The sequence below is a fragment of the Glycine soja genome, chromosome 14 (genome assembly GCF_004193775.1).
Source record: "Glycine soja cultivar W05 chromosome 14, ASM419377v2, whole genome shotgun sequence".
Taxonomy (NCBI): Eukaryota; Viridiplantae; Streptophyta; class Magnoliopsida; order Fabales; family Fabaceae; genus Glycine; species Glycine soja.
The window spans coordinates 9,661,776-9,733,864 of NC_041015.1; the positions used below are offsets into that span (position 1 = coordinate 9,661,776).

Here is a 72,089-nt window from a genome sequence, read left to right on the forward strand (position 1 = left end):
ATATTCTAAAAATTTTCTACTATGATGTCATCAAGACTCTCAAATGATCAAACTCACAATTACCTAAATGGAACATAAATATCCTACTAAACACATAGTATGAATAACATAATTTGAGAGAAGAAAAATCTGAGCTTAAAACATGAATTTAAAAGAATAATTTTATCCAATTAATTTCTTAATTTACATGAATTTTTCTTGCAAGTTGTAATATCAATTATTCAGTTGTTGATGATTCATGAATGAAAGACAATCGTATTAAATAAAATATAATTCAAAGGATAAAAATAAAGAAAAAATAAAAAAGAGAATACAAGAGTTTAGAAAAAATGAAAATTATATATATATTTTTCAATGAGAGTAATCCATTGATAGGTACAAAAGATAAATATAAATAATGAAAGATTATAAAAGATACAGGAAATCACAAATAAACTATTCATAAAATATTTTTCTTTTTATTTATTTTTTGGCATAAATATTGTTCTTTTTATAAATCCATAGAAACATGGTAAATAAATAAACTATTAATGAAAGGGAATGTCTGAAAAATAAAATATAGCGGAATCGGTCCAAAAAAAAAACTTGATCTATGGTGTTTATGAATTGAATATGGACTTATCTTAATCTGATTTTATGGGAAAAATGGTTTTGATTGAATTTGGACTCTTTTTTTTTTTTTTTTTTCAGTTTGTAAAACCAGAACTAGTAAAGGTTGGTTTGAGAATGTAATTATCCACCCATTTACACGCCTCAAAATCAAAATTGCATGCGTAATAGATTTACGATTTATTATCACAATCTTATTTCTTATAATCAAAATATAATCAATTATTATAATAATTAAATATTTTAATATATAAATACCAATAAATTAAATAATAAAGTTAATAATATGGTTTACTATATAATTCATTTGTTTTTTAGATTCTTATTATCTTTTAATTTTTATATATTATTTAAAGTTAAATACTTAATATATGATTTGTTTAAAAATATATAAATTAATAAAATTTAGGAAAATTTAAAATGAGTTTTTGTGAATTTCCTCAAAGTGATAGACTTATAGTGTGTTTGATTAACAAATAAGAATTAATTATACTCCAAAAAATTATGTAATTCTACACCTAGCTAGTGAGAGAGAGGAAAAAGAGAAAAAAAATTATAAATATAATAAATAATATGATGTGATAGGAAGAGAAAAAAAATGTTGATAGAATGTTTAAAAGGATGAGTTGTTTCCTTTGAAATTGATTAATAAACTAAAATAAAAATATTTATTATAAAAATGATATATAGGAGAACATAAAATGTCATTGCAACACAATTTTGCACATCTTAATATTTTTTTTTTCTTTTAGTTCTTTAATGAATGCTTTAGGGATAATAGTTAGCATTTATATAAAAAGAATATTAACTTTTATCAAATATAACATACTTGTAACTTATATGTAATCATTAAAATTAAGAATTGAACCACCCAATGCATAAATATGCATAATGTTATTTTTACTTAACAAACTATCTTAATTTTGGATATATATTTACATTAAATAGTTGAAGACAAAACTTTATTGTTCATAATGATCGTACTTAACTAAAATATTAAAATTAAGGCATGCGATCTAAAAAAATTAAGGACTTAATTGTCGAATAAATAACGCTAAATAAATTCAATTAGCATGTTATATATATATATATATATATATATATATATATATATATATATATAAAAGTTATTTACAATTAATAATACTATTTTTTAGAAACGTAATTTTCAATAAATCTAATGATTGACTTTACGTTACTACCTTAAATTGTAATTAAAAATTATCTAAAATTTTACAATAAATTTTCATAAAATTAATAATCTATTTTATGTTGAATATTTTTAATGTAATATTAATTTTTCAAATACTCCATATTTGTTTTTAAACATATTTATAATTTTCTTAATACCTCATAAAGGTGAAACACTGAACATAGACACTACTTATCTTATCAATGTCTTAACATGACCCATCATTCGTAAATAATTTACAATCATATCATAGAAGTCTTTTAAAATTAGTGATTTACCATCATTTTAAAATCAAACGAATCTTTTTCGACTAAGCTTTTATGAAATGAAAAGGGACCGCACTCAGTTACAGCTCAATAAGAAAATGCAAACAACATAATTTCAAATTCGTTAGCTAATAAAACTTTTAAATTGAGTGTATAAATATATTTAGTTAATTACATCTTTCATATGTAATTGGGTAGATTTGACCCTTTATATTTTAATTATTAGGTTCAAATATTATAATTTTAATTTTACTCAAATAAACTAATGTTTTAGTTTTTTTTATAGTGTATAAGGAATGTAGTTAACCAACACGGTTAACATAATATAAGAGTGATACTTATATTAATCAAATAGTTCATAATTTAAATATATTGTATATGATATAAGTTGTGTTAAAACGAAATATTTGTTTTTTGTGTGTTCATATCTTCGATAGACATTAATTATTATGTTCGACAATAAATATTTTATATCAATATCATGATTAACAAATAAAAATAAAAAAATAAAAAACCTAAAAAATATAACTAAATCATATCATTATATAGATCGCATGTCAAGTACCATAATATATTATATCAACAAAAACTATCAAATATTTAACAAAAGAATGTTAGAAAGACAAATTATAAAATTGACATAAACCAAAAGTATAACTAAGCTGCTTCTATCTGACATCAATTCAAAATCTTTGACCATTTAGCGCCCATTTGGCATTAGGATAGATATGTCAATATAATAACTATAATTGTTCATTGTTTGTTGTGTTAATAAGATGTATGTGATAATATTATCTTATCACTTATTTTACGTCCTGTATTGAATTAAAATTTTAAAAAATTCTTGTAAAAACAAGTTTAGGAGATTTTAAAAGATTAGGAAAAAATATATGACTTTTTTAAAAGACTTATATGATTAAAATTTTATAATTTGAATTTTAATGAATTTATATTAAGAGAATTTATAAAATTTGAAAGGATTTTATAAATTTATAAAATTTGAAATAATCTCATTAATTTTTTTTAAAAAATTAAAATTACAAGGACAATTGAAAAAAATTAGGGTTTTTTGTAAGCAAAATTAATTCAAATTGAAACCAATACAACACAAAATGTAGCATTGTAAGAATATAAGCTACGGATTACAAAGCATGGACTATGCGTAGAATCAACTCCAATTGGCACCCCGTATCAAAACATGAACATATACCTCACAAATCTAAAATATTGTTCTAAAACATAATACAATCTCATAAATATTTTCAATATCAATGAAATCCCCTAATAGCATCATCCCGATATTGGAATCCCCCAGTAGCATCATCCCAACAACCAAGATCGATAAAATTCCTTAACATAGAAAATTAGGGTTTGAATAAAGAAAATTATGATTGCATAAAAGAGGATGGAATATATAAACTACGGAAAACTAATGTCCATGTAAACAACAATAGTTTCTATTGGTTCACATAGAAATCATAACAATAGAGGAAAGGGATTATGTGTGATGGTAGAAAGAATGTAGCAACCAATAAAAGAAGAAGAAAGAAAAAAAAAAGAATCTCATTAATTTTTGTGGGATTGTTTGATGGGTGATATTTATTTTTTATATTAAAAAGTAACATGAAATGCATTAAAATCTTTCATAAAAAAATCCATCCAAAATTTATATATTTTTAAATATCATAAGACTTTTTATAAGTTATAAAAAATCTAAATTAAATATAACTTCATTTTATTGCACTCTTTAAAAAATTATAATAATCCTAATTAAATATTATAAAAAAAATTATATCATTTAAAAGTTTTAATTAAATACCCAACATTTTTTTTATAAAAAAAATTCTTTTAATATCCTTCAAAATCCTAATCTAATACATCCCTTTTATTTTGTTGATCTAGTATATTTCTCATCATGAGAGGAGAGTCTAGTTAGGATCAATAAAATATGATAAACGCCCTTACTCTTTATATAATATAATAATAATATATAATATAATGATATATATTATATTTTTAATCACCATATTATCTTATATATATAATACTTATAATTTTTTATAAAAATTATAATTATAATTTTAGAAACTTATATGATTTATTTATAATTTGAAGAAAAATAATCACATAAATAAAATATAATTTGTTACAATTAGTTAAAATTATAATTATTTTATAATTTATAAAAAAACAAATGAAAAGTTAATTTTTAGAAAAATATATCTAATTTTAACGAAATAATATTTTTTAAACGTAATTCATATTATATTATGTCGTTATTTTATTTATTATCTTGTCCATAAACATTAGATAAAAATTAAAACTTATCTTTTTCTTATCTCATTTTACTAAACGAGTCTCTAATGTAAATTATGGCCGATCTAAATCAAAAGAAAGCAAGAAGTTTAATTGATCATCATTTTATGAATAACGAATATTTTTATATCGACAAAAACGTGTTTGACTTTTTAAAACAGATTAGAAGGGTTACCCATCGATCGAGTCGTTTCAACGAGCACTAATTCACAGCTCATTACGAATTAAAATTTAAATAAAGAAAAAAAAATAAAGAAAGGAAACCCCGCTTTTTTTTAGCATCCAGTGGAACTGTGGAAGAGGATAAGGCCAAATAATAATAATAATAATAATAAACAGAAAACAAATTCATAAAACGTTGTTGTGTTGGATACCTTATCCACAAAATTTTAACCTCCTTAAAGAAACAACACTTGTAAATAGTAATATAAATATTCTAGAAGCCAAATACTCTTTAATTGCCATAATTATAAATACGCCAACAAATCTATAAAGATCGCCATGTCTTGTGTTTGTGTCTATCCATTCCATTTCTTTCCAACACACACTTTCTCTCTCTATCTTTGGGTGTCTTTCTTTTTGTTCATTGTTGATGATGTCACGCGCCGCCGTGCTATTACACGCGCCGGAGGAAGATGCGGCGGCGGAGGAGTGCTGTACCTCGACTTCGTCGTCGTCGATCGGGAGGAACAGCGACGTGTCGTCGGAGAGATCAATGGAGGAAGGAGAAAACGAGGTGGAAAGTGCTTACCATGGACCTTTGCATGCCATGGAAACTTTGGAAGAGGTTCTTCCCATCAGGTACACTACTACTATCCTTGTTATTTTTTTCTTCTTGTATCTTTCTTTGATCAAAAGAACCACCTTATCATATGTTGTTTCTTCACTTTTATTTGCATGATGTTTTTTCTTTTTCTTTTTGTTAAATTAAGTTCATTTGTGAGTTTTTCTGGTTCCTTCTCTTTGAGGGATGATACACCAACCATCCGCCCAAAATGGGGGAGGAAATAGGAGATAAGTAAGAAGAAGAAAAATGAAATATAGAAAGAGAGTGATAAATGTGTTAAGTGATGTAAGAGAAGAGAGACTAGAGAGAAAAAGATGAAAGCAAAAAAAGTTTGGTGAAAATGAACTAGGGTGCTAAACTGCCAATTTTTTGTATCAATTTATTTTCTATTTTTTTTTTTGCTATTGAAAAATGGAAATTTGATGATCATAGGGTACCCATCATAGGTTTCTGTGTCTCTGGGTGTTGAATCTGTCTCCCCCAAGAAATTTTTAGCTATAAAACTGTATCATGTAAGATTTTGCCAAAAATAATAAGAAACCTAACTTAAAGACCTTAACTCAATTCCACAGACCTGACTTGTAAAGTGAGAATTTCTGAACTTGTAAAGAATACATCAATGATATCTCCAGTTGATGAGAGACTAAACAGTAAACACCCCTCTACACCTAGTACAATGAAAGTGCTAGAGGCTACAATAAAGGTAGCCCAAAGACACTTAAGGCATCTCGAACTTGATGTGTGCGTCTGTGTTTACATTTGGATTTTCATCTATCTGTTGTTTTTTTATGATGGTTGGAATTAATGATATGGTTGTGCTTGTGCAGGAGAGGCATCTCGAACTTTTACAATGGCAAGTCCAAGTCATTCACGACCCTGGCTGATGCAGTGTCTTCCCCATCAGTGAAAGACATAGCAAAGCCAGAGAATGCATACACCAGGAGGCGTAGGAATTTGATGGCATTGAACCATATTTGGGACAAGAATAATAGAAACTACCCTCTAAGAAGCAGTGGTGGTGGCATTTGCAAGAGATCAATCAGCTTGAGTAGAAGTTCTCTGGCTCTTGCAGTTGCCATGAACAACTCCGACAGCAGTAGTAGTATCACAAGCGACGATTCCGGTTCCAGCTCGAATTCGATACCTCCTCCCTCTCCACTACCGCCACTCCATCCACGAAACAGAGTGTCTTCCTTGCGGAATTTCTCTCCCTGGAGATCATTTTCCTTGACTGATCTCCAGCAGCATTGTGCCATTGCTGCAACAATAAAGATTTCAAGTCCCTCCATTGGAAATGAAACTGCTCATCCATCATAGTAATAAACAAAGAGGATAACAAACTATATTATTATTAACTTTTAGCTTATTTGAATGACTATCTTGCTCTAGTCCTATTTGTTTGAGGGAGCAACAAGTTGGAGAAGCAGTGCCTTTGTGTACGTACGATCACTTCAAATTAACTTCACTAGGATATGATATGGCAGTCCTTAGAGCATTTAACTCCTCCCTTTTTCATTTCCTCTTTCATAACAATGGTAAAACAACACACGTCTAATAATGGCCATCTTAAATCTCCTTACTCAGCAATGTGACAAAACGTTTGCCAAATTCGCAACGCCATCATCATCCACTTCATGAATAAATCCTTCCATTTGTATTAAGTATGACACTGCCAATGTCTGGCTACTTATTATAGAATGTCAAAACGAAAACAATGAATTATCCACTAAAAAAGGACCTTTCTATTGTCAGTATTCAAGGTTTTTGGAGTTTTTCCACGGATGATAGGCTCGTCACAAGATCAAAAGTGTTCATCACAAATTGCCTTTGACAATTTGTTTCAGAGCGTCTACCGTGGTCAAGTGCTTCAAATGGTTTATGGTGGACCATTAAAAATAGCTTTAGATTAATCAATAGTTCTTTCTTTTATCATGGACTCTCAACATCAGATCCTTGCTCTTCCCTTGCCGGCGCAACTTGACCGCTATACGACACCACTAAGTCGATTTCCGGCGACGGCAGCGCCACTTTTTTTTCTTCCTCTCATTCTTCTTCTCTGCTCCTCCCTCTACCATTTTTTATGCTATCCCCTATTTCTCCTCCTTCATTGACTCGATTTTTTTAATTCCAATTATACAAATACAATCGCCACGTTTTCCAACCATATCTCAGAGAGTGTTGTCTTTGGCCTCGGCAAGTTCTACGGTACCAGCCTCCCTCGCTGTCGGATCTACATCGACGTCAAGTGCAACGACCGCCTTGTTGACCCACAATTTGCTTCTCCCTCTACCCTTCCGCACATCGTCCATGAAGACACCGCGGATCTAAACGTCGGTGGCGTGAGTAACAGATCTGGGCGCCGTCAGCATGCACGACAAATTTGGACCCTGACGATGTGAGTGGCGGATCTGTAACCCAACAGCGTACAGAACGGATCTGTATGTCATCGAGTTTCCTCGACCCCTAAACGCCACCGTCTCGATTTTTGAGTTCGGCTTCCTTGTAACAGTGTTGTTCACAGTTGAAATTGAGGGAGGGAGAAAAAAAAAATTTAGTGCAGCAGGTCCACCATATACTGTATACTGAGGTGAATCTAACGGTGTTAAAAAATTTGTCCACGGTAAATCATTTGAAACACTTGACCACACGGTAGAAGCCGTCTTTGTTTCAATCAATTCTACCGTTAAGGGCAAGTGGCGGGATTGCCAGCTGGGCAATATGTAACAGAAAGAAAAAAGTTACACAGTTTACCTGGTAAGTTGTAGTCCCTACTACAGTTACATTTTGATTTTGATTGTTAAATTAAACGAGAGAATTTTGATAACAGTGTAAACCCGCCACAAAAACATTGACAGACGTCAACCACCATAATTAAAACTTATAATTTCTCATATAAATACTAAAAACTTTTAAAAAAGTGAAGAAAAAAAATACTAGGAACTAAATGAATAGTTTAATCAGAGAAAAAATAATGTGTGATCGTCTTGTGATTCATTTGCACCAGACTAAGCAACAATAAAACCACCACCATTCTAATTGGAACAAAATCGGGTATTTACAAAGAGAGTGCTTTTGTTAGTGGCATTTGTGTTTCAAAACACAAGGGCCGACACATTGGTCAAGGTGAAATTAATTTGGAACTCGCATGGGCAAAAATTCAATGAGGCTAAATATATTTACATCAATGAATGAAATATCATTCTGGCCAGTGCCTAGTTACAATTGCATACCTACATAAAATACAACATGAAAATCAATAATAAATATACCTAACTGTCTGACCGGCAAAATAATAGAGGCAATGTATCAAGCTTACAATGTCAACTCTATATACTATGGGTAATTACAAAAGGTTCGTTGAACTATGTAGTAATTTAGTTGGAAATTACCAATCAACCAAGAGAATCACTCTCCTATCTTTGATATCATGATCAGCAAGTGCACCATGTAACTACAAATCGGATGACAATCAAGATTGCTGCTGTCCACGTAAAGAGAAACTCGTGTTTCCAATGTGGATAATGTTGCGGCGTTGTCATCTAAATCCGGAGATGAAATATTGAAGCAAACTGTCAAACTAAAGTAATAATCATGAAATTGTGGACTTCTGATGTGAACTAAGAAACTGAGCGCAAGAATATTCGGACATGAATTCTGGAAGATCAATTTCATCAACGTCTATGGCAGGAATTGCCATATCTATGTCTTCGGCAGAGAAAGGAATGCTGCAGCAAAAAATTAAGGTTAAGACAAAGGAATCTCAAATGGCAGCTGTTTGACTCTCGAGGTGCAAATACAGTTTGGTGCAATTTTAAATTTAATTTCCAAATATGTGTTAATAGCAGAAAGCCACGAATCTCATCTATAAATATGCATGACTTATATTCAGGTTTACATTTTAATGATTTTAAGGGTTAACGAGACATATTTCGAGCAAATTTATTCATTTTTATTTTATTTGTGAAGTTGTAGATGTGGGCAATGACTACCTACCCCTCTCTACTTCTTATTCTAACTAAATTGAGTGAATTCCTTCTTTCTCTCTCTCTCTCTCTCTCTCTCACTTCCCACATAAGCATTTTGTTATACTCGCATTCCATTTGACTTTTCCTCATCAGCATCATTATTCCTCACGTTGTCAAGCATAGGAAATGTCTAATAACAGCTAGTAATTCTCATAAGCAATAGATTGAGTCACAATAGAAAATTCTGTCTCCAAGACGATTTCTTTGATTATTCATCATGAAACAGAAACGCAACAAACTGAACTAGAAAGTATACCAGTTAATATGGACATGCTGCTTGACATATTGATTTAGCTTCGTCTCACAATAAAATAACAGGTCAAAAAATAAGTAAAACTTTTTTTTTGAAAAAAAAATAAAAATAAAAATGTCATTGCTTTGTGGTACGATAATTTCAATTTCAATAACTAGAAACAGAACAGAAATCCAATTCAAGTAAAAACTGGCCAGAAATATCCAGAAGCAAGGGAAACCATTCATTTTGATTCATCCAGCAATCACAGGATAAAACTGCAAGTAAATGAAAAGAACTTCAATGGGAGAAGGTGGTGTACCTCAGATCATCATCTAATAAGAAAGAATTTGAGGTCAAATTCTGATTGTCCTTGCTGACAATTTCTCTCATTTCACTAACTACCTGTTTACCATATACTGTTAAGAACTCTGAAGAAACTACCATCATAGTTGTATTTTGAAACAAGTTAAAGAACACAACTTGCCTCATTGGACACACTCTGGGTTCCATACTTGTCATCCCAGTACATTGTGCTGATTCGATAGATTTGCCTCACAGTCAATACCTGTTGATGAAATGTATTTAGCTTTCTTTTCAATTTTATATGTTTAGATGAACTGTATATCAAGAATATTATATTCATTACACATGCGAGACATCAGACATATGCTAACAAATGAGATGAAAGGAATATCTTTGTAGTGAATGAGACCAAACATGCTCCCTTAACAGGGAAGGAAAGTCATTAACTGTTTGTTTCATATTCTTAGAACATTTAGACATGAGAGGCACTGTTAATGAAGATACCAGCATAATTGTCTTACTTAAAAAGAAAATTTTCAACAAATAAATGTATTACTATTAACGATCAAATAAATTTTTAGTCAATCACTCTACTAATATGTTAAGAACAGGAGGGAGAGCAGGGGACCAGGACTCAGGAGTTCATATAGGCAGCAGGGGTGCTGTGAACACTGGGGATCAGGGATATAACAGCCTGCATATGGGGGAGAAGGCAATAAAGAAGAGAGAAAATTGGTTGGAGAGGGAAGGCGGTGGAAGGGAATAAGGTCTGGCACTATTCCTCTTATTTCTTTCATTATTTTCCTCCTTTTTGAGTGATCTCAGGAAAGGCATAAAAACATTCCTTTTTGGCGTTCACATTATCTCAATGGCAGTATAACAGGAAAATAAGTTTCTTGTAGAAATTCAATAAAACAGTAATATGACTTTCCATTTTCTATCATATTAACACCCATATATAGGTTTCATATTATTAAATTTCTTTTATCCCAATTCCCAAGTAAGGTGCTTCACCTACGCATTTAGTTAAATCAGTTACAAACAACTGGAATGACCGTCAAATATTCATGGCCCATGGATCTTATGATTGTAACTCAGAAAATTAGGTCTTGAAAGATAAAACTAAAAAAAATGACGCAGGAAAGACTGAAGTAGGAAATAGAATCACAACAAGGATTTTGCCAAATATGATAATCATACCGGACAAAGATCTTGCCGAATCTCTTCCAAAGATTTCTTCCTCTTTTGATGTATTACCTGCATAATTCAAACAAAGGAAATTGTAGATAAGAGATAGCAGTTCTGTTTGACAACATTAGAAGTCCAACAAAAATACAGAAATTTTTATACCAAGAACCCGATGGCTTGTCGTATATAATTCAGCTCATGCCAGGATGTCCCTGCATACTACATTTCACAAGTACTTAGTCAAACCCATAAAACAAGAATTTCAAAGAAGTATCAGCAGTCTCAATCTACCTCCTCTGTTGCATTGACTATCCATTTCTCCAGTTCCGCTACACCAGACTTCACATATTCACCATTTGAGAAAGTGCAACATTCCCGACGCAAAAGAAGACTGAAAAATGAAGATCTAAAAAATTGAAAAAGCTGAACTAAGGAAAATCAACTAAACAAAGAAAATTAGTGATTTGAAACTACGAAGAACCCTTTCCCAAAATCATGGCTTTTTACCTGTTGAAGAGTGTAATATTGATGAATGAAAACACCTGGGTAACTAACTTGCGGATGAAAAAGGATGGCACCTGAACAAACAAATTTTAGGCAGGAAAAAAAAAATAGATACTGTGAATGTTTGAAACTTGTTAACACTAACAGTTAAATCCACAACCACAGAAATCATCATTTATTTGTTCTCCAAAATTACTACATATGTTAAATTAACATGTAGAATCATCAGATACCATAGCCTGCAATGAAGTGTACAATTTCACTGCTTACCACCTGAAGGTAAATTAATTTTTTGACACCAAAGACAAATTGTGTCACACCAAAGCTTCAACCGAACAAACAGTTGTAACCACTCTGTTAATATGTAGTATATTAATTGATCACAATGTGTTCCCAACTTCCCATTCCATTTTCCCTTCTCCCTTGACTCATTTTACTAGGAAGTAGGAATTTACTCTATAATCTACAATTCTACATGCAGCCCCACCCTACTTGAATCCTATGATTTACATATTCCCATGGTTATCAAACTCTTGAGTTAACTCGCTAACTTTTACAAGTTTACGAATCCACTTACCCTCTGCAAGTTGATTTGTGTGTAAACTCTTTTAGTAGACTCTAGGTAGACTCTATAAACTCTAAGTAAACTCGGTAGACTCTTGAGTTTACCACCGAGTCAAAAAGTTAGTAAGTTAAAAAACTTACACCAAAATGTAAGTCATTTTGGGTTGTTTTCTGTTTGTTTAGTGTTCAGCATACCTTCATTTATTGTGTTGTTCCCGAATAAAAAAATTCACACCTTTAATAACATCAAACCCTTGTTCTCTAAAAACATCAAACCCTCAATGGAAATGATCTACCACTACTATAACATCTGCATGTTATTATCTAGTAGTGATACATTACCGGACTTGACTATTTAAGTATTGTGAAATTTATGATTTATTATATTGTTGAAATGTTTAATTGGTATGTTACTTATAATTGGTATGCTACTTATAAATATTTTGTTATTATTTTTATATGAAGTGGACTCTTACGAATCTACGAGTTGAGTTTATGAGTCGAGTCTATGAAACTCTCACGAGTTTACGTAAACTCTCGAGTTTGATGACCTTACATATTCCTCTATTTGCAGTTATATGGTATGATGGACCCAAGATACTAAGAACTATGTGACTCATGATATGGTATGTACAGTCTTCAGTTTTTCACCCCTAAAGCCAGTATTATTGTGCCTCCTACTAAACTTACATCACATCAACAAGTATGGTACATATGAACAGTCTTTGAAATATTCAAAATATTCCTCCTTTCCAGCGACACCCACTTGCTGGTGAGACCAACCCTGGCCTCCTCCATCTCAGGCGACCCACACAAGCCCCCTGTTTGGCTATTTTTTTTTCTTTTAATGGCTTCTTTGGGTACTACGGACACCGTCTCCGCAACAACGTTTACCACTGTCCCACTTTTTCCGTGTTAGAAATTAACCAGATCTGCCAATTATACTAACTGGGCAGCCACTGTCCAGCTTTGGTTTTGCGGTCAAGACGTGCCGATCACTTGACCACTAAGGCTATGGACATTCCAAATAAAGACTGGCCAGTTGGTGGCAAGTCGACGCCTCTTTGTGCAATGTCCTTTGGTTCTCTATTCATCCCAATCTTCAACCTTCATACCAGGCATTTGACATGTGTTATGAGGTTTGGAGCAAAGCCAAGAAAGTTTACTCCAATGATGTACATCGTCTCTACAGTGTGATAACCACTATGTTGTCCACCAAACTTGAGAATATGGATATGCAAACTTATCTTGGTAAACTCGACCGTTTGATTGCTGACTATAACAATGTGAAGCCAACAATTTGAAGCCTTTCACTTCTGATGCAAAGACTTTTTACTGGCAACATAACCAGTACTTCAGGGTTCTAGCTCTTGCTGGTCTCCCACATGAACTTGATTCAATGTGTAACTAGATTCTATTGGCTCCTACTGTTTCTACTTATGACATGGTTAGTGAACAGTTACCTTGTCTCTCCACTCCACATGTTTTTGGTCATTCCTCTACCTCTGCCTCTTCTACGGATTCCTCCGCCCTTGTCTCACACTCATCTCATGGCAGAGGGCATGGTGGAAATGGTTGAAGCCGTGGTGGAAAGAACCGTTGTTGCAATTATTGTCAAATTTATGGTCATATTGAAGCCGACTGCCACAACAAAGCCCGAGACCAATCAAAATCAACGAATGTTGCCCAGGTCACTAATCCTACCCCCATTGAGGATGTCACTATCTCCACCATTGAGTATCATGATTTCCTTCATTTTCAAGCAGCCCAACAAACTGCCTCGCCTGTTACAGCCTAGACTAAGTCTAGTAATCCTGTAGCCACTGTCTCTCAGTCGTCCTCTCTTGGACCTAGGATACTTGACTCCGATGCCTCTGATCATATGAAAGGTAACCAATCTTTTTTCTCTCAATTGTCGTTATCGGATTCTTTGCCTTTTGTTACTCTCGCAGATGGCTCTCAGATCAAAGTTTGTGGCAGTGGTCAAACCCACCCACTTCCTAACCTCCCTTTGAATTCTGTCTTGTTTGTTCCTAGTTGTCCTTTCAATTTGATTTCCATTAGCAAAGTCACTCACTCCCTTAATTTCTTTGTCTTGTTATTAATTTTGTTCCTGTGTAGGATTGGCGTACCGAATGGACGATTGGAGCAGGACATGAGTCTGGGGGATTGTATCATCTTCAACCACCGATTGCCTGTGTATCCATTGCTTTTGCCGATCTTGCTCATCAACGTTTTGGTCATCCCAGCTTGGAGAAGCTGCGTCCTTTAGGTGCTAGTCTCTCTACACTTAAGTCATTATAGTGTAAGTTGTGTCAATTAGGAAAACATGTTTGTAATTCGTAAAGTCCCCAAGTCAATAAATTTGTTGCATCACCATTTGCTTTAGTTCACTCCGATATTTGGGAACGTAGTCGAGTATGTTCAACTTTAGGATATTACTATTTTTGTTACTTTTATTGATGACTTTTCTTGTTGTTCTTGGGTCTTAATGAAAAACCATTTTGATGTCTTCTCTGTCTTCAAAAGTTTTTCGCATGAAATTACTAATCAATTTGGGACACCCATTAAAATTTTATGCACTGATAATGCAAGTGAAATTACATGGCTACAACAACTTCTCCAGCAACTCCAATTTGGAGACACCGAGGGCACTAAGCTTATTTGTGATATAATGAAGCCACTATTCACATTGCATCCAATCCGGTCTTCCATGAACAGACTAAACAGATAGAGATAAATTGTCATTTTTGAGAGAGAAAGTACTCTTAGGAGACATCACCACTGACTTTGTCAGCTCTAGTGACCAACTGGCAGATGTGTTCACTAAATCTCTCAAGTGGTCTCGCATTGATTATATTTGTAACAAGCGTTGTGCATACGACATATATGCTCCAATTTAAAGGGGAACGTTAAATATATGATTTGATATGATTGAATGTAAATATAGAATTTGGGTGTATCTGTACAGATATGTAGGGATTTCATTATTCTTTGTTTCCTTAATTATCTTGTACCTATGATTATAAATAAATCAGTGTGTATGATAACAACACACTACTTCAGTAAACACTTCTATAGCCATCTCTCAAAATTTCTTTTTCAATAGATGTGCAGGAAATGACAACACAAAAGATATAGATTATAGAATGGCAATGCAACGTGTAATAGGGCCAGAAAAATCTAGGAAGCAAATTGCATAATGAAATAACTAATAGTGGTCATGTGGAAACCCTACTCTTTCAAAATAAAAACACAAAATAGGGCTAAAGAAACCATAGAGAGACTGGACATGACAATTAAGTGTAAATGAAGAAAAAATGTTAATTGACAGAAGTTGATGACTGCCAGCTTATTATTAGTCCCCTTTTGGGCCTGGGGGGTGGCTCACTTCAGCTTTTGACCCTGTTTAACCAGGTACCAAATGCTAGTTATGTAACAATGATGATGCAGGTTCAGACATGACTAGAGTGATTTGCCCAATACAAGACCAGGGAAAACTGAATTACAAATAAGATAAAAATGCATATATATGCAGTTATGCTTTTATGTACAATTGATTAATTCTAGTGTCCTAGTTTGAAAAAATAAAACAGTATAGGTGCATGAATACGTGTCATGTCAGCTTTCAAGTTCAGCACCAGTCCCAGACGGCACACAAGTTTCACCAGTCAAAACTCAAGAAAATTATAAAACATCTCAGGTGAAAGCATATAACCACAAAAAGTTTCACTTTATTATACTGCCATTTACAGGGCTGTATAACATGAGTGGAATGAAAAGGAAGGTTTTCAAAAAAAATTGATGAAAGGTGCACAACAAATTTACAAAAAAATTAAACGTCCAGTGTGGAATTATGGATGTAGTACATAAGAATACAAGAAATGGACAAAATATACAATGAATTGACCAAACTCAGTAACAAAGACCATTGGAAAGAAAAAAAAAAAGGGAACCAAAACTGTTTGGCACATGACAGAAGGGCATGTGAGAGAGCGTCGAAGCTCTGATGAGGTGGCTGTCACCACCATTGTGTAGATTAGTGGACGGTGATGCTGGTGATGGGTCACCAGAGCTCTGGCGGCGGACAGCAGAAAATGCACCACAAAAGGCGAAATATTGCTGGAAAGAGGGACAACAAGCAGAAAAGTCCACTAGAATGTGGAAACAGTCACTGAAGACGGGAGACAAGCAGAAAGGTCCACCGGGGACAGCACGGGTTTTCGTTATCCCTCTCTCAAGAAGAACCTAAGCTCTAAATACCATATAACAAGGTTTATTGTGCAATGTTGTGTGTCAAGGATGACCACACTAAGCCTTTATTTATAATGAGCAAATAGGATCAGTATAGGATCAATCTAATGAGTAATAAGGACTAAATCACTAATTACTATCTAATCATAAATAACAGAATAATATGTAATCTTAACAGAAATAATACAGAACATACATGATTTTGCCGAAGTTTTCCCATGAGTGAATCCAAAAATTTGACAATGTTACTCCACTGACCACTTGATGATTGTTGGGGAATCCCACCAGGAGATCTAGATGATTTCCCCCCATGTAGTCCTCGTCCTGTTTTGGGAGCCTAATCAGACAACAGAAAATTTTAAAATTAAAACACACACAAACAATAACAAAATGTAGACAGTAAAACAAAACATTTGATACTTAAAATGTAAACTGGTGCAGGATCTAAAATCTAAAGTATGTATGTTATCATAAGTACCACTAATATTTTACCATTAATAGAAAGACAGACTGAATTCTGAAATTGTTGTTGAAAACACACGACACCATTGAAAAAACACAATCTCTAGAGTAATAATAGTAGCTAAATTACTACTGTCATGGAAGCAATGGATGAAATTAACAAAATTGGTTTTCAAAGTGGAGTAAGAAAATCAAAAAGTCAGAAAGAAGGCTTCCCTCCATCGTAAAATACCCTAGTTTTTATTCCTATAAGAACTACCTGTTTTCTGTCCTTCCTGCCATCACAAACGCAATGGAAAAACAAAACACTGAAATCAAATTTCACAGTTCATTGTACAAAATAACAAACAGCTTTGCAACCATAAACATAACAGTCATAACTTTTTCTTTACATTTCTCCACAAACAAAAACCCCTTATCTGCCCCCTGCAAACCCCTAATAATGAAGCTAAAGTTCAGACCATGCAAGAAAATCAAGTTGAACATCCAACATATAGATTTTAAATGGAAAAAGTTGACTGCAAGCAAATGGGTGCACCACTGATACTGCTAAAATACATTAAGCAAACATTAAAGCAATTCAAACTGACTCAGGAAACAATAGACTCAGTCAGAGATTTTGTTAGCCCCCCTCCTTAGATCCAGAAAAAAGTATTTGACAAACTGTCTTAGAATCAGATTCACTTCAAGATAAATCTTCTCGTGTGTGTTATGAGTTATGACCACAAGAATACACAGGAACCAAGACCAAAAGCACAATGATTCAACAACTGAAATGGTAGTTTAGCCACAAATAACATCTCCAAGGTATCAGACTATCAGCAAGGAGTAAGAAATGTAACCTGAATACATGATCCCAGAAGTGGAGAAAGCTCCTTTTTCAAATTGTCACGTAAAAGACCAAAAATCTTCTCTACACAAGCAGTTAGTTGTTGCTTAAAAAGTATAGCAGGATATCTTGCCTCCACATGCAATACACCATCATCATATCCAATAAACTTTAATGGAGATTTTGGTCCCTAGAAATACCACCAAAACTAAAATCAGGGGGAAGATACAAAACATGGCAGGCAACTTATGACTACCAGCATAAAGTGAAATTAAAAAATTAAAACAACCCATTATGGGAATAAATAAATAAATCAATCAACAAATTAAAAAAAAAAACAGAAATTACATAAACTTTAAAATAATCAATGCTATTCATAAAGAGACATCATTAATGATCTATAATGCTAAAAACAATGCCTCTCCATTCTTTGCATACCATAACATGAAGATGATACAAAATAGGTTAAGGTGGTTTGAACACATACACAGAAGGTCACAAGAGCCGTCAATTAAAAGAGTAGATTGCATTATTTAGTACCGTGAAAAAGAGGAGAGGGAGACCAAATGGATGCTGGAAGAAGTCATCAAGGGAGATCTCATACTAAATAAGATTCCTGAAATGATGGCTTTTAATTGTGCTGAATGGTGTTGTCTGATTCATGTAGCTTACCTCACCTAGTGGGATAAGGCTTTGTTATTGCCTTTCTTTGCATACCATAACATAAAAGTAACTATATTTTCTCTCACTTTCTTCAACATTTACATTTCTTTTGGTAGTCATAATTGCCATAATGTCAACAAGCTTTTGGAAAAATCATTCCCCACTAAACAGATGTAAGAGGATACGTTTTATGTTTCGTAGGCATCTGCCTATGAAGATACTATAATTCGATTATTGGTTAATCCAACTTCCTGTGCAGAATTAAATAAATACTACCAATGCAGGGACTTGAAAAAAGTTACATGATGTCACTTTTATAATATTTTGTACAGCTTATTTCTTTTTCAATAACCTACATTTTTTCCATTCACAAAAATGGTATGACATCTGTTTTTTATGTTAATTTGATGTCTTCACTTCATATTTAACATGCTTTTTTTGTTGTTTCTCGATAGATAATATCTTACCCACTTCTCTCATGATATTTTTTCCCTATCATCCATAAAAGAAAAACACCAATGACATTATCCAAAGGCCCTACAAAGCTTCCTTTTTTATTTATATCTATATCTATGTGTAGGCCCAGCTTAGTAACAAAGCTAACAATTGCTTATTCATTTCAACATTTCCCCAATGTCACTTTCATTTGGAGAAGGCTATTTGGTGTCTGGTGAATCCTTGGCATGTGCTTTCAATTTAGAACTTCTTTTTTATTTGCTTTAAGGTTTATCATGCATATAAAGGGATTAGACAGCTTGATTTGATTAAAATAATATAGATTGTCTCACAGGAGGGCACCTTATCCTCCACATTTTCTCGTTCTTCTATTTATAACTTTTCTTCTTTTACACCTCCACTCCAAAAAAGTTCACCCAAGAATGTGATTAATAAAAAAATCTGACTTATTATTTTCTAGTTTCTATTGTTCAGAAACGAACACAATTGTCATCATTATCGTTAGTGGCAAATTGTGCCATTGTCATCCAGTAATGGAGCGTTACTGCTGTTGGCCACTACAAGAAACTCAGCAACACATTATCTGATAGAGGTGGAACTAGCCCGTCTAATGATCCTTTACAAGGGATTGGAGGTCATATGACAAGGTCCAAGACTAAGAGGATGAAGTAAGCATGGCAAGGCCTGATTATAAAAATCAAAGAGGAAGACCAATGTGAATTAAGGGTTACACCTAATTGGATCACTTTCCTACAAATTGATGAAGATACTTTGACGCCAACTTGAAGAATCACTTTGGAAAGCCTAATTTACAAGACAAGAAGCATCCATGAATTGAGTTAATCAATTTTGGTGGACTATTAATATTTTGGAGGACTATTAATTTTGGTGGACAAGAATCACGCTCCTTTTTTATAACTTTGGTTCTACCGGCAGGTTGCAGTTAGGGTCAAGTTCCTTTCTTTTTATACCTGTTTTCAAGATGATCCTAAGTGTTCTCTTATTATTATTAAATTGAGCAAACAGCAACCAAAATCTCAGCAGAACAGCAGCCAAACCACAGACGATGGTGCTGTCATTGCACATTCACACCTCACTAGTCAGCCCTCCATTTTCAGGCCAAATCTTGATAGTCCACGCATATACTAGCCTAACTCACCCTATTTTTGAAAGATACACCCCTTTTCAGCCATTTTCCTTTTGGCCAAGCTCACCCCTTTGCAGTTTCCTCTGTTCTGCCTGACAGCTTTTCTTAGTCTATTTATGTTCTATACCAACCATCCTTCTGTCTTCCTTTTTTAAATTTTTTTTTCTGTCTTTCTATAATTATTATATTGTGGGTCTAACTTCTGATACAAGTGCTGCATGCACAGCTAGCTTTTATTGTGTCTATCTCTTTTTAAGCTTCTACCTTTTTTACTTTCCAATCTAAAACACTTACACAACTTATGACAATGCTTTCCTCTGTTTTTTGGGAATTGAATTCATTCCCTTATACCACATCTAATCAAGCGGTTCAAAAAGAGAGAGGGAGAGAGATGAGAGAACAGGACGTTTCTTAACTTCTGTAACTTAAATGACATATCTGAGGCATCTTTCTTTGTTTTGAGTTCCGTGCTGTTCTTCATACTTCATGGTTTCCCAGGTCCATTTATTTTTTGTTGCATTCCATTTTTTTAATATAATTTCCATCATCCTTTTCCTTTTTCTATTTCATTCATCTGTTCTCATTTCTGTCATTGTTACATTATTAGTGAATGTATTTTAGAATGACTTTTATTATTAACTATGAATATATCTTTATTTTTTATTTTAAGCATTTATATGTGTAAGTAATAAATTAATTATCATGTATCCATAGCTGTCATCCCACTACGTCGGCCACTTTGCACTGTTATCTAAGATGGATACACTATTTCTAAAAGCTACCTTATCATGTGCTGGCAAAACAAAATATATAAAAAAAAAGCTTAGTTACTTCGTTCAAAGTTTAATCTCAAGTAACAGTTCATTGTTCACCTATCTTCCTAGGCCATGTTCACCAATTAACAGCCCACACATTAATCAAAACCAAATGCAACTTAAACTAAGTGGATCATCACCCACATAGTCACAGAAAACTACATACATAGTGGAAGTAAGCAATTCTAATGTTAAACTAGATAACTCACATGCCCAGCCCGGCTGGTCAAACCAGATGATCCAGGATAACGTTGAGCAGTGGTAGTTAAAAAGCCATTTGAACGTAAGTTCCTCTGTAAAAGGCATAGAAGCGCGGAGGTATTGGACAGCCAATATGGTAGGATGATGTCATCCTCCCTAACCTGATGCAGATTGCACTCCAATAAATGAAACTCATAAAAAAATTTAAAACAAATATTCTACAAATTGGATACAGGACTACCAATGATAAACTATGCCAAAAGAAATTAGTCAAAACTCAATTCTAAATTCTAATTCTAAATATAAGACAAGCAACAAAAAGAAAATAACAAAGTGAGTTTTAAAAATGAAAGCATATCATCTACCTTTAGAACCTCATTTATGCCTTCGATTATGGAATCAAAAATGGTTGTGCGCTCAGATTCAAATGAATGCCAATGAAGTAGACATTTGTATATAATACGAGCTGCAATAGGTTTACCATTTTTGAATCCCAAATTTTCTTTTATGCATTTAGAGAGAAATTCATAGTTATCCTGCAAAATATAAAATATATGGTATCTATCAGCTTATGGTACACAATTATAGAAAAAGAAATGTTGCAGACAATTAGTTTATTACTGAGGTTAATAAAATTTGTCATCTTTGTTTTGGATTGATTTTTTAGTTTTTTCCTGTATTTACATCTAAGTCAATTGACTTCTTTCATTTTTCAAACATAGGTAATGACTCAGCCTTGGCATAAGACTTCTTTGTTGAAAGGATGACAGTAACACTGAATTTTCCTGGACAAATAATAAATTTTGCAACCACAAAATCCTCACCCACAATCACCAGTAAAGTAAGATTGGGGTAGGTATTTCTTAATGAAATTTTTGGAATTGGTCTCCACTCTCCATATCATAGTCCAATTTTGCTTCCCTTCAATTGCAACAATTACAGATGACCTTACTTGTAGAAATTTCTACAACTTCCATTTTACCCCTATACTAAACTGATCCTACCTAAGAAATACTTATTGCCCTCTTCTCATCCTCTGGGTTCCACAAGTTCTTCTTACAACTCTCATGCTAGCTCACAATTACAGTTGTGGTAAGTTCCAGAATGAAAATAGTGGCTAACATTAAGCATAATTTCATTCATTCTGCTGCCTGTACCTCCTATTTTTCTATCATGAGGAAGATATTTTCATTTCTCTTCATTTCTTCCAGATTGAGCATAAATATACCGCTCTGCCAACAATATTGGTGGCATTAAAAAAATTATCTTTTAAGCTTTTGCATTCACCTGAAATAGCAGAATGCCGAAACTAAAGGTGTAGGGTGTAAGATTTAGGACAGAACATAAATGCAACAGGATCTACCTGCTGCCTCTCTGCTGTTAACTTAGATCGCCGAGAGTCTGACAAGCCTAGTGTAAAAGGGGCAATAAGTTTTGTGGGTGTGGGTGACTCCTGCATAAAATCAGAGTAAATGAAAAAAAAAATGACTGTTTAGTGATCATTTCCAAAAGAGGAAGATGAGAAAGTAAGAGCTTACAAATATGGTCTTTCGTTCAGTACGGGAGGCGATTGCACTTGAGTATTTCTGTTGCAGAAAGAAAAATAAGTTAACTGATAATGCTACTATAACACAATTCTCAACACACCCAAGACAAAGTTATTAAAGATGTTATTTGCCCGAGAACATGAAACATGATAGGAAATTAATATCAGAGTAGAGGACAAAACAAACTAACGTATAACTATACTCTTGGAATTGTAATGCAAGGGGAAACTTACTTCTGATATTGACTTGGCAAAACTTGGACGGTTACTCTTAAGAAGAGGGGTACTTAAGGCTTTCTGACGAAGAACATGATTTTCATCCTCTAAACTCAATAGCTTTTCCTCAAGCCTACATTAAATACAATTATAGAAAAAATATTATTCTTTCAAGTAAGGTACCAAACACAAGCCATCAAAATCTACAGAAAATCTCAAACTCTAATGAACACAAACAAGAAAGAGAAGTGGAATACAATTACAGGAATACATGTAACACCATTCAGTAACTAAATCATTTTGTAGATTGGAAGAAAAAGAGGGGAAACAAAAGGCACCGTTTCACATTTTGCTCAAGTTGAGAGCACTTCTGTTCAGACTCTCTCAGTTTCTCCATGGTTTCATCCCGGCCTTTTTGAGCATTCATAAGCTCAAGCTCTAAGGTTGTGCACTTCTTTTCAAATGCACCCAATGAAACCTAGAAATACAAGACAAGGAAAGCAATACAATATAACTAAATTCACAAGAGAAAATAAGCAAACATGAAGTAACATAATGAAAGATGTTACTTCTTCAAACATAATTTTTTTCTTAATGCAACATCAACTAGTTTTAAAACAAATCATATAATAAGAAAAAAGAAGGATGGGGTTTATAAAAAAAACACAATCAAGAAGGTGAAACAACAGTTTGAAACTTTGTACTGTAATGAAAACTAGATTTTATAAAACGGAGAAGATCCAAAATCCTGCCAAGGGATTTATAAGGTGAGAATAACTAATATTTATTAGCCATCACAGTCAAACACACTCAATGGAACACATTCATTCAACAATAGTGAAGCACCTTTAATAGAGCATTTTCCTTTCGTAATTCATCCACTGCAACTAGCTCTCTTTTTAAAGCGGACTTTTCCTTTACTGACAATTCAAATTGATTTTGTAGAACAGCATTCTTGTTGCACTCATTAATTTTTGCCAACTTAGCTGCATCCAATTCAAGATTCAGAGCTTCTAACATCTTTTGAAGTTTGAAAATCTCTATTTTCTTAGCCTCTTCATTAGAAACCTGCATAATGAAGCAGAATCTTGAAAAGAAGTTCCATAAACTCTGTTTTCCAAAGCCTCTGTGCCAGATAATGACTGATGACAGGTAAGACATTAGGTCCACATTTCAGATAGTTGTAAGTAGGTATCACACGTAAACAGAGAATAGAACCAGCAATAATAAGAGACAAGAATAAAAATGATAATTAATGGTATGTAGCAGCAGAAAACATTATGTCAAAATTATCAGCTAGTCATTTAAAACATTTGAGTCCTATATATATAGAGAGAGAGAGAGAGGAGGGACCAAATTACACCAGGGTAACTTTGACAACGGTTACACAATTTTTATAACTTGATATAGAATGTGATTTACATTGATCCAACAGTTGAATTATATCTACATATTACTAGGATCAGTTGTGTCAAATTTTGTCAAAATTGAACAACAACACCAAGGTAATCAAATATATATTTAGTATATTTTGAAAATTTTATTATGTCAATTTTAATCTATATGAACAAGGTAGCAAATATTTTGGATCAATATGAAAATTTGCATATGTGATCTACGTGAAACGAACTTTCAATCAAATGGTGAGTTTTAAGAAAATATTATTCAATTGAAAGTTATAGAATGGTATAATGGTTATCAAAGTTACATCAATGTAATTTGATCCCTCCTATATATATATATATATATATATATATATATATATATATATATATAATGTTGACATCAACAACAGATAAATCTATAAGAGAATGTAAAGCAGCAAAAAAAAAAAAAAAACATGAGAAAGATTAAAATTAACAAGTATACAACCAATTCATAACATCATCAATTTTCTGAAGCAATACCCTCATTTTCTTTTCAAGATGCAAACGCCATGTGAGCTCTTCCAATTGCTTCTCCAATTTATTCTTGGCTAAACGGAGGGCACCAGCTTCATTTGCCTCCTGATAAAGATAATTAAAAAACAACAATAAGAACAATTTTCACTACTTTGGATGGGATCTTCCACTTTGTCTAAAGGAAAAAAAATCTTACTTGTTTAAGTCTACGTAGCTCTCTTTTTGCTTGTCTACACCGCCAAAGGCATTGTATTGCCACAATTGAAGCTTGATGTCGTCGGAAAGATGACCTAACCTTGGACATCCTCCAATAGGCCTACAATATTAATATTACATATGATCAATAAAATAATATAACAAAACTCTAACCGGACACAAAAGGTAAGCAAGTGAAAGTGAATGCGGTAACAATTGAAACCAAAGCAAATAATTCATTTTGTCATGCCCTGTAAACACGTGTAAAGAGAGCGAAATTCAAAACCAGGCAGAAAATTATGTTGTTTCATACAATCAACCAGCTTTACAAATAGATGTGCAAGGATTCAAAATTCCTAATGCAATTAAGTATTATTTGATAACTAGGATGACAAATGAAAAATGAAGTCAACTTTATTAATGTAATGAAGACAAGGAAGCCATGCTTTTGACCTGCTAAAAGTTCTACCACATATAATGCGTATCTTGCTAAAATTACCTGAATAAAAGTAGCAGCTCTATGTTCCTTTCCATGTAATAATCTTTGGCGAGTCACAAAACCTCGAACATGGGATTGTATGATAATAGCAGAAAAATAGAGCTTGAAGTAAGCATGCCTCACAAGCCACATGCGAATATATTTCTGAATAGAGATAGCCGCTGCTGTCTCCCTTTTAGCAGCATATATCTTTCGAGCAATGTATCCTACAAGTACAAAAAAACCTGTGACAGTCAAGCTAATGTCATAATAGAAGTAGTGACCTCTATATTTAATGCATTTGTAATTGTTAAATTTAGGGAAAGACGAAGAGAGAAATAGAGGGGGGGGGGGGGGGGGGGAGAGAGAGAGATGGAGTGGAATTGCTTAAGGGCAATTGATTGAGAGTACACTACTTAGGTTATGCAGAACATCTACATATATGAGACTATTAATAGACTAAGAAGGGACTATTTCCTAAGCAAAGAGTAAGCAGGTGCTATTTCTTAAGTATTTATTCCTGTGAAAACATTTAACATTCGATGCATGAATTCACTTGATTACAACAATTTGTGATTCCACTCAATTACAATGCCTTAAGAGAGTTGACTATGTGATAGTAAAAAATGTAGCCCATTGCACAAGCCTCCAACCTAGTAGGATACAGGAGGGTAGATGTATGCAACCTTAACCCCACAACCGGATAGACTTTTCCAGGACTTGAACCTATGTCCAACAAGTCACACGGCAACAATGTTTACCATTGCACCAAGGCTCAACCTCTAAGTGCAAAAGAAAAACAAACATTTTTACAAGAGTAGTATACAGTTGTAAATGCAAAAGGAAAAACAAAAACTAACCCCTGCAGCATGCCTGAAGAGAAAATGCAGCAGCTCTGGCTAAGATGAAATCCCTGTGAGCAATAAATGTCCTCAGTCGGCGCTGAATGTACTTTGCAGCATTGTCTAAAACTTCAGCACGTCTTGAGTCCAAAATGCCAATTTGGCCAGCCCTGAGAAATACTTTGGTCCTACCCAACTGAATCATGACAAAAAATATAATCATTATTAACACACTTAGGCTTTTATATCCCTCCTTTGTTTGTTAACAACAGCTGCAAACACAGTTCCTAGGATGCACACCTGAAAATTCTCAAGCTTGAGCTTTTGCAAAATTTTCTCAGTTGCCGCTTTATCATCATAACTATCAACACAAGAGGTTTTATTAAATAAGAAGCTCAAATTGTTGTACATGAATTAAAATGAATGTCAAATAGAAAATAATGATCCATGCCAGAAAAGGATAAAATATTTCAGTAAACACAACTTTTCGATTACCAAATGATGATAATGATAATCTCCAAATAAGCAGATGTAAAACCAAGTAGCTATTTCTTTCTTTCAGAAATTCAGTTCAGCTAATTACAAATTTACAACCACCAACAATATTACACATATCCTAAGCTATATTTTGTAACGAGAACAGATTGGTAGGTTCATCCAGATGGTCCAGACTGCCCAGTAGTTCTTTAGAACAGCTTTAAAAAATTGTTGAATAACCAGGTAAATAAGTCAATTAGGACCAAATTTGAGAACCACTGGAAGTTTTTACATAAGTGTATCAAAGGCCCCCACTTCTCTCCCTCAAAATTGAGTACAGGGGCAATGTAGTTGTGTAGGGACTAAATCCCTCAAGGTCAAAAGTTCATTACCTAGAAAATATAAATACCAGGTTTTAATCCCTAATAATGTCGCATAGCTTCCTGCCTCAAAAATGCTATTGCGGGATACCCACTATCTGAATTTTTTATGTAGCTGTGCGGAGAGAAGAGAGAATATACATTGTTGGAGTTCAAGAAAGTAACCAAGCATTTCTAGAGACATAACAGAAGAACAGCACTTGTTGGAAAGTAGAGAGACACTCGCCGAAGACAGCAGAGCCACTCGCTGGAGATACCAGAGTAACCAGGCGCAATCAGTGGAGTAAATAGCAACAGTCACAAGAGAAGACAGAGGTAGCAGTGACGTTTGAGAAGAGGTGGAGCGAAACGACGAGAGGCAGGGTGAGGTTTGGGAAGAGATGAGAGAGAAGTGAGGCCTGGATCGATACATTATAAGCCAATATTTTTTTGACAAATGAAACCCCAAAATTAACCCCACATATAGCCCTAACATATCTGTTCAGAGGTCATTCTTGGAGTGGTCCCACAGCACTGCTATCCTGTCCGCGACAGCAACTATTGAATCCACAACAGCCACTACACTTAACCGCTCGGCTACAGAGCTGTAGTGCCAGGGGCCACTCCACACCGCTATGCGCACTATTTAAAACCCCGATAATTATAAGTTATAACTTTGATATGGCTAAGACTGGTTCAATTTCAGTCAAACCCTTGACTCCCACCCTGTTAAATATATAAGGCTTAGGTATTGTTAAGATATCTTGATTTTATATGTTCCTATTTTCTTGTTTACCTATTTTATTTAGTTTTCTTAGATAACTTCATCATATTATTTAGCTTCCTTACATATCTAGATCATAACCCTAGTTTCCTTATATAGCTTGATCATTAGGAATCAAATCAGACTTTGTATATATAAACAAGCGTACAAATTGCTCAGCAACAATGTTGTTAATGGCGGATGACAGTTCATGGCGGAAAGCCAAAAATCCGCTATAAAAATATGGCGGATGGCATAGCGGAAAATGACGGATGTCATGGCGGACAAAAAAAAATATACATATATATAAACTCATTGAAATTGAAAAAAACAAGAGGACTAAACAGAAAAAAAAATAAAATTGTGGTGTCAAATAGGAAAAAAAATAAAAATGGGACTGTCAAAAGTAAAAAAAGGGTGTCAATTAGCAAAAGGAAAAAAAAGCTGCAGACACAAAAAAGGGGTGTCAAACAGCAAAAACAAAACAAAAAAAAATTACAGCTTGCGCACCACTTCGCAAAGGCCGCGATGTTCACTGCCTTCGTGCGCGTCGTCGCCGCCGTTCGTGCCGGTGCTTGTTGCCGCCGTTCATGCCGGTGCTCGTCGCCGCCCTTCGTACCGGTGCTCATTGCTGCCGTGGGATCGTCGCTGCTGGCTGCGTTCTGCGTGCAGGGGGTCGCGGCTGGGTGCGGGGCATCGCTGCTGGGTGCAAGGGTTGAGCTTTTAGTTGGAGGAGGGCTGCATTCTTATTGAGAGGGGAGGGTTGTGCTTTTGACTAAGTTACCGGGTAGGGTTGGGTCGGGTCAGCCCAACTCCTACCGCGGAAAAAAACAAAAAAAAAACACTATTTTCCGCCATGGCGCCGCCATTCGAAACCCGCCACGCCACCGCTATTTGGTGGCGTTTTTTCAAAAAACCGCCACGCCTTTCTGCCATGGCGCCGCCATGGCCGCTTTTTAACAACACTGCTCAGCAATATACAAGAAAAATCATTCATTCCATCTCAATAGGTACATAAAGTCAAAGAGACAGAACAGAAATACTGAAGCTAAGATGATATTGATATGATTTAATGATAATAAAAAGTGTTATAAAACTCCAACCTAATAATCTCATTTATACTAATGAGTACTAATACTGCTGGTACAAGCCCAACAAAATAGACTTCTAGGACAGAGACATAGCTGAAACGTTGGCCATACGAAAACACAGAAAATCATGGAATACAAGTTATAGTGTCATTTAACACTTAACAGGTAACTCTTAAAACTAATTTAATGAACTCACCTTCCATCCATAAATTCAGGGGCTATTAACCCAAAGCGATCTACAAACTCAGAGTAAGTTCTTCGAGTGGGATAACCTGCCAGACTTATCCGAACAGCTTCAAGGACACCCTAAATAAAATAGAGATATGTCATAAATGAGATTCTACTAGGTAGTAAAACTGGAAGATAAGCATGTGAATCACAGCCATCTTATTTCCAACAAAATTTGAATCAAGCCAATTTTTCACGCATGTAAACATGTAGTTGGAAGTGCACAAGTTAAAAAATGAAAAACTATTATAAATTATACCTTATCACCACCAACAAAAATTATTGGCTAAAAAAGAAATTGCCATAACATTGATAATGTAACCAATAAGACAGCAACCAGGGTAACAGTATACAAATATACATATTGGCAATCTATGTGTCTCTTTCAACAGCTACAATTAAAGGGTTAAGAACATCTAAATTACTAACCCCACAGCGTAACTGGTGTATGACGCTTGCATTTTCAAATATCTGTGGTCGATTCAAAGAATTTGGTTTCACACATCGTATGTAATGAGGCTCTGTCGAGTTTAGGGTCTCCATTAGTGCTTGAAGTTGTTGCTGAGTACACACGGACAAGAAACCCACCCCCCACCCCCCAAAAAAAGAGATCAGAGACATGAAACTGATGTTCAAATATTTAACTTATACAAATTAGTATTATTATGCTCTACTAGTTAAAAAAAAAAAAAAAATATATATATATATATATTGTGTGTGTAAAAGATGGAGATCTACACCTTAAATCTGGCAGCTACTGAGGAAAACTTGTATGATGATCTTGAAGATTCTTCTGGTAGCAAGGGAAAAAGACCAGAAACGAAAGGGCATTTTGAAGAAGATAATAGGTTGCAATGTTCTACTACAACATAATCACGATTTTTGTCTAAAAAGGTATCTGTATGATAAGTGACCTACATAAAACAGTGAAAGATCTCTTTAAAAATTGTAACATTATATCAAAGATGTGTATGATTCAGGAGAAAATACAGGAACACATACTCACCTTTCCAGCATAATGAGAAATGGTAAAATCAGTTTGTGAAAATTTTTCCTTTCCCAACCTAGGGTGAGAGCGGAAATGCTGAAACAACTTGGTTGAGAATGTTTCATGCGTCGATTTTGGAAACATACTGCAATGAGAAGAAATTCAGGATGAAGGCTGAATTTACAATAGATATAAATAAATACACACCAATATTCATATTTAAGAACTCAAACTGTACCAAGCTTCATCCAACAGAGCAATGATGCCAATGGGTTTCTGCAAAAGAATGCAATAATAAGTCTACAGGAAACTGAAGCTAAAGGCATACATATAAATTGAAATCAAGAGAAAACAATGTATACATCAGTAACATGCACACATTAGCATTGCACCACCACATGAAACTATATCTCTTTATATTGGCATAATCAAGATTACCCTATATAAGTATGTCTTAGCAATTTATTTGCTAAAAAAAATATCTTGTGAGAGATCCTATTAGAGTAGGAGTAGAATTACTCCCTATTCTGTTGTAACTACAGTTAGCTATGTTAGTTGTGTTAGTTTGCTTCAACTAACCTTAGGTTAGTTAACAGTTACTATTGTTAGCTGTTATAACTGTTTAGCTCTAGTATAAATACTAGAGATGTAACTGCTTTCAGTTGAGTGGGTTAATATGAAAACTCTTTTCAGAAATCTGATATTTTCTCTCTTTTCATTTTCTGAAATCCTTTTAAATCCAAGACTTGGGGCATAGGATCAGACAAAATGGTTTTGACATATTTCTGACTAACTGAGTAGCTTCCTTCTAATACAGATCTTGCAATTTCCGTATCTCTAACCTGATGTACTTGTTCATAATTCATCATATACCATTATTTCAGACCTCTATATTCCCCTTATGCCATATACTATGCATGAAAACAGGTCATATACGAAAATGTATAATACTACATGGCAAGGTTGGCACGTAGATTTTAGGATTAGTTCCACCCACAAAGGCAAAAGAATATTAAAAGAACAAAAAAATACAAACCTTTTCAATTAAATCCAAAACATCTTGGTTATCTACAAATTCAATGTAACTCCAGTTAATCTCTTCTTTGCCATACTCTTCCTGCTCCATCTTGAATACATGCTGGAAATAATGATAAGAAATAGGAGTTACAAGAAAAGGAGAAAGAAAAACAACAACAATTCAAATTAAGGCAACAAAACATTTGACAAACTTAGTGAATGCAAATTAAAATACAATAATACATGGATACCTCGTTAAAATGTTGCTGAAGCTTTTCGTTTGCAAAATTGATGCAGAATTGCTCAAAACTGTTGGAAGTGAATGTTATTGGGATGAGCAAAACAATCATATTGAAAAGGTCACCAATTCAACAAAGAACTGTGGCAGGCAAATCAAAATCTAATAATGGGAATACAAAGAAAAACAATCCATGCATGATACTAAAGAAAAATCTGAGTATTAAGCATTCTCCTCTGGTGAAAGTACAAGTCTACAATAGATGAAAGAGGAACTGCAGAGAAGTGACAAGAATCCAAGAATGTTCCAGAACATAAAATACAGTGAACCTACTCAGTTTTACTCTCCACAATCCACATACACCCACAAAAGGGGAAAAGAACTCCTAAAAGTGACAAATAATAAAACCAACATACCTATTATCCTTAAAGCATTCAAAACCATAAATATCCAAAACTCCAATCTGTATCTTGGAATTGATATCTTGCCCAACAGACCTATTGATCTTAGCAACAAGCCTGGTAGAACAGAATAAAAAAATTATCACCCTTAACAACAATGCATAATAAAAACTATATGCCGATTTTGAATTGACCACCTGCATACCAATCAAATAAACGGGCATATACAGTTTTTGCCAAAGCATCACGGCCAGCAATAGCAGCATTGCAATCAAGGGCCTTGACAATACTTCCTTCACGAGTTTGTATTGAACGAGTACACAATGTTGCCAGCAGTAGGTCTACATCACAACTAGTGAAGTAAAAAAATAAAAATAAGCCATCCAGTTCAGAAAAGGAAAAAAATCTATAAAATTATGACCACCAATTACATCTTAAAAGAGAAACAACAATAATCCAATTCATTTGGTATTCCTATCATTTCTATGATACTACAGAAAAATAGCATAGCCTGTTGATGGATAAACTCAATTTTTTTATTGGACCTCTTGTTCAGATAAATATAATTATTTAGACTTGGAATTATTTAAGCTCAAATTTTTAGTGGACCTTTTGTTCAGATATATATAATTGTTTTAAAATTATATAATATAGGTATGCATCCTTAGCACTACTAAGTCATTGCTGTATATAGAAATTTTTCCATTCCCTTATTTTTCTACCAGACTATAGTTGCATACAGTTTCAACATCATCTACATGATCATGCAGCCAGAAATTAATATATCAGCATCATAAAATGTTTGCAGATTTAAAAAAAATTGTAATAGAGTTTCGCGTGCAAACTTGAAGCAAATGAAATTCAGCCAAGTTATGATTCATTTTATGAACACAAGATTATTAAAAGAATATAGATAAATCACATACATGAAAAGATCAGCAGCCATCTGCATATGAAATCTTGATTTTTCATCCTTTATTACCGACGAGTCATGCTCTTTTCCAGGAGAAAATTCAATGTTTCCCAAATGTAAAATTGCCGCTAAGACACGAAATATGGCTTCCTGATAACGGAAAGAAGGGATGACTATAAGTAAAGCTCTGGCCATCAATAAAGCTATCCATTAAATGACAAAATCATGCAATAAAACAAGAGCTACACTGAAGAAAACAATATTACACCTGATCCTCGTAACTGATGCCAACAATATCCATTGCCCTCCTCGTCTTCAGGTATTCTTCGGCATTGCTTACACCATCTAATTCATAGACTTTACTTTGATTTAGATAGTGGAAGTGACTTGGATGTCCTAACTTATACTTCTCTGCATCCTAAAATGAGGCATCCCAATTATAAAATATAACACTCAATACTCTGACCATGATATTAGGAAAATCATAGCCTGCACATGCTCAATGCAAACTATCACACTATGGTGCAGTACTAACCCCACCCCTCTCCACCCCAAAAAAGAAATATATATATATATATATATATATACAAAAGGACTCAAAATAAATTAAATACCCTTTCACATGCACACAACTGATAAAAGCAGTGATAATTTCTCTCTGGATCTGTTAGCTGCACTACGCGTGATCTTTCCAGTAAGTAAGTTCTAATTGCAGCACCAGATATACTACCATTTGAATCAAACTGAATTTCAACAAACTTCCCAAAACGACTGCAACAAAAAAACATAGTAATAATGAGAGGCTGTGAGCAATAATAATTTCTATGGAAGAGTACATTACAGATTACACTCATTAACTGTAAATACTTTTAGAAGAAAAAACATAAAATGAAGTCAAAACAACCCAAACGATACAGAAAGCATAATAGTCCACCAAATATGTTCATATTCCAAAACCTATATCATCTTTATGAAGCTCAACCACTCCTCTTGCTTGGAAATTTTCAATACCAATACCTCCCTAACACTTGTACACAGTGGCAGATCCACATGGAGGGTAATGAGAGCAATTGTTCCCACAAAGTAAATTTTTTACTTGAATATATTGAATAAATATTTTTTTTGCCCCATAAAAAAATAGATCTTGCCCCCACAAGATAATTTTTTTAATAAGATAAATGTAAATAATTGTAAAAGATAAAAGAGAGAATAAATTGATGCTAATTTTACCCACTTTATCCTTTTAAATTTTACTGTTTTTAATTTTTTATTACCATTTTTAATAAAGCTTATATAATTTTTTGTTTGAGAAAATATTAGACTATTTTTTTCACCCATTGAAAAAAATTTCTGGATCCACCACTGCTTGTACAACATGTGTCAAACACTTCCCATTACATGTCCAACTAAAAAAATTATTAACTTGGATACTTAAGCTGACACTTCCACATGAGATGACATCTCCATATGAATGGACATTTCAAGACAGTAGTATTATAAATATTATAAAACAAATATATTGAATTTCTTTAAGCATTCAAAAAATTGAGATTAAAACACAATAAAAATGTTAAAAAGATGGTGTCACCCTTTATTTTTTGCAAGGCTAAGAAAATTGTTTCAAGAAAGGTGAATATAACTTTTTTGAAATATATAATTCATCTTGTTTTGGATTCTTTTCTTTGCTAAAGACATACAAAGTGCTTATATTGTAAGTTGGGGGAAGTCCCCTCAATAATTGGTGTTGACATAGAAGGAGGAGGATGCCAACGGTGATAAACAAATAGAAGATTGAAAAGCCGTGTTATCAATGGCAGATTATGGCAGCAAGCCTATGGTGGACAAAACAAAAATTATATAATATATATATATATATATATATATATATATATGTTTGCTAATGTACACGGGCTTTTTTTTAATTAGAGTATGTTAGCAAACTACATAGTGGATGTATTTTAAGATAATCCCTGGTTATAATTTGCTAACTACTTCAAGTTAAAAGCACTGTTGCAGCAGTCATGCCGTTGTTCGCAGCCAAAATCGCACCCTATCACAGAATTGCAGCATTCGCAGTCGCGATATGAGTCTAGGGTTAGGGGGAAGAAGATGACACTAAACGTTGTCTTTTTGGTGGCAGGTTTAGTTTTTTAATGAGATGCCAAAACACACCCTTTCACTTATTGGTTTTTTTTAGTTTGTGGCCAAAACACACCGTTTTACTCTCTACCTATTACCCCCCCCCCCCCCCCCAACGATTTTTTAATTTGTTCCCAAAGCACACTGTTTTACACTTTCACTCTCTAACTTATTAACCCATCCCCCCACACCTTCGAGAACAGAAGTTGTGCACACAAATACTCCCACCCTCTCAACCCCAACCCCACCACACCACCTCATACCCTTTCCGGAAGCACTTCTAGAGGTGCTTAAAACCAATTGACACAAAGTGAAGTTACCCAACAAATATATAAGCTGCGCTGAGGCAGGCAATGTGGGACTTCCTAACACCCCTTCACAAATGCCTGCCAGAACAACAGGAGAACCTACTAGAATAGATGAGAACCAAGATGGGCTATAGGCTCTAGTACCATGTTAGCATTCAGCTTAAAACCAATTGGCATTAAGTGAAGTTGTTCAACAGATATATAAGTTACACCTCAAGAGTTGAGGCAGGTGATTTGGGACTTCCTAATAAACAGTGGTCATCCCACTACCGCCATCCTGCTAAAGCATTTTTGGAGGGCAGCTGCTATGTGCCGCTATTATGTATTATGGTTTTAAGTTTTAACAAAGGGCATTCAATTGATAAGATAGCATGGTGTGGGTATTTTCATCTACATTGGCTCTAATACCATGAAATCAAAAATATTTAGTGTTTCTTTAATAATGGATTGTACAAGACAACAAGCTATTGGTCCCTATTATATAGTACACTTAGGGCATGTTTGGTTTAGCTTATTTTGGAGAAATAATAACTTTTTTATAAAGGGATTCTAAAAAAAAGGAAATTATTTCCAAGACAATAGTTTTCGCCAAACAAGCACTCAGATATAAAAAAGGAAAACAAAAAAATCCCCTAAAAGTCAGCACTGCGAATCAGCCTAAAAGCTACCCAAAGTAAAAAAAAAAAATAGGAATGAAGAATCCCTCTTCAACCATTGCCCTTTGGATTAAGTACTAATTGAAAAATGTCACACATTTAGAAAATGGTTTCAACAAATTGTTTCCATAAAACTCAAATCCAGCTTAGGATGCTCTTGATATATACAAATAGTGTCAGATCATAAGATGCCCAAACATTAAAAATTCCAAGCATATTTGTTAAATAACCTAGAATATTGCATAAGATTGTAAAGAAGATGAGACACAAGCATTGGAGCCAAAAATAATAATTAATAAACACAAAAAAGAGAACCAAATTCACCTTGAATTGTCATTCCTAACAGTTCTTGCATTACCAAAGGCCTCTAAGAGTGGATTGGACTGAATCAAGCAAATTGAAATTAGCATCCCATGTTGATACTAAATAGCAAATGAAACTTGGAAGTAAATTAATCACATTTTGATTGAGTTCAAGAATAGTTTACTTCAAGAACTTGCTGTTCCACTGTTCTTTCATCACCAGCGGCACGTCCACCAACAAAGGTAAGATACTGCATAATCAATTTTGTTGTTTCAGTTTTTCCAGCACCACTTTCACCGCTGACCAAGATAGATTGACTTTTACCTTCATTCATCATTGCTCTAAATCATGACCAACAAAATCTCACTAATTCACAACATAAAATGGCAAATAGTAAAAAAAAACAATTGAAAATATGATACAAACACATTAAATGTACACTAACCTATAAGATGCATCAGCAACGGCAAAAACATGTGGGCTAAGCTCACCCAATGGAGCCCCCTTATATTGCTCCATCATATGGGAATCATATAAATGAGGAAGCTTTGTGAAGGGATTAACAGCTATTAAAATGCTCCCTGTATATGTCTAGAAAAGACAAACAAGTCAGGCAAAGAGCATAAAATGAAGGTCCACATAGAATACAAAATTGTTCACAATTAATATTAGCAACCGCGCATGCATTAAATTTAAAATCAAGAAAATCCATTCACGGAATCCCTAAAAAGAATACTGAAGTTTTAAAACCTACAGTTTATATTTATTAGTTTATAGATTTGAAATTGATTATTCCAGTACATGCTACCCAATCATTATGTCACGCACTTGTCAAAATCATCAATACAACTCCTCATAAACAAAAGCAATAATCGAATACAAAAAGTAACAAGAAAGTATATAGTATGGATCTATTTAATTTCCTTCTCATTTTTTGGTTTTAAAAATTTTTTTAAAAAAAAAAAATCTACACTGCTCAGCAATCAATTTCTCATCCAAAATCTATTAGGTTTTGAAATTTTTTCCCAAAACAAGTATTTTGAAAGCCAAAAAACAGAAACAACTAGGAAACATATTCTCATCCTCTTGTGTTTTGTCATTGTAGCTCAAAGGTGAGTATCATCTGGAGTGGACTTGGTGTTGGTGGAACCTAGTCCAGAGGTGTTCGTGCTGGATTTGCATAAGATTTATTCGTGATTTCAAAAACTATTTTTTTTAAAATAGAAATCAAACACACCCTATATATCAGTTGTCATACAATTAAATGTCTGTGTTTTAAATTTCAGAAAAATTGATGCCAAATCATTGAATATGATCACGGTGTATGCTTAAACTAATCTCAGCTACACATTTTACATCAGACCATACTTCACCACAGTGTGTGAAATTGAGTTTACTATATATATATATATATATATATATATATATATATATATATATAATCATACTTGAGAGAAATCCAAAGCTGCAAAAAACCTTAAAACAACAGTTCCATATAAGAACTCCATTTTCCAATAATAAAGAGAATAAGAGATATCTATCTACATTGATAACAGTCAAAGCCAAAACCCCTAGTCAACCGCAATTGACCATCTACCAACTAACTCAAACCAATCTATTAACTAACACTACATAGGTATCAATGAGCGCATATCACCTCCGAAGATTGAACAACACTAACAGTCAAAGCCTAAACTGCTAGTCAACCGCAATTCAATATCTAGCAACTATCCAAAACCAATCCATCAATTAATTAACAGTCACATAGATACCATTGAGCGCATATCTCTTTCGAAGATTGAACAACACTAACAGTCAAACCCTAAACCTCTAGTCAACCACAATTCAACATCTAGCAACTAACTCAAACCAATCTAATAATTAACACTCACATAGATATCATTGAGAGCATATCTTCTCCGAAGATTGAACAACACTCCTGGCTCGTTCAAGTACGCCAGCCTCGTCATATCTTCGAATCCTCCATGCTCCTCTTCATCCGCATCCCTCGGAAGCAGCTTCTCCGGCGAAGCATAAACCTGCACCACCACCACCGAAACTCAAATTATCATCAACAATTAAATTTAAATCTAAATTTCACAACAACTATAAGCTCACTCACCTTCTTGCCGGAATCGGTGACGAGCAAGAGGCGGTTACCGTCGGAATCGAGCACTTCGGCGGCGAGCCAAGCCGAATCGCGGTCCTCAAGCCAAACCTTGGAGCCGTGGCGCAGACTCATGGCGTCGGTTACACAACTGCGAATTGCGAAGGGAAGAGCGAAATTGAAACCCTAGAATTGCAGAGACATGCAGAGAGAGGAAAGGAAAATGTTGAGTTCCCGCTCGAAGAAGAGTGGGAGACTATTGAAACTTGAAAGTCAAAAATCAAAAATGGCGAAACGGCTCTGGATTGGGTATTTATATCGCGGTAGATACGACACGTCACCCATTGGAACTGTGTGTAAATTCGTTTTCGACTACTTTTCACTTTCGTTTCAACTTGCAACTTGCGCTCCTGTCTCTTACATTGCGGTTCAAAATTTATTGCTATCGCAGTCACAGCTAACGAAATTTCGAAAATAATAATAATTGAATTTTCAATAATTAAAAGATTTAATTTAGTTGATTGAACGCTGTCCTTGAATTATTATAAATTTCTGATATTTTTCTTTAATTCCAATCAATAAAAAAAAGTTTAACTTTCAATAAGCTACTAATGTTAATTTTTTTTAAATAATTATTAAATAGTTAGTAATTATATCATATATAATTGTGTATAGAGAAAAAAGATGTAGTAACAATATACAATAGTTTTAAACTATTATTGTTATTTAATTATAAAAATATCATATGATAAAATGATTGATTTTATGATAATTGTTTCAAAAGAAATGAATATATGATTGATTTTATGATAATTATCTCAAATGAATGGTGATTTATTTTTGGTTGATAATTGTTAAAAAATTTACAATGACAATGTATTGTTAATACATTCTTGTTTATATTAAAAATATATTATATATGTTTTACGTTATATATACATTTTAATTGAATTCTAATTCTAATAATAAATATATTAAAAAGTAAGAGAGAAAAGAAAGGGAAACGAACATTGTAATCGCCATATGTAAAAAATATACTTAATAAAGAAATAAAGATTGATTTGGTATTATATTAATAAAAAAAATTAATATTCTAATTCAATAAAAAAAAAATGACTTTTACAATAATTTTTTTAATCATTTTAAAGTCATACTTAAGATATTATCTAGTTGGTTACAATATGAACTTTTTACAAAATAAATAAATAAATAAATATATATATCTGAAAATAATATTATAATATGTTAATTTCTTTAGTTATGTTTAATCTTTTAAATGTTTATTATTTATAGGTTTATTTTCTCTAATTTTGGTAATCATAATATAGGTGTAAATTTATTGACTTTGTTGATAACTAGTTGAAAAATCTCCTTAACACTTTGAGTACATTCTCCTTACCTAATTTTTTTTTTTCCTTCAAATAACTCAAACTTAAGATTTCACTTATGAAATTCATTCCAATCGAATCAAGAAAACATTAGTAATTGTGCATTTATCATATACCAAATATATACTTGATTTAATATTTTATTTTTGTATATATAGAAGGATATTAAATGTTTTAGTAAAAAAAAACCCTAAAAATATCATATTTTTCCTTAATTGACAATAAGAAATTATTTTATTGGATATTAGTTGTTTATGATTAAAGACAATGTAAAAGTAATTGTTTTATTCATAGGAATTGAAAATAAATATCAAAGACTTTTACAACAACTCTTGTATCCTGCTTATATGCTAATAATCTAAAAGTGATTAGTATTATATTAATGAATAAAAAACTATTAAAACATAAATCAAATTTAAGGGCAAATTAAATTTATATAAAAAATGCATAAATTAATTTTAATATTTTAATATATTACATGTAATATTTACCAAAAATAATGTTGCCATCTAATTAAAAAAAATTGATTATGCTAAAAAAAACAATTTTGCTTCAGTAAAAAAAATTATTTTATAAATTTGGATGAGAATATGCTATAAAGAAAAAATATATTCATATTGAATGTAAAATTAATACAATAATAAATTATAGAAAATTTATAAAACAATAAAAGAAAGTATACTTATAATAATTCAATTTTAATGTGTTTTAAAGGAAATGGTTTACTTCTATATTTTTTTACTTATTTATAATTTAATTATTAATTTTAAAAAAATATTGATTAGAAAAATAAAATCCAAATTTATGCAAATAATATAAATTGATTTTGATTTTGTATAATGTCATTAAATTCAAATTAAGTATGTAAAAATTAAATCTTCAATTATTTATTATTTGGGTAAGAAGACACAAAATAAGTATTAAATCATTTAAATGCAATAAATGTAAAGCAACATATATCCTCCATGTCTTTACTCTGGGCGAAAATATTTATCTATCAGACAACAACTTTATGCTAAATATATAGAGATAGATATAGAACTAGAAATAGATATATTGATATAGATTATGAGTCATGATAATTGATTATCCATGATGATAAATTCACTTATAGTATGTTATACTTTGTGATAATTGATTATTAAAAAGATTTTTCAAAAAAAAATATAAGGATTTAGATTTCAATTATTTTTATAAAAATGGTATCTATTATAATTATATCCAAATAAATTAACCAATTAAAAAAGTTTCATAGTTATCAATTTGTCTAACTGGCTTTATTAAAATTCATCTCATAAATTAATTTATAGATTTTTCTATCTTATCATTACCGGTTTACCATAATTAAAATCTAGGAGAAGAGAAGTTAGAATTGATAAAATACTTTTTTGAGCCTTTTCCACTGTTAGTAATTGTATGGTCATTTTAAGAGTGAATATTAGTTGTTGGTTTTCTTATTTGTGAGATACTAGGATAGAGTGATTCAATAGAAGGCACGTTAGAGTATTTAAATAGAAAATTTTAAATGAGGAAAGTAATTTATTAGAGAATTTAAAATTTTTTAATCTAAAATTCATTATTTTTATATTTTTTTATAAAGAATTTAAATTTTTAGAATTTTAAAACAAAATTCTAAATAACTAAAAATATGAAATTTTAATTTTCTTTTAAAATGTGAGAAATTGAATTTCTCTCCTCCAACACATTCACACTGTTACCAATGAAACTGACCAATAAGAGAAGTGCAATTTGCGCCTCTTCATGAACATCATGGACAACTTCCGATACCAGAGATTTGTTCCATTCACGCATTCTTCAATCAAATTTGATCTCGAATTGTTCCTTAGGCGAAGCAATACTACCATCGCCTTGGTCGCGTCTGGAAACAATACTTCCTCCTCTACAGTCCCTCCGACACCGAAAAATTGAGCTTCGTCACCGCCACGGCCAATTTCCTCTCCTACGTTGTCTACTACATCGACCTTTGCTAAATTTTCAATGATTCGGATCTGAAATCGTTCCTCCTACAAATGACATCAAAGTCGGTGGTGATGATCGAGGACCTAGACCGATTCCTCGCAGAGAAAATGGCAATAATAAGCGCATTGGGATACTCAATTTCATGGACAGGCTTCTAACCTTGAGTTGCACTAAAGAGAAGGTTATGGTGTTCACGATGAAAACGAAGGAGCATGTTGACCCAAACTTGCTTCGACCAGGTCGGGTCGACGTGCATATTCATTTTCCGCTTTGTGATTTTTCAGCGCTTAAGACGCTTGAGAGTAGTTACCTAGGGGTCAAGGAGCATAAGTTGTAATTTATCCAAACACAAAATTTTGAAAATGAAGAAATTTAACTTCTTTATCGAAACACAAAAATTTGAAAATGAAAGAATTTTAATTGAAGCATTTGAAATTCTTATAATTTTAAATTACTTCATCCAAACACACTCAAGGTCAATGGTAGATCTGAAAATTTTCCTTAGTAGAGGCAAGGGTATAGTTTATAATATTTTCACACATACAAAAAAAAGTATTACAAGTTTTTATAACGTCATGTAAAAAATTATGAAATACTTAAATTTCTAAATATTATATTTGTCTTCTACATACTTTCATTCTTAGAGAATGTAGCATGAATTTTTCATTGTCAATACTATAAAATATATCTCTCTATTTATATAACTAATCAACCATTCAATCATTCTTCTCCCATACAACTACTATTTTATAATTCACAAAATTCTTTACAAAAAAAATATCTTTCAGACTCGCAAAATTAAAGCTAACTTTATAAGTAATCATATATATAATAATATGCTTTTTAGTTTTCAACAATATTTTAGAAAGACTAGTAAGTCCACTTAACTTTAAAATTTGCTGATTAGACTAAATATCTCTTTTAAAAAAATTCAAGTTAACTTTCAAGTCCATAAGTTTCCTAGAAAAAAAAAATTGATGGACAAAACTTAGTTAAACAAATTACCTTCACCCTAACAAATGAAAAAAAAATGAATTTCTAGGATTTAAGTTTGCTACATAAAGAAACATCTCAGTATTCACCTCTATAAATCTACTAAATTCTTAAATTTGTTTGTCAATCACTTGATAAAATAACTCACTTTGAAAGTGATGAAGATTTGAAAAAATTTCAACTTAATTTTCGCTTTGATCTTCATTGTGTAATGAATGTATCATCTATATTCGGAATGTTAATATATTGCTACTTACAAAAATAATAATACTTCAATTAATAAAGTATGTCAATCATCATCTATCATGTTTTGTAATATTTCCCTGCACACTCTAACTAATGTTATAGCATTTACAATATCTTGATTACTTATTTGAAGTTTTTGAGACAATTCGTTGGTAATACCTAATATATTCCTCATCAAGTGCAAGTAAAAAATAAATTGAAAATATTGAATAGATTTCAATATGTGACCACGCTGCTATGAGATCATCACATATTCATCAACAAATTTAAGGACATCAATCATTGAAGTAAACAAAGAGATCAAGCTAAGTAGTGTATCTTAATGCAAAGCTCAATACTGTATCTCTAGCTCGTTTCAATGTAGTTTTTGTATTCAAGCCAAAACAATTAGAAATTTCTCCATCCTTTAATGTTTCAGTGATTTTAAGAATTTGATTTTCTTTAAGAATATCTTATCATTTACATGATACTCCAACAACAGATATCTAGTTAACCAAACTTAAAAGTAATAAATTTCAATCTTTTTTTTGTAACTGTCGCAAGTGTGAATTGAAGCTGGTGACCAAAGCAACGAACATGGAATTCAAAATTGTATTATTTTAAAATCAAACTTTTTTATGCCATTAAATTCACCTTGCATGTAAGTCATATCTTATCAAAGTCCACACACTCTTAATAGGCTTAAATTATATTTTGCAACAATGACTCCAATGCTAATTTGAAAAATATAACACTTGTATTTGAAACATGACCAAAATCAATAAATCGCCCAATGACACTTTAATTTTGATTTACATAAATTTAGTGTTCGCTACTATCATTAGTATCATTACATGATTTTTCTTCTTCTTTCCCGAATCAACAAAAAGAATTTCCAAATCAACTTTTGAGAATCTCTTTTTCACAAATAAATTTTCAAAGTCAATAAATTCTGGGGACTTTGATGTGGATTTCCTTTTTAGATATTTATCTATTTCTAGCAAACTAAAAAATATAAAGCCAATTACCAAGATAACAAATTCGAATAAAGTAACTTTCGCCTTAACAGAAAAAAGAAATTGAAATAAATTAGTTGAATCAATATATTTATAACAAAAAGAAGAAAAACACATAAGATTATTTATATTTATGATGAATATGTCCATGCAGAATCAAATGCCAAAAAGTTATACGCATTTCAATTTTCAAATATCAATATATCATGCTAAATTGTTCATGCAATCATGCTATAGAAATTTCTATTTGAAATGTAAAAATAGTACAAGACTATTATATTATATGGTAAAAATCCAACCTTTAAGTAAGTGGTGGATTCAATATCCTAGGTTAGTGGGGACAATTTTTAAAAATTACAAATTTATTATTATTATTATTATTATTATTATTATTATTATTATTATTATTATTATATGAAAATAGAGATGTATATTAAATTCAAGTGCAAAAAGCTGAAAAAAGAATGAAAAGTTCAACTACATAAAGTGAAAAAGTATCTAGAAAATGGAACAAAGGTAAAAAAAAAAAGTAACCAATAAAAGAAAAAAATTGACAACTAAAAAAATAAGACTTGTAGGTTCAAAATATAAAAATTAGGGAGGAGGAGAATGATAAGAATAGACATATACTAATATTTTTCTCAAATGTACATGAATATGTCACTGTGTTTAAGTCGTAAAATGGAAGTTTGTGCATGTAATATCTCATTTTTGGTAAATAAATTAAAAAGGTTTTTAGTTAAAAAATAGAGTTTTAAAAAATGGTAAGGTTTTTATAATTAAATAAATAAAGAGAAATAATTATATTAAAATAATGGTTTGAAGGAAAAAATATTTGATTTATTCATTTGATAAGAAAAAAAATAGAGTTTTTTTTTATAAAATAATAAAAATAAAGAAAAATAGGGTAAACAATAGGCTGAGAGTACTTAGCTATAAATAGAGGCATGTTTGGTCAAGTTTTAGATTGACAATAGTTTTTATCCTTTCTCTTCTTCTCAATTTCATTTTTCCTTCTTCTCCTCCCAAAACCCTATTTTTTCCCCGCATATACTCAAACTTATTTCAGTAAAATGATGATCTCAGACTCGTTAATTGTTGGATCATCATAAAATTTGAGCACCAAGTTTGGAACTCATTTATGAACATTCTCACCATTGGAAAATGCAAAAAACTTTTGGAGGTGATGGAAATTATCTTCGCATCGTAACCTTCTCCTTTCCTGTAGAGACCTAAAACCTGTCTCAGTAAAACTACAATTTTAGATTCGTTAACCGTTAGATCATTCTTAAATTTGGAAAATGGGTTGGAAATTCATTTCCTCGTATATTCACCGTTGGGATTTGCAAAATAATGTATAGGGAGGGAGAAATACTCATTGAATGCAGATAGTGGAATGAAGACTTCAATCTCTTCTCCTTCTCTCTAACGTTTGGAAACCTTATCAAAGCAACCATAAGAAAAGCTTGAGGAATGTTAGGAAACTGTTAGAGATGTTGTTATTGCTACCGGAACACACATGAGCCCGCTTAGAGATAAGGGATGAGTTTATCAAAATTTGAGTTAGAATGAACATGTGTAGGAATCCTTAGGGGATCAAATTAGGGTTTATTTTGGGATATTTATTGTATTGTAATTCTTTCTGTATGATTATGTAAACTATTTGAAAGATTTTACTCCCCATGTTGTGAGAAAAAAAAATTTATGATTTGTTTGTGTTTTGGATAAGATTTAGCGTGATAAATAATTATATTGGGATCGTAAAATTGTGATTGAAATTGTGTATAAGTGATAAATTAAATATGTGACGAATTGTGAAATAATATGTTGCTTTGAGATTATAATATTGTTATTGAGATTGAGTATAAGTGCAAAGTTGAATTTATTAATTTGTGGGATACATGTAAATATGTGATGGTGGATTGTGACATTATGAGATGTTAAATTGTGGACACACGATTTGATTGTGAATAAGTATGGGGTTAACACTTGATGTGACAATTTAAATTCGTGTTTTTCAACATCCATTATCAATTTAATCTGTTTATGACTTTCCATTACTCTTTTAATAATTATATCCTTCATGATTATGGAAAAATTATTTTGTGGAAAGTTCTTAAACAAACTTAATTCATTCATTTTGAGTTTGATTGGTCATTTGGGTAACAAGTAACATTATGATTCTATTATTAGTTAAGATCTTAACAACTTTAAAGGATAATGACCTTGAATAATTCTTTTCCACAAACGGTATTTTTATAATTCGTGCTTTAAATTTTTATGTTGAAAGAATATACATATTGGAAAAAAAGAATAGAATTTTTTTTACAGCTAATTTTGGAGGAACTTGGTTGATTGTTTTTCCACCCAGGTAGCTCATTATGGGGCAGAATACACAACGAGATGACCTTATCATTTGACATTTGTAGCACTCGCAAACATTTGAAGGAATAGGATGGGTCATTAAGGGAGTTTATGGAAAGGTTTGTTGTCGTATTAGTTCAAATTTGAGACTTGAACCTGCAGGTTGCCTTCACATTCATGTTGATGACCATGAAACCAAACTGCTTTTCGAACATTATGTGCAAGAAATCAACAATAAATACAGACAAACTAAGGACTAGAGTCATCGACTTCATGCAAATGGAAGAGATGAAAAAATTCAAAGAAAAAGTGAGGGGGGCAAGGGGATCCTTCAAAAAGGAGAAAAAAATGAAAGGATGAAAAGTAGTTGTAACAAAAATTCCATAGGAAAGTCAAAGGTCCATAAGACACCACGGCAAAAATACAACCTTTGCACTTCCTTAATCAAGAGTATGAGAAAAGTTCTAGAGGAAGCATGCAATGAAATACAACAAATCAAATTAGAAAAGGGGATTGAATAATGTGTTAGTCAAATTATGAAACATTTTTGCAATGGAAGATGTTATAAAAAACAAGTTTATAAAAACCATCGTCTAGTGAAAAAAGGTGGATTGTTGTCCAATGAGGTGCAAAACTTGTTTTTCAGGAAAAATCTTGCGTGCAGAGTGTGATAGTAATGGACAATGAAATACTTTAATAAGCTTATGAATAAAAGTAAAAATACTTTGTTTTATATTGGTTCACTCAACCTAAGCTACGTTCAGTTCTCCTTTACCAACCAGTAAATGGTTTGACAAATCAAACTTGATTACAACAAGTGTTCTTTCCTGCCACTTCTTGCTTACAAGTATTCTCATGGCCACTCCTAGCACAACCCTTAGATTCCCCCTAAATCTAAAAACACCCAAGTATTGTTTTGTCACTAAGTTACTTTTGGCTTTCGCAAATAGAAGTTTGATATAGAATCATAGATTCTTTACAACACTCAAGGAGTGAATTTACAATAAGATTCTTATCTTTCACTAATACTTTGTATTCTACAAAGGATGGACTCTCTTAATCTCAACATGTTTCTCTACAGGTGCTTTTCTTTTCTCTCTTTTCTTGATTAATGACTCTTGTTTTTCTATGTACGCTCAATAATGTTCTTCAATCTTTGATGTCGTATTTATAGGTAGAGAGATACTCGTAATTATGGATAGCATCTTCGGAATTGAATGTAATGATCATTGTGCATATTGATGTTGTTACCTAAAATAAGTGGATACAGTATGTTTCAATCTGATAGGATCAAGACTTTCCATATTTGTCATTCATATCTCAATATAACCGTTAAACATATAAAAGGAAATAAAAGATAGTTTCACAAATATGTTCCTTTTAAATAGAATCATATACATTGGTCTTGTCTAGTAGGGGGTGTCTAGAGCCATGATGGCATCTGGAGGTAAAGTTGCATATTCAGCAGATGAAGTATGGACATACTCATACCGCTTCCATTAAGGTGGAGTTACTACCTTATTTTGTCTGTGAATGGGCACCATATGTGGTCATTGGATGATCTCACTCTCAAGGCAATGGTTATATTGATTCCTTGTGAGGAAGATGGCTAGAAACATTCTATGAGCAATCTCTTCTCTGGTCTATTGGACCCAGGGTCTCCAACTTCTTCTCCATGTGGATCCAAGCAATGGAAACTTGGATGTGTTGATTGGAGAGAAAGGCTTCTTGGTCTGCACTGGTGATGGACTAAATGGTTGTGGAGTAGGAGTTGAAGTTGCCTCACTATCAGACGAGTTAGAGTCGTCAGCGGATGGATCTTAATGGGCTCTTTTAGGGTCAAGGACTTGTGTCCAACTTTTGTCTTCCGTTTCTTTGGAAAGAAGAAGGGGATGATTAGCTAATCAGGCCTCTGTTTCTTTTGGACAAGATGTTCTTGTTGTTCTGCTTTTTACTTCCTTGGGAATATTAGAGGGCCCTCATCCTCTTTCACTTAAATCCCTCATCTTTTGAGCTTTTGTAGCCTGCTCAGCGATCTATCTTTGACTCCTTCTAATTGGAGTGGTCTATGAATGAGTCCTTTGAGACTGAACTGGATGAGAAGGTATGAGCTCCTCATGTTTTTTCTTTGTTCCTTGCTCCTTGGAGTTGATTTCTTCTTCTTCTTCTTCTTTTTGGGCTTCCTTCTTGGTATGGACTTTGCCTTACTACTCTCTAAGGATCCTTTGAACCTTTTTGGCAAGTCCAAAGGTCTCCAGAGCTTTGTCTTCATTAGCAACAATCCTGGCCAGCTAATTTTGCCTCCTTTGTTGGATATCATCTTGATCTACTGGAAGAATATGCATGTTTCTCCTTATGTCAACCTTCATTTCCTTCAGGTTGAAAACACTAAAGCATTGTTGTCTGACAACGAAAGTTCCCTTGCTGATTGTGAAATGCTTGGAGTCCTCGTCCAATCTTTCGAAGACATGGAATACTTGGTGTTCCTAAAGGAGATCGTTGACAAGGGCAACATAGTTGATGTCATCTATTCCTCCCAGGATCTTCATGTTTCTTTTGGACCTACTTTATGCATGAAGCTCTTCTAAGTGATATTGGACCAAATTCCGGCCATATCACACACAAGGTTGTATTGAACCTTCTTTTTCCCATCTACCTCTTTGGCATTCTTCCTATAGAGAGTTTTTGTAACGTGGCTCTCATATGTCTTCTCCCAGTCTTCTTGGTACGTGTTTCCTTCCCTGATGCACCTAGTGACTTGTGCGATGGTCTCCATGGACAACATGACTTTTTTTCTAAGAACCTTGGACACAATGGTCTTTCAATCCTTAAGTTAAGCATTCCTCCAGAACATCCTGATGAGTTATGGATATATTTATTATGGATCATTGAAGTATCCATAAATTTTGCAGAGAAGTAGAGTACGCTGTATGTTGAGGCCAAGACCTTGCAACATGTTGATGTCGAAGAAATGTTCAATGTGAACAATAGGTCTCCATCAGTGTGGATGGTCATGGTGTCTGTGGTGATGGTGATGGTGGTGGTGGCAGGGGCAATGTTTTCGCTGAATTTTGACATGGTGACTAAAGAAAAGGATTAGGTTTTCTGTGAGTTTTTCTTGAGAGAATCTTAAGAGTTCTTGTAGAGATAGTGAAGATAGACCATTGCCTTGATTTATCGTAGTTTATAAGGGAATGTGAGTGTTTTATTTGGCTTTTAAAAGGTAATTAAGAGGTTTGTTACTCAAGGAAAACTCAATAGTCAAAATGTTACATTTTAATAAGATATAGAGTTTTCAAAATATCCCTCATCCACTCTTAGTAGTCAAATCATGTATGTTTGTATAGCCATTGGAGGACAAGTCCTCCAAATGCAAGGTATAATGTGTCAGGCATTTAGACATTAATCATTCCTTTACTGAGGCCATTATGAGTTGATCTCTTAATAGAATCAACCTTTCTTCAATAAGGGGTTTTGTAAATACGTCAGCAAGCTAACCATTAGTGGGTACAAACTGTAGTTCCACTGTTCCCTTCTAACCATGGTCTCTTTAGAAAGTGATGTTTAATTTCTATATGCTTGGCTCGTGAATACAAAGTAGGCTTTTTAGAGATACTTATTGAAACTTTATTATCATACTAGATGGAGATGTTTTCTTCATATATAATGTAGTCTTCCACTTGATTCTTTATCCATATCAGTTGAGTATAGCAGCTTGCTGCTGGAATGTATTCTACTTGTGTAGTGGATAACGCTACTAATCCTTGTTTTTTGCTGATCCAAGTGACTAGGTTTCCACCATTGATATGGTAGCTTCCACTAATACTTCTTCTTTCAATTTTGTCACCAGCGTAGTCAGTGTCACGGTAACTAATTAACCTGAATTCCCTATTATACATAAAGTAAATACCAAAATTACAAGTTCCAATTAGATATCTAAATATTCTTTTGACAATAGTTAAATGAACTTCCTTTGGGTCTTGTTGGAAAATTACACATAGTCCAACACTGAACAATATGTTAGGTTTAGACGTTGTCAGATATAGTAAGGATCCAATCATTGCTTTATATTGAGAGTTTCCCACTTTATTGGATTCCTCGTCCAATCCAAGGCATGTCGTTGGATGCATAAGAGTCTTCATTTCTTTTCCATCTTCCAACTTGAATTTCTTAATAAGTTGCTAGACATACTTGGTTTGATTAATATAGATTCCATTGTTGGTTTGTTTTATCTGTAGTCCTAAAAAGAACTTTAGTTCACCCATCGTACTCATTTCGAAATCAGCCTTCATTAACTTAGAGAAATCCTCACAGAAAGGTTCATTAGTAACACCAGTTATAATGCTGCCCACATATATTTGAACTAATATAAATTAGGAGTCATAGTTCTTATGATACAAATTTGTATCCATTTTTCCTTTATCAAAGCCATTGTTTACAAGAAATGAACTAAGATATTCATACAAGCTCTGGGAGCCTTCTTAAGTCCATACAATGCTTTGTAGAGTTTGAAAACATGGTGTGGAAAAGTGTTACTCTCAAACCCAGGGGGTTATTCTACATAGACTTCTTCTTATATTACTCCATTGAGGAATGCACTTTTTACGTCCATTTGATATGATCTCATTTTTGTATGAGCTACAAATGAAAGTAAAATATGCATTGCCTCTAGACGAGTAATAAGAGCAAAGGTTTATGTATAGTCTATACCTTCCTATTATAAGTAACCTTTGGCAACCAATCTTGCCTTGTCTATCACAACCTTACCTACCTCGTCCAGCTTGCTTCAGAACACCAACTTTGCACCCACTACTTTCTTTCCATGCGGTAATTCTACAATCTTCCAAACATTATTCTTCTAGAATTCTTCAAGTTCCTCTTGCATGGCTTTTACCCAGTTCTCATCTTCCATAACATCATCAATATGCTTGGGTTACACTTTTGAAATGAGAGTTGCGTAACCTAGTTTTCTAAGAGATCCTCTTGTCTAGACTTTGGTTGAGGGATCTCCAATTATTTGACTCTCTGGATGGTTCTTCCTTAAAATTCGTCTAGTTGTTTCTCTTTTTCTTAAGGTTGTTTTGTTACTTGATTGGACATGTCTATTTTTGAAGGTTGTTCTATCAATGGTCCAATACCTTCATCCAGTCTTATATTTGTAAAAGATTCATCAAGATCTAACTTTTTTGTATTAGGCTTTCTGTTATTAAATCTTGCATGAATAGTGATGTGAAATCCCCATTGCCCTGCTTCAATTCGGATCAATTCTAGGATGGATTTCGTACACCAATTGAACAAAAATGTATTTTAACTTTTATTCATTTCTCAACCTATAGAACTCGGATTGGGATGATTCCAAATCAAGGAGAAATATGACATTTTGAAACACAATTGCACAATAAAAACCGAAAAAGGTTAAGTAAAATGAGAGATATACAAATAAGAAATTCAAACAAAATTACAAAATTAGCATTACGGAAATTAACAAGGACACAACAAATGCAAAAGGAAGAACAAGATAGGCGCCACAAACAATGATGTCTGATAAGCCTTGAGGATCACCACAAGAATTGAGCAATTCTTGATAAGATCAAATGGTTCAAGGAAGAACCCTAGCAGAGACAATTCTCACACTTCAATGATAAAACTAGCAAAATTCCCTAACCATTCACTTCATAATTGATTTATACAAATCAATTCTCATGTACTTGGTAGAAAATTAAAGAAACATAAAATCTCAACACTGTAAGCATAACTAAAATTCTGTAGTAGTTAAGTGAGGCATAATTAAGCTTGAAGCCTCTAGATGTTGGGTCCCCTCATACAATTGGATTGCCCTCGTATTAGCCACTATATGTTGCAATGCTTCTTGGGTCTTTTTAGCTCATGCTCTTGTCATGGTCCCTCCTATGCCTTGTATTGGGTCTTGGGCTTCCTTCTAGGCTTGGCTCTGGTCTTTGATGTCCTCATCATTCCCCCCTTCTTGAAAAACAGTTGCCCTTAAATCAACAAAATCATCGCCTATATCGAAAAGAGATAGATCAACCACATTAAAAGTAGGACTTATACCATACTCACCCGACAAATCAACTTTGTAGGCATTATCATTGATCTTGGCCAGTACTTGAAAAGGACCATCTCCTCTTAGCATAAGCTTTGAATTCCTTTGAGAAGTGAACCGCTCTTTCCCAAAATGCACCTATACCCAGTCACCTGGTTTTAATGTTACCTTTTTCCTTCCTTTGTTTGCATACTTTGTATACCCTTCTATTTTCTTCTCAATTTGAACTTTGTCTTTCTCATGCAACTTCTTGACATATTCTGCTTTAACCTGCCCAAACTTATCTTTAAATTGAGAAATGTTAGGCAAAGGCAACAAATCTAAAGGAGTCAAAGGATTAAAACCCTAAACAATTTCAAAGGGTGACATCTACATAGTACTATGTACAACCCTATTACAAGCAAATTCAACATGTGGTAAACACTCTTCCCAAGTCCTAAGATTTTTCTTAATGACAACTTTAAGAAGAGTAGAAAGAGTTCTACTGACCACCTCAGTTTGCCTATCGGTTTGGGGATGACATGTAGTTCAAAACAACAATTTAGTTCCAATCTTACCCCACAAAGTCCGCCAAAAAATGACTAAGAAATTTGGAATCTTGATCACTTACAATACTCCTAGGTAAACCATGCAATCTTACCACCTCTTTAAAGAACAAATCAGCAACATGACAAGCGTCATCTACCTTCTTGCATGCTATGAAGTGAGCCATCTTAGAAAACCTGTCAACCACCACAAAAATCGAGTCCTTTCCTCCCTTGGACCAAGGAAAACCTAGAACAAAATCCATTGAAATGTCAATCTAAGGATGTTCTGGAACTAGCAATGGAGTATACAAACCATGTTGCATGACTTTGGATTTAGCTTTCTTGCAAACAAGACATTTATCACAAAACTTATGCACATCATGCTTCATCTCGAAGTGCCCCATTAAGCCCCCTTCATGTGCCTCTCTAATAAGAAAGTCCCTAATTGGACCCTTAGGAACACAAAGTATCTTGTTCCCTAATAAATACCCATCATGCCTAAAATACCCATCAAATGCAGTATGAGAACATGTGTGATATATATCAGAAAAGTCAGCATCATGGTCATATATGCGGTAGACAATAATGCATACCTGCGGGACAGTGCATCAGTGACCATATTATTCTTACCTTTCTTGTGCCTGATCACATAGGGGAATTATTCAAGAAATTCCACACACTTGACATGCATCTTGTTCAACCTTCCTTGTCCTTTCAAGTATTTCAAAGACTCATGATCACTGTGAATAACAAATTCCTTGGGCAAGAGATAATGTTGCCAAGTCTGCAAAGCTCTAATTAAGGCATACAATTCCTTATCATATGTAGAATAGCTAAGAGCATTCCTATTCAGTTTATCACTAAAATATGCAATGGGATGCCCCTCTTGCATCAACACAACCCCTATGCCTACCCTAGATGCATCACATTCAAGCTCAAAGGATTTAGCAAAATTAGGTGAAGTAAGAACATGAGCATTAGTTAACTTTTGTTTCAAAGCAATAAAAGCCTTCTCTTCTTGATCCCCTTCATTCAAAAATAGCATTTTTCTTAACAATTTCATTTAGAGGTGCAGCCAAAGTGCTAAAATCTCTGACAAACCTCCTATAGAAACTTGTTTGGCCATGAAAGCTCCTTACCTCACTTATATTTTTGGGGGTTGACCAATTTTAAATGGCTTTCACCTTCTTTGGATCAACTTACACTCCTTGTGAGCTAACAATAAATACAAGAAAAATGACACGGTCCATATAGAACACACATTTTTCCCAATTAGCATACAATTTCTCACACCTAAGTGCTTCCAAAACACACCTCAAATGCACAACATGGTCATCATAAGATTTGTTATAAATAAGAATATCATCAAAATAGACCACAACAAACTTTCCTATAAATTTCCTCAACACATGATTCATTAATCTCATGAAGGTACTAGAAGCATTGGTTAACTCGAAGGGCATAACCAACCATTCATACAATCCATATTTAGTTTTGAAGGTTGTTTTTCACTCATCTCCTTCTCTAATTCTAATTTGATGATATCCACTTTTCAAGTCAATTTTAGAGAAGACACAAGCACCATACAATTCATCCAACAAGTCATCTAACCTAGGAATAAGATGTCTATACTTTACCATGATGTTATTGATGACTCTACAATCTGTGCACATCCTTCAAGTTCCATCTTTCTTAGGGACTAGAATGATTGGAACTACACATGGGCTCAACCTTTCTTTAACCCACCCCCTTTGCATCAAGTCTTCAAATTGCTTTTGAATCTCCTTAGTTTCTTAGGGATTGCTCCGATAGGCTGGCCTATTAGGCAATGAAGCTCCTGGAATGAGATCAATTTGATGCTTAATGCCCCTAAGAGGGGGTAGGCCTTGAGGCACTTATTTGGGAAAAACATCTTCAAAATCTTGTAACAAAGAAGAAACCTCTTTTGGAAGAGAGTTAGTAGGACATGTGCCCTTTGAATTACACTCTTTACTCTAAAGTAAGAGTATTGGCTTTCTTAGTTGCATAGCCCTTTTCACTTCTTTTTCTTTTATAAAAAATTTGGTTTTTTTCTTTCTTTCTCTTTTCCACCCTCTTTTTCCTTTTTCTTTTCACTTTATTTTTCTTTTCTCTTTTGTCTCTGCTTTTCTTTTCTTTTTTCTCATTTTTAATTGATCCTCACTTACTTCTCTTAGAGCCAATGGTGCAAGAGTAGTTTTGTGATCTTTATGCACAAAAGTAAACTTATTGGTGAAACCATCATGCATGACTCTTCTATCATACTGCCTGTTGGATCAAGTGGCCTCAAAATAATTAAGAAGGGGGAGTTGAATTAATTATTAATGTGACTTGACTAATTAAAAACTTATCCTTCTTAATGTTACTAGATTCAACAAGGATTTTACTACTAAGTTAAGAAAGTAAAGAACAGAAATAATATCTTAACCAAAATTAAAAGCGAAAATTAAAGAGTGTAGGGAAGAAGAAGACAAACACAAGAATTTTATACTGGTTCTGCCACAATTCGTGCCTACGTCCAGTCCCCAAGCAACCAACGGTTCTTGAGATTTCTTTCAACCTTGTAAAATCCTTTACAAGCTAAAGATCCACAAGGGATGTACCCTCCCTTGTTCTCTTTGAACAACCTAGTGGATGTACCCTCCACTTGAACTGATCCACAAGAGATGTACCCTTTCTTGTTCTTAGTACAACAACCTAAGTAGATGTACCCTCTACTTGTACCACAAAGGATGTACCCTCCAATGTGTTAAGACAAAGAATTCTCAGGCGGTTAGTCCTTTGAATCTTTGTAAGGAGAAACAAAAGATATCTCAAGTGGTTAGTCCTTTGAAATCTTTTGTTTAAGGGGAAGGGAAGAGTCAAAAGAATTCTTAGGCAGTTAGTCCTTTGTATTATCTTGGAAAGAGAGAAAGGAGACACAAAAGAATTCAGACGGTTAGTCCTTCTATTCTTTTGGCAAAGGGAGAAGAGAAGAAACAAAAGAATTCTCAGGCGGTTAGTCTTTTGAATCTTTTGGCATGAGAAAGAAGTGAATGAAGAAGAAGAGTAATACAAGTTTTTGAACAATGAACGTTTCTTGGAAGAGAAAGTATTGAATAAAAACTCTTAGAAAGAAGTAGAGAAAATGAATCAGAAAGTTTTGTAAAAACTTGTTCTGTAAAGAGGTTGTTTTTTAAATTCATGTCATGGTCACATATTTATAATCATTTGATGACTCAAGTTAAAGTTTGTGACTCTTGGCAATTTCTTTAAAACTAATCATTTTAAAAGATTGTGACTCTTTTGAAAACTAGTCACTTAAAGGTTGTGACCTTTGAAAAATTCTTCAGCAATAAGTCACTTTAAGAATTGTGACTTTTGGTAATTTATTTTTCGAAATCAGTCACTGGTAATCGATTACCATTAAGGTGTAATCGATTACACATCAACAGATGTGACTCTTCATGTTTAAATTTGAAAATTAAAACATTTAGAAACACTGGTAATCGATTACACAAGTTAAAAATGATTTGAAAATGTTTTATCACTAGTTGTGACTCTTGAAATTTGAATTCTAACGTTTTAAAACATTGGTAATCACTTATATGCTCATGGTAATCGATTACAGCTTTGTAAATCAGTTTTGAAAACAATGTTGGCTACTGGTAATCAATTACTACCTTCTGGTAATCGATTACTAGAGAGTAAAACTCTTTGGTAAAAGATTTTGTGAAAAATTCTTGTGCTACTCAATATGTTGAAAAACTTTCTTTTAGTACTTATCTTGATTGAGTCTTCTCTTGATTCTTGAATCTTGAGTCTTGAATCTTGATCTTGATTCTTGAATCTTGAATCTTGAAACTTGATTCTTGAATCTTTGGAATTTTCTTAACTCTTGATTCTTTGGCATCATCAAAATAATCTTGGAAGTCATTGCTTCCACACTGCCAAGGCCTCCCAAGAAGCAAATGACAAGCCTCCATAGGCACCACATCACACAAAACAAAATCTTCATATTTCCCTATGGAGAAGCCTACTTCAACTTGCATATTCACAGTCATCTCACTATCTTCACTAAGCCATTGAAATTTGTACGATTGTGGGTGTGGCTTAGTCTCCAAATTCATCTTGAAACCAACCTTGCACTAGCCACATTAGTGCAACTCCCACTATCAATGGTCAAAGAACATAACTTCCCTTGGATGAGGCACCTCGCATGGAAAATATTTTCTCTTTGACAGTCATCCAATTCAACTACTTGACTACCCAACATCCTTCTAATCATGAACAAATCTCCTTCTAACTCTCTTTCCTCTTCATGCTCCTCTTCATCGCTAGATAGGGCAGATTCTGAAGAAGATTCACTAATTATTTCTCTATCCTCCTTAAGTAACATGGCCTTCTTAGTTGGACATTGAGGCTATGCGACCTCTTCCCAAATACTTGAATCACTTAATATCACTACTCCTTACTTTCTTAAGTGCCTCATCAGACTTATTTTGATTTCTTTGAGCTGTAACAATGGGATTGCTTGTTGATGACCCTCCCTCCTTCTAATTTATGTCCTTCTAACCAAGACAGTGAAAATTAGATGAAATCCTCTTCATCACACTCTTTATCTTCAATTATTGTTCCACCTTAGAAGCTTGATGCACTAAGTCTTCCAACATCACATAATTTTGCAACTCCACAACATCCCTTATAAAACTATGTAGCCCATGTAAGAAACGAGCCATAGTAGCCTCTCGATCCTTCATAACATTAGCTCTAATCATGGAAACCTTCACCTCCTTGCAATTCTCATCAACACTTCTACTACCTTGTGTGAGTCTTTGTAGCCTTTTATGAAGGTCTCTTTGATAATGAGAAGGAAAAAATCTTTTTCTCATCAACCTTTTCATTTCTTCCTAACAATCCAACAAGGATTCTTCATATCTTCTCCTTTCCCTTTGTAATTGGTTCCACCAGATGAGATCATAGTTAGTGAATTCCATGGATGCCACCTTCATCTTTTTATCCTCAGTGTAATTGTGGCATGCAAGTAGTTGCTCAATTTTTATTTTCCACTCCAAGTATGCTTTTGGATCACTCTTTCCTTGAAAAGGGGGTACGTTCAACTTTACTCCTTCAATTATGTCCTCTCTAGCATCACCCTCATTATTTCTCAATCTCCTTCTTCTACCTCCACTATCATCACCATTTCCTTGATTTTTTAGTTGTTCAATTCTCCCATACAACTCCTCGGTATGTTTTGTCAACATTCTTTGCATTAGGGCTGTAATGGCCTCAATCAACAATCTATTGTATCCCCCTAGAGGAGGGGTACCATCACCACTTGTACCTACCATATATCAAGTAAATGACCAGAGAAAAAATAAAATAATAGGACCTCACCACTATTCTCACGTGTTTATACTCCAAGATGTATCACTCATGTATAGTGCTCTCTTTTATGGCTTTTTCTCTAATGTTCCACTTTTTTCCTTTTACCACTCTTTCCCTCACATAAAGTTCTTACTTGAACCAACAATCTATAATCAAGAAGCACTTTTATAGGTAGCAATCACAAAGCTTAAACAAAAATCTAGCACCAACAAATGCAAAAAAGTAGTAAAGAACAAATTCACTACCGACAAACAAGCAAAACAATAATTAATTTTATGGAAAAACAATCATTAATTTTATGGGGTGCAACGAATTTAATGAACACAACTAATGTACTTTTTTTTAAACTTCTTTTGCTGCGGACTTTTTTTTTAAATGCTTCTAATAATGAAGTATATAATTTTGGAAGGAAACTTTGAAGTTGTAGCAACTGAGAACGAAACTGAATTAAAATTCCCAACAAAACAAGCACATATTTAACACTCAACAACAACTTAGCCCAAATCACATAGATTGAAAGGATTAAACTTTATGAACAATGATGAACATGGGATAAACTCCAAGAACACAAATGCAAAAATGTATTGAGTGAATAAGAACTAAAGAAAAAGGCTCTGGGAAATTGAAAGAGTAAATTATGACCAAACAAAGGCTGTTAGAAAATTGCACGATTCAAATTGCACAAACAAAATTTAGGGGTTTAGGGTTACTGTTCGTTTTTCTGCACTACTGGAAAATTTATCAGCAAGTGTACTGAGTCACAAGTAATATAAAACGGTAAGAACCGAGTATCGAATCACAGGGAGTTTGTTTCATTCAGAAAAACATTTATTCAATAAGTAGACATTTGTATAAAATCATCAAATGGAAATAAACAAAGGATATATTTGCAATTCTAAAGATAACTATCAAAGTAACTATCTAAATGTGAAATATAAACAGATGATTAAAACGTTGGGTCCTTCTACTGAGCAACTTGATGTAATTAAATGTTTTTCTCTATTTAAGGTTGTTTCTGTGTTCTATGCCTAGGGAAAAAACCCCAAATCACGATTCCTCGCACGAATGGACTAATTCTATTTAAACTTCATTCTCAGATCCCTTGTCGAACTTAGCCTAAACGAATCACATTAAGATTACAACATATTAAAAACTAAATCCTTGCACTCCGTGTCCAGACATACAGTTCTCTAGCCTACCCTATCAAGTTCTAAGGATTTAAAAACACTTCCCAATGCTAAAAATCCTAACTTTACACACACATGGGTGATCAGTCCACAAGCATGCAATAGTTAAATGTAGATAAAAGCAATGAACACATAAAGACAACTTTAAATAGATAGTAAAGAGTTTTACATCAAGGCTCAACAGAATTTCCCAACAACAACTTTAGCCTTCCATGACAAGTTATCACTTTTCAGCTACAATAGGGGGATTTTGAAGCAAAAATCAGATTACACAGTGGTGGGGATGTCTCCTCCACCTCTAGGAACCTAAAAATCACTCTAAAACCTAGAATCCTCTTGAAAGCTAAGGTTTTTGGTGCTTTCTTGCCCTGTTTTCCTCTGTTGCATCTCTCATGTAATGCACACTGAAAAACTTCTCAAGACTAAAAAAAGAAGAAGTCCCTTTTTTCGCCAACTTCAGCTTTTAAGGGCTTTCTGTCTTCAAAGGCTCACTTAGCACCATTTTCGTGCTAAGCGCGAGTTAGTGAATTTTGGCTTAGCGAGCTGGGCGAGCTGATAACGCACTGAGCACGTGCTTGCTTGGCAAATTCTCTTCCAGATTCTCCTAACTCGCTAAGCAAGCTGATGTCTCGCTTAGTAGATGTTGCTCACTAAGCGCATATGCCTCGCTTAGCGAGACATCAACTGCTGCAACCTTCAATTTCTTCATCTTTTCACCTGAAACTGAAGTTGAATCACATTAATTCACAATATAGGGAGTATCTATTGAGCAAAAATTAATCTAAACATAAAAATATGTACAAACCTACAAAAAGAACCATAAATTGGGGAAAAGACAAATTTTATAAAGCTTTTCAATACAAAAGTTAGTCGTAAATGACGACTAACAGTTACCCAAAAAATGTAGAACATGATGGACGAACTCAACCTTATTTCCAACCATAGAACCTTGCTCTGAATACCAAATGATGTGAATCCCCCTTGCCTTGCTTCAATTTGGATCAATTCTAGGATGGAATTCATACACCAATTGAACCAAAAATGTATTTTAACTTTTATTCATTTCTCAACCTACAAAACTCGGATTGGGACAATTCTAAATCAAGGTTAGAGGACATTCTGAAACACGATTTAGGCACAAAAAAAACTGAAAAAGGTTAAGTAAAATGAGATATATGAAAATAAGAAATTCGGACAGAATTAGCATTGTTGAAATTAATAAGAATACAAAAAATGAGAAAGGAAGAACAAGCTTCCATATGACTTCTTCGTGCTAAATGAGTGTTGCTCGCTAAGCGACTGCATTGCGCTAGATGCGTATGGCGCGCTGAGCGAGAGTCTCCAAATCTTCACTTCTCTTCAAGCTTTATTCTGTGTTTCTGCAGTAAATATAACTCCAAAACATTATAAATTCATCAATTTAAACACCTACTAGACAAAAACTTAGATGATGCCAAAATTCTAATTATTTACACAAAAAGAAGCAATAAAAAGAGGGAAAATCTGACAATTTATATTGACTTAATTACAAGGTATACTTATGCACAACAGTTATCAAACACCCCCAAATTTAAAGCTTCGTTTTCCCTCAAGAAAAAGTAACTTAATTACACTAATTTAGCTCAATGACTTTATCAACTGCAATACATAAGATAACTGCATAACATTTCAACAACTTCAATTGCCAACTCACAAGTTCCCCTTTGTTGACCTTTCATGATAGAAGTATGCAAAAATGCATTAGAAGATAAAATAGGTTAGCAAGTATGACAAACATCAATGGGGATCAACCACGCTTCATTCCTCACAAGGATAATGTTTCTCTCAAGCACACAAGTGTCTTGGTTATGAGTGTTTCAATTACAACAACTGAAATTAAAATTCCTAACTTTGCACGTCATCTCATTCAATGCAGTCATACATACACAATGTGGATCACTAAGGACTTTATTAAGCTTGTAATGTGGTCGAGATAGCAAAGAAATCATGGTTTTTGTTGGATTCAAAGCTTAGGTTCTAAGAGAGCATTCATTCCCCATTTTCTTGACAAACCATAACTCATTTTCCACAGCCCTAAGCTTATTGTTTTGCTACATTTAACAACACACAGGATTTACTTGGCACATAGTTGCTTCTAGCTCCTATTTCTCAAAATGCCAAATAATTTTTTTGTCTTTTTTTTTTTTACAATTGACAATGATACCGGAAAATACTACAACTCACATTACTTGTGTGTTGTTATTATTGTCCATGCAACAAAAATTACCCAAGACACTCCCCCAAATTTGGAGGAAATTTGTCTTAATCCATAAGTGTTCTCTTATAACCTAAGATAGGGTAGTTACAACATCAATTTCATTCAGCTCAGGGTTCACAACACATTCATCCATGAGCGCGGTTGACGTTGAGGTCCAAGGTGTAAGAGGTAAAGGCGAGGTTGAAGTAATTGAGGACGTTCCACGTCTGGGCGAGGACGGTGAGGTCTTTATGTAGAATCTTCCACAAAGCTCCCTCGATGTTCAGAGTGAATTAATTGCCCGACGTGCATAGCTTGGTTGCGATGGCCTGGTGGTTTGGGTATATGTGGAGGTATTGGCAGTAGGTGGTCAGCTGCTCCCCCTTTGGAATGATGACGGGGGTCTCCAAGAAGGCATTCAACGCCTGAGTGTTGAATTTAATGACCTTACCCCACACCCGACACTATTTTTTAGAGCTGTCCTCCGGGTCATAAATTTTGGAGTAAAACTCCTTCACTAATGCCATGTCGATCTGCTTCTCTGGTAAGCAGGTGAGGCGTCTGTGCCACTGCCTCCTCTATAGCTAATTGTAAAACTCTTCATATAGTGTGGGGTCCAGCTCCACGTTCCTCTTGGGAAGACTGTTTTGGAGGTGAACATTGTCTCGGTATCGAAGACAAGCGACCTCAGAGACAAAACAGGAGGAATCCCATGTGGGTTCCCCCTTTGAGGTCTACTGAGCCCAACACCTCATTTCTTCAAGGCCATTTGCAAAAAGAAACAAAAACAACACCAATAAAATAATAAGTAACATTAATTAAAAGAAGGCACAAGAAAAGCAAAGTATAAATTGGGCGCTAAGCCGCTGGGTAGGTGCTTAGTGCCAGTGCAACAGAAGAAGAATGGGCACTAAGCTGCCATATGCGAGAAAGTGAGGGTTTTGGGCTTAGCGCGAGGTGCTCGCTAAGCCCAATTATGAGGCAGTGAGGGAATTGGGCTTAACACAAAGTGGCACACTAAGCCCAGGCAAAACAGGCCCTAGCCTCAGGTACTGGGGCTTAGCACGTGATGGACGCTAAGCCTGTGCACCAACACATTAATAGGCATTGGGGCTTAGTGCCCATGCATGGAAGACAGACAAACTCTAGGGCTTAGCACGGGACTACGCACTAAGCCCATGTATGATGGACTGAAGAGACACTGAAGCTTAGCGCTAGATTACGTGCTAAGCCCATGCATGAACATTCTACATAGACCCATAAATGCATGAACCTATTCCAAAAACTCATGAACTCTCTAAGCGCACATTAGTGGCTTAGCGAGTTCATCATGAAAAGCCTAGAAATTTATCCCAAAAACCTGGAATGCATCAACTCACTAAGCGCACAGTGCAAGCTTAGCGAGTTCATCATAAATTCTCAGAAATGCATGAACTAGCTAAGCACGCAATGGCGGCTTAGCGAGTTCATGATGAAAAACCTAGAAATGCAATTAATCCCCCCAGAACGTATGAACTCGCTAGGCCATAGATGTGGGCTTAGTGAGTTGAAGAAAACCTACCCCCAACAAGACCATATTGACATCAAAACAAATATGGAAGCACAAAATTTGAAAATACATAGACCAAGCAAATGCTACATAGATACCTAAGTCAAAAAAACCTAATATATGTTGATAATAAAGCAAAGATGGTGCAGGGTTGTTGTGTGAAGAAGAAAAGATTTATGGAACTGAGGGAGATAGAGTGTGAAAGAGAAAGGTTTAGGGAATTAGAGTGAGGGGGAATTTCTGAGGTTGGGGATTTTTTTTTTTGCGTAAAGGAAAGAAAAGTGGGAGGGAAGGGGTTAAGGGGTTTTGGGAAGTTGTCGAATTGCTTGTAGTTATGGTCCTCATGCTTAGAGAGCTTGACTCGCTTAGCATGCAACCTAACAGTTATAGGTACATTAATGATCGACGCGCTTAGTGAGCATGGCGCTTAGCGCACCAAGGACAAAGTTCTTTGGTCTTCCCTCTTAGTTTTTTTTTTTTAATTTTCAAAAATCACGCTTAGCACTAGGGTTCTCACTAAGCCCGATTTGTGAATTTCCCAACCCGAGAGGAATTTGATCTTAGCACCACTAGGTCAGCTTAGAAAGAATTCTAGGTGGAATTGACCTGCAAATCTCGCTTAGCGTTATTTGTGCGCTTAGTAGGCGTAGGGGCTCGCTTAGCGGGAGATGTCGCACTTAGAGAATTAAATGTGGGAAGTTGTAGAGGCATATAATGGCTTAGTGCGTTTGTCACGCTTAGCGTGCTAAGCCTAATTTGAAAATAATTTTAGACATAGGAGAAATTGGGATGAGTGCGAATGGTTGCGCTTAGTGAGAGGTTGATGCGCTTAGTGCCTATTTACGCACTAAGCCCAATTAGAAATTAATTCCATACAAAAGAGAATTTGGGATTAGTGCAACTCAGCTCGCTTAGCGGGAGTTGGTTGCACTTAGCGAGAGATCATGCGCTAGGCGTTATTCTCGCAACAATATCTACGCGCTTAGCGTAAGGCAACAATTTTCATACTTCAACTCTTCTACACTGACACTTAATCAATTCCAATCACTTTGATTCATTCAAGACATTCCTAAACTCTCACAACCTTTTAGAGCTACAGCAAGCACACATTGTTGAAAATTGAAACACAACTATCCTAAGAAGTAACAAAAAATTCACATAGTGCAATTAAATAAAAGAAAGGTAGGGTAAAAAATCATGGGTTGCCTCACAGTAAACGCTTCTTTAACGTCAGTAGCTTGACATGAAACCCCCTCATGGGTCCTGGAGATGGATGATGGTGGTCAGTCTCTCAATTTTGCCACCATTGTAGAGCTTTAACCTTTGACCATGGATAATCCAGCTCCGCTCAGGTTCATTTGAGGCAGGATCCGTCAGCTCAACCATTCCGTAAGGCTTCACCTCTTTGATTATGAAGGGACCAGACCACTTCGACATAAGTTTTCCCGAAAAGAGCTTCAGTCGAGAATTGAATAGCAACACTTGCTGTCTGGGCTAGAGGTTCCTCTTTAGCAGCTTCCGATCATGATACACCTTCATCTTCTGCTTATAAATTTTGGACGATTCATAGGCATTGAGCCTTATCTCCTCTAGCTCTAGCAGCTACAATTTACGCTTCTGACCAGATAGAAAGTCATCAAAATTGAGAAATTTGAAGGCCCGGTAAGCCTTGTGTTCCATCTCCACCGAAAAGTGACAGGTTTTCTCATAGGCCATCTGAAATGGTGATAGTCCAATGAGAGTCTTGAAAGTAATCCTGTAAGCTCATAAGGCATCATCTAGCTTGACCATTTGTCTGGGGATGATAAGATGAAACTACCTTATGTTTGACATTATAATGCCCCAGAACCTTCTATAACGGTGTATTGCAGAAATGTGAACCCCCATCACTTATAAGCACTTTGGGTAACCCAAAGTGGGAGATAATATTTTTCTTTAGGAACTTGATGATAGTCTTAGCATCATTCTTTGGAGTAGCTACTACTTCTACCCATTTGGACACATAATCAACAACCACCAAAGTGTATTCATTCCCATATAAGAATGGTAGAGGGCCCATAAAATCAATAGTAAAAGATTCCCACTTCTATTATATTTTGCAATGGCATCTCATTCCTCCAAGAAATGCCCTCTGTTCTCTGACATTGGTCGCAATGGAGTACATGATCATGAACATCTTTGAAGATGGAAGGCCAGAAGTATATAGCTTTTAACACTTTAGCAGTTGTCCTATCCCCACTGTAATGTCCACCACAAGGGGAATTATGACAGTGCCACAATATACTCATGGCTTCCTCTTTGGTAACACATATTCTGAATAGATTATTTGCTCCTATTTTGAACAAGTGTGGATCATCACAGACATAGAAACATGCATTCTGGAGAAACTTCTTCCGCTGATTCCAATTGAGATAATTTAGAATAATACCGACAACTTTATAGTTGGCAATATCTGCAAACCAAGGTCTTTCACTCGCAAATAGTAAGGATTCGTTGGGAAATTCATCCCAAATTTCCTGCCCCTCTTGAGTGACTTCTTCATTGACCAACCTGGATAAGTGGTCAACCACCAAATTCTCATATCTCTTCTTGTCTTTAATGAATATATCAAACTCTTGAATCAAAAGGACCCATCTAATAAGCGTTGGTTTCAAATCTACCTTTGTGAGAAGATATTTGATCGTTGCATGATCAATAAAAATAATGACCCTGGAGCCTACAAGGTATGACCTGAACTTCTCTAATGCGTAGACTATGGTCAGCATCTCCTTCTCAGTGATTGCATAATTTAGTTATGTGTAATTCAAGACCTTGCCATCACAATATATGGCATGGAATATCTTATCCCTCTGCTGTCCTAGCACTACACCAACTGCATAATCACTGGCATCACACATGAACTCAAATCCTTTAGATTCTGAAAAGCTGCCAAGCATTCTTCGTCATGTTTAAAAATCGCATCCTTATTTAGGAAATTGTTCAATGGCTTGGCAATTTTAGAGAAATCCTTTATGAACCATTGATAGAAGCCGACATGTCAAAGGAAACTCCTGACGCCTTTTACATTTATTGGAGGAGGTAGTTTTTCAATGACATCAATTTTGGCTTTGTCCACCTCTATCCCCTGAGTTGAGATCTTATGTCTTAACATTATTCCTTCTTGGACCCTGAAGTGACACTTCTCCAAATTTAGCACCAGATTTCCTTTAACACAACGCCTCATCACTAGCTCTATATTGGTCAGGCAACGGTCAAAAGAAGGCCCAAAGACTAAGAAATCGTCCATGAAAACTTTGATGTACTTCTCTACCATGTTAGCAAATATGGCTATCATGCACCTCTAAAAAGTGGTTAGTGCATTACATAACCCGAATGACATCCTTCTGTAGGAAAAGACACCAAAAAGGCAAGTAAAAGAAATTTTTTCTTGGTCCTTTGGGTCCACTACAATCTAATTATACCCTAAATAACCATCCAAGAAACAATAGAAGGATTGTCCCACTAGCCGCTCCAACATTTGATCCATGAATGGTAGAGGAAAGTGATATTTTTTGGTGGCATCATTCAGCTTGCAGTAATCTATGCACATCCTCCATCTAGTGACATTCTGAGTTGGAATAAGTTAATTTTTCATTGCGGACCACAGTCATCCTGTCTTTCTTAGGTACCACTTGGACTGGACTCACCCAAGCACTATCAGAAATGGGATAAATAAGTCTAGCCTCAAGTAACTTGAGGACTTCTTTTTGCACTTCTTCTTTCATGGATGGATTAAGCCTCCTTTGCGGTTGTCTCACTGGTCTATACCCATCCTCCATCATGATCTTCTGCATGCAGTAGGAAGGGCTAATTCCTTTGAGATAAAAAAATATGTCACCCAATGGATGGCTTGTGCTTTTTGAGCACTTCCACCAACTGTGCCTCTTCATCTGAAGATAAATTATTTTTTATCACAACTGGCTTGACTTTATTTTCTTCTAGAAACACATACTTTAGGTGAGCATGCAATACTTTCAATTCCGCTTTGGGCTTCTCTGCTATGTTGTCTGTCTTCAAAAGTAAATTCCTTTAAGGGAATCTTTTTCAATCTGTCTAAGTCCTCTGGATATGCTCTAAGATCCTTTTTCTTCTCATTAGTCAGGTAATCAACAACATTTGTCAAGGCCTTTTCCAATGGGGAGTGACTAGTCAAGTGCTGCACAACACGGTCAGCTTCTTGCTCAATTGCCTCCACCTTGAAGCAAGCTTTACTATCACTAGGATGTTTGATTGCCTCGAACAAGTTGAAGGTTACTTTTTGGTCCTCCACACTCATATCTAAGTTGTCATTCCCTATGTTCACAACACATTTGCAGTAAGCATGAATGGTCGGTCCAATATCAAGAGAATATCTGAATCCTCTTTTATGTCAATTATCACAAAGTCCACTGAAAAAGTGAATTGGAAAACCTTAACCAGGACATCTTCAACTACACCATATGGTCTGGTAATGGAACGGTCTGCTAGTTGAAGAGTCATTCTAGTAGGGGCAATCCGTAGATTCCCAATTCTCTGACACATAGAGAAAGGCATCAAATTGATGTTAGCCCCTAAATCAATGAGACCTTTCCCCACTGACACACTCCTAATAGAGCGTGGGATTATTACACTTCTGGGTCTTTGAATTCCTGTGGTTGAATTCTCTGGATCACAACACTACAATTTCCTTCCATTGTGATGCTTTCATTGGTAATTTATTTTCCCTTTTTTGTGAGGAGGTCCTTCAGAAATTTGGTATACAAAGGCATCTACTGTGGGGTCTCTCCAAAGGCAATTGTAATCTCTAGCTTCTTGAAGGTATCAAGTAAACGAGAAAAATATCGCTCCTTCTCTTTCTTTGAAGGCACTAAGGGATATGGGGCTTCCTTCACCAGGACTGATGGAGTCTCCTTTCTAACCTCCCGAGCCAATTGACTTTTGGTCTTAGAGATTAAGATCTCATCACCACTCTCCTTACTCTCATTTTTTTCTCTTTATTTTCAATTTTTTTCTCTCTTTTTATCCTCTTCTTCCTCATCACACACATCCTCCACTACTCCCCCAACTCTATTCTCCTTCTCAACATTCTTCCTCCTTTGGCTCCTAGTGAGAACCACCTTATACTCTTTTTTGGGATTCTTCTCGGTGTTGGCCATAAAGCTTCTAATGGACTTTTTCAGCCAATTGCGTAGCCAATTGGCCTACCTGCACCTCTATATTCTTGATGGCTGACTCAGTGCTCTTGTGATTTGATAAAGAAACTTGCATAAACTAAGTCAAGGTGTCTTCCAGCTTGGTAGTTCTCTCATATAGATTAGGCCATTGGTTAAGTGGCCGATTAGATGGACTTCCTTGATCTTTGTTAAAGTTATTCCAGGGTTGGATCTCCAACCTTGGCCTTGATTTTGAGAGAAATTTCCTCTTTGATGGTATCCTGAATGTCCCCCTTGATGAAAGCCTTGACAGTTTAGAAATGCCATATAGTTGACCTCTTTAGATGCATCATCTTGAGCCATGCATATGCTTGACTCATCTGCTCCACCACAAATTTTGTATCCCCTAATTTGCTTGACTGAAGATGGAGCAGGTTGCAGAACATGCAACTGTTGTGGAAGCTTGTTCAGAGTCTCTGTGAGGGTCTTTATTTGCTGCACCAGGAGCTTGTTTTGAGCTAGCAATGCATCCTAGATGTAAGCTCAAGAAGACTATTCTTTTGGGTGTATAATCTCGATCATGGATTATGGCATGATCACTAGCTTCCATATTTTCAATCAACTCCATAGCTTCATCAGGGGTCTTCAATTTAATTTTTCCACCAGCGGATGCATCAAGAAGCTGCTTAGAATGAGGTTGTAAGCCATCAATGAATATATTCAATTGAACTGGCTCACTGAACCCATAGGTGGGAGTCTTCAGGAGTAAATCATGGAAACAATCAAGAACTTTACTCAATGATTCATCAAGGAATTGGTGGAATGAAGAAATCTCCAACTTCCCCTAAGCAATCTTGGACTTAGGAAAATACATCTTCAAAAACTTTTCTACCACCTCTTCCAATGTATGCTAGCTATTCACCTTGAACGAGTGACGCCATATTTTTGCTTCACATTCCAAAGAAAAGGAAAATAGGTTGAGGCAGATGACATCTTCTAGAACTCCTGCTATCTTCGCCATGTTGCAGATCTCTATGTATGTGGCAAGGTGAGCGTATGGGTCTTCATTTGGTAAGCCATGGAAGAGATTGCCTTGAATCAACTGGATGAGAGAATATGGATGTGTAATGTTGGCCACTTAAACCTCCGGTCGGGCTATGTTGGTGAAGTACTGAGGTATAGAGGAACTAGAGTAGTCCTCTAAAGACACCCTTTGTGGCCGATCTTCTGCCATAATGCGTTCTATAAAATTGGGAAGTGGGTTGATCACAAGAAATGAAGACGATGAGGGTCCTCTATCTCCTTGGTTAGTTTGCACCTCTTGTTGCTCTCTTCTTCTTCTTACAATGTTGTTTCTTCTACAAGTTGTTTCAATTTACAGGTTCAAAGGAACAAGGTCATCCCCTGAAGTTATACCTTGCATACAAGAAAGAAACAACTACAACAAAGGTTATCAAGGTTAAAGAATCAATAACAAATCAAAATTAAAATAAAGAATGAAAGAACAAAGAATGATTGCTTTGGAGTTGGAATATGCAAACAACCAAGTACAAAGGACAAAGTCCTCGGCAACAACGCCAAAAACTTGTTAACTCGTTGGCAAGTGCACCAATTTGTCCCAAGTAGTAAAGTAAAATGGAAATTCGGTTGTCGAGTCCATAGGGACTTTGTTTGTACTCAGAGTTGTGTATATCCAATTTTCAAGCAATTAATGAATTGATTTAGATCTTTGTGCTACAAAACAGTAAAAGTAAATTGACATAAAATTAAAATTAATTATCTAACACGTGCAAGGGAAGAAAAACAAACACTCCAAATGAATATGGGTGATCAAACCTCAAGCATGAAATTACGTGCAGAAAAGAAACAATGAAACTAAAATAATCATTAAATAGATAGTAAGAATCGTTACATCAAGAATGTTTGGTTGCTAAACTCCCAACAATGGGTAATTTAGCCTTTCATTATCATGATAGATTTTATAATTGCAAGAGGGTGATGGAGAGTGAAGAAGGTTAAGAAGAATGGAGATGGAGGGACAAAATGGTTCCTAATGGGTGATTTCCCTTCTTCTTGCACGAGCCCTAGCCTTTCCTCTCTGTGGAATGATCACTAATTTCGTGAGAACTGAATTAATAAAAAATGATGAATTCCCCCCTTTCTTTTGCCCTTTAGAAATGTAGCTTTGTTCTATTTTTTTTTTGCGACCTCACGCTAAGCACAAAATAAGTGGTCACGCGCTAAGCACGCAATCACGTGATATCAGGTTTTCCACATGACTTCTTCGCGCCAAGCGAGTATTGCTCAATGAGCTGTGTTGCACTGGGCGTGTATGGCACGCTGAGCGAGAGTCTCCAGATCTTTATTTCTCTTCCAAGCTTTATTTTGTGTTTCTGCAGTAAATATAACACCAAAAAATTATAAATTCACCATTTTAAAAACCTATTGGACAAAAGCTTAGATGATGCCAAAATTCTAATTATTTACACAAAAAGAAGCAATAAAAAAGGGGAAATCCAACAATTTAGATTGACTTAATTACAAGATATTCTTATGCATAGCAGTTATCAGTGTTCAAAACTAAACCTAATTATTAGTAAATTGCTAAATCAATCCAAAAAAAATTGAAAACCGCAATACCCAAAAATCTCAAAAATTGGGCATTTTTTTGCTATTTCATTTGTTTTTTGGATCTTGCTATAAAAAATTGAACCAAACTGAATAAACCACATAATTTAATTATATTAATTTTTATTGTGGTAATTAATAATAATTTATTACTTTTCCTTTGGTTTATAACCAAGATGCATATTTCACTTTTATATGTTAAAAAAGAATGTACTAATATTGTTAAAAATAGTATTAAATATCAAGTGAAGCACAAATTACTATAATGTTAAAAAAAAAGAGTTGGTAATATCATTTTATATTAGTGTTAAACTGAAGTGAAAATAACAATTTTTAACTAATATATATTTAGCAAAATTTAATAAAAAAATAGAATTCATTTTTAAAACAATATAATATAGCATAATAATTATGTAGGTTTAGTTGATAAATTTTAAATTATGATAATAGAATAAAAAGTTAAAATCATTAAACAGAATCAAACCAAATCACAAAAATTCAATTTGTTTTGGTTTGGATTTGATATATTTAAACTTAACCAAACCGAACTGCATCTTTATTTTATGTTTAGTTCGAATGAATTTTGTCTAAAAGTCGAACCAAACCACACCACGAACACCCTTAAGTACTACCAAGTACATGGACATAATATGAAATAATGCACCACCCTAAAGGATAAAATAAAGAGATTGATTCGAGATGGTAAGTTGTGAAGGTTCGTGAGAAAACATAGGGAACCTACTTGAGATAGGAACCGAGAAAGAGACTAAGATCATGATCGGACAAGGACCCAATAATGGGAAACCTTGTGTGAAGGTCAAAATAATCCCCCCGAAACTCGACTCTTGGGCGTTATCAATATGATTGCTAGGTGAGGAAGTATGAGTTTGGAATAAAATAAACATTTACGAAGTATAAGGTCGATCAATTGACTTAACTAATGGTGCTGAAAATTCTTTCACCTATTATATTTACAGAAAAAGACTTCAAGGAGATGGAGTTGAATCACAATGGTTGAGTCATAGTGAAAGTCAAATTCACCAACTTCTTGGTTTACAAAGTCGTAGTAGATTAAGGAATCTCGATAAATATTCTATATTGTTTTACTTTCAAATAGTTAAGACATCCCAGAAAGCAAAATACAAGCATTTCTAGAACAACTAATTGGATTCTCAAGCGAAAAGGTCGGCATGAGGGGCTACATAGACCTCTTTACTTTTCAAATAATCTATAGTAGATAATGATTAACTAGCCTTGTTGAGAATAAAGATAGGATCAATTTCAAATTAGGTCTTTATTATCATATAAAAATTATAGGAACAATATCTCATATAATTAATTGTAATCTACTATCCTTATACAAACAAGGCCCTGATTTGAATGACGTGACCGGTTTT

General features: G+C 34.2%; 2 protein-coding genes across 4 annotated transcripts; one reads left to right on the plus strand and one right to left on the minus strand.

Annotated features, from left to right (window-relative positions):
* The first annotated feature begins 4,842 nt into the window (after positions 1-4,842).
* On the plus strand, positions 4,843-6,683 carry LOC114384911. Its single transcript, XM_028344748.1, has 2 exons — positions 4,843-5,184; positions 5,998-6,683. Exons 1-2 carry the CDS (start codon positions 4,976-4,978, stop codon positions 6,485-6,487), a joined length of 699 nt encoding a protein of 232 aa, XP_028200549.1. The 5' UTR covers positions 4,843-4,975; the 3' UTR covers positions 6,488-6,683.
* Positions 6,684-8,288: 1,605 nt separating this feature from the next.
* LOC114384910 (myosin-15-like) lies at positions 8,289-38,309 on the minus strand. 3 transcript variants are annotated; one of them, XM_028344745.1, is made up of 38 exons: positions 37,998-38,309; positions 37,768-37,914; positions 36,321-36,466; positions 36,060-36,216; positions 35,897-35,955; positions 33,084-33,240; positions 32,738-32,887; positions 32,483-32,619; positions 31,762-31,908; positions 31,572-31,673; positions 31,169-31,226; positions 30,937-31,038; positions 30,139-30,176; positions 29,919-30,045; positions 29,653-29,826; positions 29,342-29,473; positions 28,881-28,990; positions 26,295-26,355; positions 26,013-26,190; positions 25,174-25,379; positions 24,676-24,795; positions 24,486-24,584; positions 23,425-23,646; positions 22,917-23,056; positions 22,597-22,711; positions 22,355-22,402; positions 22,180-22,269; positions 21,182-21,352; positions 20,825-20,977; positions 17,548-17,724; positions 16,440-16,580; positions 11,429-11,499; positions 11,213-11,312; positions 11,084-11,140; positions 10,934-10,990; positions 9,915-9,995; positions 9,750-9,832; positions 8,289-8,895 (listed from the first exon to the last, which is right to left on the minus strand). In XM_028344745.1, the coding sequence occupies exons 1-38, from the start codon at positions 38,115-38,117 to the stop codon at positions 8,760-8,762; spliced, it is 4,569 nt and encodes a 1,522-aa protein (XP_028200546.1). In that variant the 5' UTR covers positions 38,118-38,309; the 3' UTR covers positions 8,289-8,759. The 3 variants fall into 3 exon arrangements, with proteins under 3 accessions (XP_028200546.1, XP_028200547.1, XP_028200548.1); XM_028344746.1 differs by lacking the exons at positions 37,768-37,914; positions 37,998-38,309 and having other exon boundaries at positions 36,060-36,199; positions 36,321-36,460; XM_028344747.1 differs by lacking the exons at positions 37,768-37,914; positions 37,998-38,309 and having other exon boundaries at positions 36,060-36,241; positions 36,321-36,416.
* Between the last annotated feature and the right edge of the window lie 33,780 nt (positions 38,310-72,089).

What these genes read in the sequence shown, in the direction of transcription:
- LOC114384910 (XM_028344745.1), bottom strand. Translation starts at nt 38,117, where the DNA reads ATGAGTCTGCGCCACGGCTCCAAGGTTTGGCTTGAGGACCGCGATTCG. An exon ending in ATGGCTGCTGATCTTTTCAT is followed by an intron (nt 31,909 to 32,482) that starts GTATGTGATTTA and finishes TTACTTCACTAG; the next exon opens with TTGTGATGTAGACCTACTGC. An exon ending in TCTTCAGGCATGCTGCAGGG is followed by an intron (nt 25,380 to 26,012) that starts GTTAGTTTTTGT and finishes TTGTACTTGTAG; the next exon opens with GATACATTGCTCGAAAGATA.
- LOC114384911 (XM_028344748.1), top strand. Translation starts at nt 4,976, where the DNA reads ATGATGTCACGCGCCGCCGTGCTATTACACGCGCCGGAGGAAGATGCG. An exon ending in GAAGAGGTTCTTCCCATCAG is followed by an intron (nt 5,185 to 5,997) that starts GTACACTACTAC and finishes GTGCTTGTGCAG; the next exon opens with GAGAGGCATCTCGAACTTTT.